General features: G+C 44.2%; 1 protein-coding gene across 2 annotated transcripts; it reads right to left on the bottom strand.

The window, feature by feature from the left end:
• Positions 1 to 20,247: 20,247 nt before the first annotated feature.
• Positions 20,248 to 67,610, bottom strand: LOC146018457 (general transcription factor IIH subunit 2). Of its 2 annotated transcripts, none has more exons than XM_083151876.1 (16): positions 67,420 to 67,610; positions 61,335 to 61,421; positions 61,165 to 61,242; positions 59,186 to 59,222; positions 59,011 to 59,097; positions 58,750 to 58,800; positions 57,085 to 57,139; positions 48,367 to 48,472; positions 44,741 to 44,831; positions 44,564 to 44,651; positions 41,216 to 41,323; positions 40,422 to 40,485; positions 40,138 to 40,241; positions 26,288 to 26,390; positions 25,223 to 25,262; positions 20,248 to 20,921 (listed from the first exon to the last, which is right to left on the bottom strand). In XM_083151876.1, the coding sequence occupies exons 2-16, from the start codon at positions 61,388 to 61,390 to the stop codon at positions 20,802 to 20,804; spliced, it is 1,188 nt and encodes a 395-aa protein (XP_083008002.1). In that variant the 5' UTR covers positions 61,391 to 61,421; positions 67,420 to 67,610; the 3' UTR covers positions 20,248 to 20,801. The 2 variants fall into 2 exon arrangements, with proteins under 2 accessions (XP_083008002.1, XP_083008001.1); XM_083151875.1 differs by lacking the exons at positions 20,248 to 20,921; positions 25,223 to 25,262; positions 26,288 to 26,390 and adding exons at positions 27,533 to 29,713; positions 35,345 to 35,384; positions 38,866 to 38,968.
• Between the last annotated feature and the right edge of the window lie 4,479 nt (positions 67,611 to 72,089).

Here is a 72,089-nt window from a genome sequence, read left to right as displayed (position 1 = left end):
CAAACTTTGTCCCCATGGCCGTGCCTTGCTGTTGAATGAAAAATTCACCATTAAATTAAAAAAAAATTATGGTTTAAGATGAAATTAATACCATTAATGAGGAAAGAGATTTCTGAGTCCGATTTTCCTGGATCACTACGTAGAATTCTTTCAACTGACTGTAGACCTTTATTATGGGGAATTGAGGAATATAACCCCTGCACATCTATAGTTAACCAGCAGTAGTTAGTAGACCAAATTTTACCTTTGAGTAATTGCAAAACTGAGGAACTGTCCTTCAAATGAGAAGTATTTTGTAAGACATAGGGTTGTAATTTCAAATCGAGGTAATGAGAAAGGTTAGAAGTTAATGAATTAACCCCTGCTATTATGGGGCGTCCCGGAGGTTGATTTTTATTTTTGTGGACCTTCGGGATATGGTAAAGGATGGGAAGTACAGGATGTTTCACATTGATGTAGTCGAACTCTTCCTTCCGCAAAACACCATTTTGTAAACCAGAGATCAAGAGGGTTTCAAGCTCGCCCTGAAAGGCCGTAGTGGGATTCTCTGGAATTTTCTTGTAGGTAGCTTCGTCTCCTAAGATTTTTTTTGCTTCAATCAAATAGTTGGATTTATCTTGAAGAACGACAGCTCCACCTTTGTCCGCACATTTTATGATGGTATTTTCATCTTTTATTAGGGTTTTTAGAGCTTTACTTTCTAATGGATTCAGATTTTTGACCTGATGTTTCTTGGGTTTGATGGACCTGAAATCCTCTCGAACTGCTTCGTAAAAAATAATGAGGTGACTACCTCTTGATTCAACCGGATAAAAATGGGAAACTGGAGCCACCAACGGTTTATCAACAGTGTCCTTAGTTTCATTTGATTGATTCTTTAAAAAGTGTCGTTGCACCATGAGGTTTCTGATATATTTATTGAGGTCTATAAACAGGTTGAAGTGATTAATATACTGATATAGCCATCTGGCGCGAACTTGAGACCTTTGTCTAATAACGAACTCTCTTCTGTAGATAACTCTTTCGCTGAGTTGTTAATAATTCCTGTCCTTGGGAGGGTGGTATCAATGGTCCTTTTTTCTTCTTTGGGAAACTGTTTGCCCCCTCTGCATCCTCTATATCTCCATTTAGTCTGCGCTTGAGACCGTGTGGTGAGTCCAAGCGAGGGTAAAGTTCTTCCCTTACGGTACGATGGGGGGGACCAGAGTCTCGTTCCACATCTAAAAAATGTTGCTGTTGGTTCCTGTAAGGGGATGGGGACCTATACCTATCATTTCGATGGTATTGATGTTGGTCTTGATAGGAAGGTACCCGATTCCTAAAAGCTCTTCTTGGATGATAGTTGTCTCTTTGGTCTCTAGAGTCTTGTCTTCTAGGTCTTTCGTTATACCTCTCGGTATACTTATGACTAAAATGGGTATTATGATAATGGTTTGGGGGTCGATACGAAACCACATCCCTCTCTCGAAAGGAGTCTTGCCTGGGTTTATCCCAGTTTGAGTTGTTATTTGTAGGGCGGAATCTTCTAGAAGATGGGTCTGTGTTCCTATTCTCATTTGGCCAGATATGTATATGGCCGTTGATATAATCTCTTTTATCTCGTATGAACTTTTTTTGTTTACGTTGGATAATTTCTTTCTCCAAAGTATCCAATTTAGCCTGTAAGTCTGCTATATCCCTCTTAAATTCCTCCCTTGAGTCGATTTTAGTCAATAGGCCTTCTATTTTACCCATCTCGCTCTCTAATGTAATTAACTCATTTTTCCATTCACTGACCAATGCTGTTATTAGTTTAACCGAACATTCGTCCAGGATTGAGTTCCATGCTTTAAGAAAAGCTGGGTTGTCGATACCATACGTTGGAGTTTTTTGTAATCGTAAGCCCCTCGGAATTCTATTAACCTCGAGATATTTTTCTAACGTAACGATGTCATACCATCCTTTAAGTTCTCTTACAGCTAACTTCTCTAAAGCATTTAAATGCCCGAAATAGTCCTCTCCATCGTCCTCCATATCCAATTCAAACTCCTCATCTTCAAAGATGTTCTTTACGTTGTATTTCCTTTTAGTTCTGTCTTTAAACAGTGGCATAATGCTGGGGCAGCAGTGACAGGTGGCTAACAGAAAATAGACACAGAAAGGCAAAAGGTACCTAGCACCGCGCCCTAGTGACCCAAAGCAGCACCTCTGAAGGTCCCGTTAGCTGGAACCCAGAACAGACAGAAATACAAAAAGGATCAGGGTGCGCTAAGGTAAATCATACAACTTTCTTTTTTCAAAAGTACAAATATTTAATAAAAACACCACCAATTTGGCTTAGATAGAAAACATACAGAGTTACACCGTCATTTCACACAATGTGTTTACAATCTGATACAGAAGATAGGCCCAACGCGTTTCGTCAACCACGTGACTTCATCAGGGGCGTTTGATATGTTGATTGAAAACTGGTGCGAAAGCACTAAAAAATTAAGGCTTTGATTTTTATATTATATTGGATAATAATCTGGGTTGTGTATACAAATATAAGCTATGACTTGTCAACTGTTTGCTCTCTCCATTGTCCTTCTCTCCTTCTCCAAATCCCTCATTTTCTTGAATCCAGTACAAATCAGAATTTTATTATATGTATGTATATCATTTTTTAGTGCTTTCGCACCAGTTTTCAATCAACGTTTATTGTTGTTTTTAATTAGGTTGGAGTCCCAACATTCAAGACTGCACACCTCAGCTTGGCACTATGAGGGTAAGTCCTACTGTACATATATGCTGAGTGTTGGTCTGTGGGACTGTGTTTGGGGCGCTGGGCTCTTTGGGCTGCTGTTGCTGGGCTGCTCCATGGCATCATATTGTACACTTTCAATCACCCCTTTAGTTTGTTTAATATATATGTAGCACCCTTCACATTTATTATTACTTCTTACCTAGGTAAGTCCTATCACATATAATTTCCCCTATCCCTTTTACTATCACTTTAATTTCACACTAATGTGATGCCATGGTGCGGTTCTGCTGGGCTGGCCTGGGGGGCCCTGTGCCCTTTGTTAGGGACTTGTCCTATTGAGGTAACCTGGATGCGGTGGAAAAGCCCATACTAATGGCCATTACTATGCTAATAACCTCAAATGCAATATAGCAAGATATTAAAAGGTCTAGAATATAAATTCAGTGTGCACCTGCAAACTCCTCCTCCTGCTTGCTGCACTACAAGTCTCAGCAGGTAGCACCTCATATGTCCAGGGTGTGCAGTTTAGGGCCCCTCCCCCTATGTACCATATATTGTGTATTCATACACACTGGAAGGAACTAGAGACGCCTTCCTCCTTATTTAGCACCCCACCCACCTGTCCCAGATTGTTGTTTTTAATTAGGTTGGAGTCCCAACATTCAAAAAAAGTTCATACGAGATAAAAGAGATTATATCAACGGCCATATACATATCTGGCCAAATGAGAATAGGAACACAGACCCATCTTCTAGAAGATTCCGCCCTACAAATAACAACTCAAACTGGGATAAACCCAGGCAAGACTCCTTTCGAGAGAGGGATGTGGTTTCGTATCGACCCCCAAACCATTATCATAATACCCATTTTAGTCATAAGTATACCGAGAGGTATAATGAAAGACCTAGAAGACAAGACTCTAGAGACCAAAGAGACAACTATCATCCAAGAAGAGCTTTTAGGAATCGGGTACCTTCCTATCAAGACCAACATCAATACCATCGAATAGGTAAAGGTCCCCATCCCCTTACAGGAACCAACAGCAACATTTTTTAGATGTGGAACGAGACTCTGGTCCCCCCCATCGTACCGTAAGGGAAGAACTTTACCCTTGCTTGGACTCACCACACGGTCTCAAGCGCAGACTAAATGGAGATATAGAGGATGCAGAGGGGGCAAACAGTTCCCCAAAGAAGAAAAAAGGACCATTGATACCACCCTCCCAAGGACAGGAATTATTAACAACTCAGTGAAAGAGTTATCTACAGAAGAGAGTTCGTTATTAGACAAAGGTCTCAAGTTCGCGCCAGATGGCCATATCAATCACTTCAACCTGTTTATAGACCTCAATAAATACATCAGAAACCTCACGGTGCAACGACACTTTTTTTTTTTTTTACATGTTTTATTGAAACACCGGAAGTCACAATATTACAAAATGAAAGTGTATATAACAATTTCGATACAGGCAACATGGGCATACAAAGATGAAGTCATTGTTCAATGTTATCTATTTGACCAGGCACTGTCCGCTACAAATAAAGGACTTGATAAAGCAGAACATGTATCTGTGTCATCTCTTCACGCAAGACACATAATCTATCTATGAACCCTCATTGGCCCAGGGCTGTCAATGGAGTCAGCAAAAGCACCACACTTTTAGGCGTCCAAAACTATCGGGGGGTCCCCTGAGATAAGTCTCGATAGATACCACTGGGTGTCCTTGAATGAGTTATGGAGTTTGGTTCTGATTTCCAGTGAGAGCACAGTTATATAGCTTTCCCATGTGTCAAATAGTTTCTTAGTGTGGCGTTCTTTGTTTAGAAGGCCTTCAATCCACTCCATGTTGAATACATGGAACAGTTTTGTCTTGAATAATTGTATTGAGGGGGGGGCAGCGTCGATCCATGTCTGCAGAATGGCCTTACGTGCGACCGCACTCACAATCACCAAAAGTCGCCTACACCCTCTAGTTATTCTTTGGTCCTCTGGCAACATGCCAAAGATAGCCCATCGATCCGTTAAAGGAACATAGTTCACCAGGTTGTCCTGTGCAAACTTCCTGACTTGAAGCCAGAACAGTTTAATTATGGGGCATTCCCAGAAATAATGGTATAGATTCGCCGTGCTAGCCTGGCACCTCGGGCATGCCGCCGAGGGAGCCATCCCAGCAAGGAATTGTCTGTGAGGGGAAAAGTATGCTTTGTGGAAAATGTTGAGAAACATCTCCTGGTATTGAATAGCGGGCAGCAATTTCCTGGAGCGCCACAGTGCCTTTGTTTGCTCCGGGCACGTCAGGCCTGGCATCACCTGTGTCCAAGCCTTCATGCCCGTGGTGATGGCGTCATGGTCTATAATTTGCCGAAGGAAGTTATAGTGAATAGATATAGCCCGTCGTTCAGCCACCCTAGTTAGGAGCATCGTGTCCAGGGTATTTGCCCAATCCGCCTCTGAGAAGTTACGTATCACTTGAGATGCATAATGCTTAGCTTGCATGTATGCCAGAGGATGTCTTCCAAAAGTTGGAAAGGTCTCTGACGCCTTGTCATAGGACATAGGTTTTTTCAGGTCCATGTCGATCAGGGCTCTGACGGAAGACAAACCCTCAGACCGAAGGCTCCCAAATGGTTGGCCGGCCAAACCTCCCTGAAATTCTGAGTTTTGCATAAAGGGTAAGAATAGGGATTTGTGGGCATTTAGATTTAATCTATGTCTGAGAATGTGCCAAACCTTGCGCGTTGACCATAGGAGTGGGTTGAGTTGGATCTGTTCGTCTATCTCCCCGTCTTGCATATGGAGAAAGCCCACCAAACCACAGTTGGCTAAAAACTCCCCTTCAATCCTGGTATTAGTGTAAACTTCTCGGCCATGCAACCAATCCCTTAGAAAGCGGAGTATAGAAGAGTGATTATAGTGTAAAATATTTGGGAAGTTAATGCCTCCGTTGAAAACTGGTTGTTGTATACGGGGACGCTTTGTTCCCCATATGAATTTCCTAAATAGAGAGTCCAGCAGGCGCAGGTCTCTCTGTGTCAACAACAATGGGAGGGCTTGAAGCAAATATAGTAGGCGTGGGAAAGTTACCATCTTAATGAGATTGGCCTTGCCCACATAGGAAAGTTTCAAGTGTTTCCACCCCTCTAGTTCCCTTGCCGTCGTCTGAATTGCCTCTGTTATATTAATTCTATATAAATCCGCGCCACGTTTTAGGAGGTGTATGCCCAGATAATCGATATAGACCTTTTCCCAGCTGATCGGGAAGCCCCTACCCCAGGAGGGCGTGTGGATCTGGGGATGCAAGAACAGCCCCGATGATTTTGAGACGTTTATTGTGTAACCTGATATTTCTCCATAGTTATCTAACTTTTTCAAAATTTTGCCCAGCGACTGCCCCGGGTTACCTATATATAACAGGACATCGTCCGCAAAAGCTGAGAGCTTTAATTCTGAGTTCCCAATCTTAATCCCCTCAAACTCTGGCCAGGTTTGTAAGATCCGAAACAGAGGGTCTATGCATAGGTTGAACAGTAAAGGGGATAGTGGGCAGCCTTGGCGTGTGCCCCTGGACATTTGAATGCTTGTACCCCTGCAACCATTAATTAGCAAGGAGGTTGAGGGTTGTGTGTAAAAATATCTAATCAGTTCTATGAAGGAGTTATCGAACTGTCTGTATTCTAAGATTGTGTAAAGATGCGGCCATGCCACTGAGTCGAAGGCTTTATTTGTATCTAGGCTCAGTAACATGCCTTGAGGGGCTTTCTTGTAAGACTCAGCCATCACAGCCGAGATGGCCATCCTTATGGCCCTCACCGAATGACGGCCACGGATGAAGCCCATCTGGTGGTTGGTAAACAGGTCGCTGGCTATCAGCTGCATCCTGTTGGCTATTATCTTCGTTAAAATTTTGAAATCAGTATTTAATAGGGAAATTGGGCGGTATGAGTCCGCAAGTTGTGGGTCCTTACCCGGCTTGGGGATAAGTGTGGTATATGCCTCAGAAAATGATGGGAATAGGGGTTTAGATTTAAGAATATTGTTGTATAATTCCAGCAATGTGGGGGTCAACTCTGTTTCTAAAAGTTTAAAATAGCATCCGGAGAAGCCATCTGGGCCCGGTGATTTGTGTGATTGAAGACCCGCCATCACTGTATGTAGCTCCTCTGGGGTAATGTCCCGCATAAGAGCGTCCCTCTGAGTCTGGGATAGGGGGGGTAAATTGGCCTCTGTCAACAGGGATTCCTGTTTTTCCATATTAACTGGAAATTCTTTATACAGGTTCCTGTAGTATTCCTCGAAGTGCGTCAGTATCTCTTTAGTCGTGAACAGATTCCTATTATTGGTTGGGTCTTTTATTGAGGTGATGAAGCTTCTCTTTTTATAGGGTTTTGACATGAGGGATAGTAGCCGACCTGACTTGTTGCCCCACTTATAGTACATTTGTTTTGTGTAGTCTATTTTAAGTCGTGCCTGGGCTGTAAAGAAAGATTCAAGTAATTTCCTATTGTTTAAATAGGTTTCCAAATCGAGGGGGGAGCCTGAGGCCTGATAGACCCTGAATGATTGGGATACCTCCCTGTGTAGGTCCCTGTATTGCTGTGCTGTTTCTCTTTTGCGCTTGGATACATACTGCATTACCAGCCCCCTCATCACTGCCTTTGACGTTCTCCAGAACAGAACAGTATCCTCCCAATGTTCTATATTGTCGTCATGGTAATTATGCCAAGACTGTTGGAGGAAGCTTTTAAAGTGTTCTGATTTCGCTAAATAATCTGGAAAACGCCAGAGTCGGTCTGATCCCTCCCCAGCACCCAGCCACAGGCTCAGAGATACCGGGGCGTGATCCGACACCAGAATCTCGTGTATCTCCGCCTGTCTTACCTCTGACATAAGGTTGTTGGTGATCAAGAAATAGTCTATTCTGGACAGAGTTTGATGTGCTCTAGACAAGTGCGTGAATGATTTTTCTGAGTCATGGAGCAAACGCCAAGGGTCACAAAGTTGGAGGTTAGTTTTTAGGGCCTGGATATGACTCCACGAGGCCGGGGGGCGGCCCAAGAAGGGTGGAGATTTATCTAGCGTGGGGCTATCTACGGAGTTGAAGTCACCTCCAATAATTAGTTTGTGAACCGTACGTCCCGCCAGAATCTGGGAGACCTCAGACAGAAATTGCTCGGGGGAGACATTGGGGGCGTATAGATTCAGTAGGGTGAAGTATATTCCCTCAATCTCCACATCTAACAGTAAGTATCTACCCTCCCGGTCTGCCAAGGAATCATGTATTTTATATCTGAGGTTTCTATGAAATAGGATCGCAACCCCTCTGCATTTAGTCCTATAAGAGGCAGCTATACAATCCCCAATCCAGCGCGCCCTTAGTGTGGAATCGCTGTCCCCCTTCCAGTGGGTCTCCTGAAGCATAGCGATGTCAGGCCTAAATTTTTTGATGTGGGAAATTACCTTTTTACGCTTAATGGGAGTGTTGAGGCCGTTAACATTCCACGACAGCAAGTGCAGTTGGGGAGGAGCTTGCTGTGATCCCCGATTATCTAGCCCTGCAGACATGGATCGACGCTGTGGGAGGGGGGTGACTGTGCACTAGCGGAGAGAAAAGCACATGTTAGATTCCGGATTTAGTCAAGGAGGTTTGTGTGGCAGGAGGACAGCCCTGAGCCAATATGCAGAGACAGGGTAGTAGCGCACATTAGCCTGTAAAGTAAGAGAAGTGACAGTATTATGTAAGACCAAACATTGGAACGGTGTTTCTTATTTTTGTATGAGTTTATCCAAAAAGAGTGGGATCCACTCTTTGAACCGGCGGAGGACCTCATAATTTTCCATATGAGGTGCTCTGATAACCTAAACAAACAAATATATAGTAACAGTATGTTAACCTTCTGTAGGGGCAACTAGCCTCCAAAAGTTTGATAAACAAAAGATGCGAGCTAGACTATTCATCATCTACTACTCTGGCTGTCTATCAGGAGAGTGAGGGGGGCCCCGTTCCAGGAAGGCCCTGGCTGTGTTGGGGTCTGTAAAAAATCTAGGGCGTCCATTCTCCATAATCCTTAACTTAGCAGGGTACATTAGGGCGAACCTCTGGTTTCTTTCTATCAGTATTTTACAAACTGGAGAAAATTCTTTTCGTTTCTGTGACACTATGGCCGAGAAATCCTGAAAAATCAGGACCCTCTGGCCATCTATTGACAGGGATTGAGCTGCTCTGTAGGCCAGGAGTACTTTTTCCTTTGCCCTGAAATCTAGAAATTTAGCAATTGTGGGCCTTGGTCTATCTGCCTGATCTTGCCTCTCAGGCCCTATTCGATGCACCCTCTCTATTTGCAGCATTTTAGAGGCATCGTAAATCCCTAAAGTTTGAGCTATCTTCACCGTTATGAATTCCTCCAGTTGTTGACCCCTAATCGATTCTGGTATCCCTATGAATCTCAGGTTGCACCTTCTGTCCCTGTTTTCCATCTCGTCTACTTTAGCAGCGAGAGTGGTTATGGTCTGTTCCCTCCTATCTAACATTGCCTGCATACTCTGGACTGAGTCCTCTACATCGCTGATGCGTTGTTCTGCTGTGGCTATTCTGGCCGTGTTGGAGTCAATTTTAGCTAAAGAGGCCTCTAGCCTGGTATGCAGGTCTTCAAATTTCTTATCCAGCAGGGGCATCAACATTTGTATAGTGACCTTTGCATTGTCCTCAGGGGAGGGTATGGACTGTGTTTGGGATGAGCAGCTGGAGTGATTCCCTGTTTGTGTATTGGAGGAGAATAGCAGGGGGGAGGGGGGGGAGGGGTTTTGTGTTGCCTTTTGGCGGTTTTTTTTCATATCGGAGTCTTGAGAGGAACTTGAGGGTTGAGTAAGGGAATTCCTCTCAAGGAATTTGTCCATACCCCTCGAGGCGGCACAATTGTCACTACGTGTTTGTGCCCAGTGATAGATAAAATCCTAAATTCGAGTTAAGAGAACAGACTTAATGAACAGACTATTGAAAATTCTGAAGGCCTAGTCACCCCACGTGGGTTTGCATTATCCCCTTACATATCTTGTGTCGGGGTATCCGTACAGCAGGTCCCCAAATCCAGGCACCTATCTGAAACCTGAGACTGCTGAGGATTAGATTGTCTTCCTCCTTATAGTCGGAGAGCTCGCCACTAGGTGGCACCTTGAGATTAGTGTACAGGCAATGTCACTTCTGAGAGCACAATCTACCAGCTCCTTGCATTAAACAAACTGAACGCTAGATGGCGCTCTTGGTTTGGGGAAGAATTGCACTTTTAACTTGATATCTACCAGGATAACCTGTGTAAAATGTGGTATTTAGATCATACCGTGGTTAATACACCATGAGAATTCAACAACTATAGCAAAACTTTTCTTATCAAGTTCGAATGTCTTCCTCCTTGTAGTCGGAGAGCCTGCCACTAGGTGGTACCCTGAGATTGGTGTGCAAATGATTTAAATTCTGAGAGCACAGTTAACCAGCTCCTTGCATTAAATAAACTAAATGCTAGATGGCGCTCTTGGCTAGGAGAAGGGCTGCACTCTTAACTTAATATCTACCAAAATAACCTGTGTAGATGTGCTGTTTAGGTTATACAGCGGGTAATACTCTACGAAAATTCAGCAACTTTTGGCGAAACTTTCCTTCTACATAAAATGAAGGGAGGAAGGCAAAAAACAAAAAACCCAAAACCCCCCCCCCCAAAAAAAAATAACTAAACAAACAAAGTTATGCTTATGAAAAAGACAGGTTTGTGTCTGTGTGCCGTTCAGGCTATGGTTTGATAGTCCAGCTCAGTCGGTAACAAGGTCCCCTTGACTGGGCGGCTGTAGTGGGTGTGGCGGATGTGGCTACTGCCAGATGATCCCCCGCATTAGGCAGGGTGCAATCTAGTCAAATTTAACGGGGTGTCTGGTGCCACAGGTCTCTCAATCCAAGAGCAACTGTTCACTGGGTCTTGGGCTCTTTGTGTGGCGTATATGCAAGTTATGATGAGGGCTAGCAGCTCAGTTATGTAGTGCTGCGTGTAGGTTTAAGGGGATCTCCAATAGGTCACAGGGTCTGGGGGTAGAAATAGGTCACCATCTATCACGTGTCCAAAAAAAAATGGTCAGGTGTAAGTCACAACCAGGGGAGAATAGTTAGTGGGGTCCCCTTGCAGGGTATTTGCCCATGGCACAGTGGGGTTCAGCAGTCCCCGGGAGCCGCCACACAGCAATATAGATGGATGTGTCCCCAATAAGTCCCTGTCTATCCCTCCCCAAAGGGTTGAGCGGTCTAGGGAACAGGCACCCCCACCTCACCTATGCACTCACCACCCCAGGGGGACACGCGGCAATACTGTCCTCGCTGGATCCACCGAGAGCAGGGTCCCGCGCCGTCTCCAAGCGCCAGGGGATGTGAGGAGGGGGGCTCAGCAGCAGTGTCTGGGCTCCTGGTGGGCAGCTGAAGGGTCACGGCGACTGTGTCCGGACCCGTGGCCTGTAGCGCAGCAGCAGCTCCGGGACCTCCGGCGGATGATAAGGGGAGGCACAGCGTCAACGTCTGTATCCCCGGCAGATAGCAGGGGGGATGCTCGAGCAGTGTTTAGGTCTCATGCGGGGTGTCACAGCAGCGCCCGGTCCTCTCTCTCTTCGCGCCCCTCCAGGATGGAGAGTGGCCGGGACCCAGTGCAGGCTCCTCCGCCCCGCAAGTGTGCACTCACCAGCCGCGGGGGGGTAGATGGCTGAAGTGCTCCCCCAGGTTCCGGAGTCGTCGATGCCTGGCACCATCCAGCGGCGTCGGGAGAGGAAGGGAACGGCACCGCGGGCTCCCACTGCCACCGGCACGTGTTGTGAAGTCCAGCAGCGTGGGTGAGTGGGCGAAGTTCGGGGCAAGGAAGCCCTCTTTAGACGGGGGGGCTGGTGCAAGGGGAAACACGTGTGCGGGCCCCAGGGACCGCGTCCGTCAGGAGGATCGGGGGTCTCGTGCGGGTGACAGGCACCAGTGGGGGGTTCCCTCGGGGGAGATCGCTCACTGAGCCCGCCGGGATCTCTTCCAAGTAGGTCCCTGCAAGCAGGCTGTAAGCCGGGTCTTGTGTGGCGCCTGCAGTACGCGCCGGGTTTTCGCGCCCAGTTCTGGGCGGTCATGCAGGTCTTCTATGCTGAAGACCGGACTCCGGTGGAAGCTTCAAATTTCGGCTCCAGAAGGGTAGCGCCGTGATCCCCACAGGATGGTGGAGCTGAAGAAGCAGGGTAGGGGTAGAATGAGCACTGTGGGGAGGCGATGCAGGTGGATTTTCTCGGTTGAAGCAGGAGCCTCAGTAAAATGCGGCCGCTCTTGGTGCCCCGCCCACCGGAAGTCGCAACGACACTTTTTAAAGAATCAATCAAATGAAACTAAGGACACTGTTGATAAACCGTTGGTGGCTCCAGTTTCCCATTTTTATCCGGTTGAATCAAGAGGTAGTCACCTCAATATTTTTTACAAAGCAGTTCGAGAGGATTTCAGGTCCATCAAACCCAAGAAACATCAGGTCAAAAATCTGAATCCATTAGAAAGTAAAGCTCTAAAAACCCTAATGAAAGATGAAAATACCATCATAAAATGTGCGGACAAAGGTGGAGCTGTCGTTCTTCAAGATAAATCCAACTATTTGATTGAAGCAAAAAAAATCTTAGGAGACGAAGCTACCTACAAGAAAATTCCAGAGAATCCCACTACGGCCTTTCCGGGCGAGCTTGAAACCCTCTTGATCTCTGGTTTACAATATGGTGTTTTGCGCAAGGAAGAGTTCGACTACATCAATGTGAAACATCCTGTACTTCCCATCCTTTACCATATCCCGAAGGTCCACAAAAATAAAAATTAACCTCCGGGACGCCCCATAATAGCAGGGGTTAATTCATTAACTTCTAACCTTTCTCATTACCTCGATTTGAAATTACAACCCTATGTCTTACAAAATACTTCTCATTTGAAGGACAGTTCCTCAGTTTTGCAATTACTCAAAGGTAAAATTTGGTCTACCAACTACTGCTGGTTAACTATAGATGTGCAGGGGTTATATTCCTCATTTCCCCATAATAAAGGTCTACAGTCAGTTGAAAGAATTCTACGTAGTGATCCAGGAAAATCAGACTCAGAAATCTCTTTCCTCATTAATGGTATTAATTTCATCTTAAACCATAATTTTTTTTAATTTAATGGTGAATTTTTCATTCAACAGCAAGGCACGGCCATGGGGACAAAGTTTGCCCCAGCATATGCAAACCTCCACATGCGAGCCTGGGAGGAACAATTCGTCTATGGATCCCGGTTTGAAGAAAACATAATTCTGTATAAAAGATACATAGACGATCTCTTGTTAATCTGGCGCGAATCTAGTATTTCTGACTTCATGACGTACATCCATGATAACGATTTTAACTTAAAATTTACATTTAAATCCAATCCTACGAAGATCGAATTCCTAGACTTGGAATTAGAAGGAAGGCCAGATAAAGAAGTAATCACACGCACATATTTTAAAACGGTGGACGCTAATAGTTTCATCCCGGCAACCAGTTGCCATTTTCCAGCATGGAAGAATAGCGTACCATACGCGCAGTTCCTCAGAATAAGGCGTAATTGTAGTGATGAAAGCGAACTTTGGTCTCAGTCACAACTTCTATTCGACCGGTTCATTAAAAGAGGCTACAAAGTTGACTTTGTTGAAGAAGCAAGATTAAAAGCATTCTCATGTGGAAGAGATGAGCTTCTAAATAAAACAGTCAGACCACAAAAAGAGTTTAAGAGTAGACCTTTTGTAACACAGTATAACTGTGAAAACTATCAGATCAAAAAGATACTTGAAAAACATTGGTCTATCCTTCTACGAGACCCGATACTTGGTCAACAGTTGCCTTCAAAGCCAAATTTAGTGTACCGTCGTGCAAAGAATTTGAAATCCATCCTGGCACCGAGTAGATTAAAACCTACGATTCCTCCTTCATCCAAAGTGTCTCATTTTTTGAATAAAAAACCTGGAACCTTACCATGCAATAAGTGTATTTGTTGCCCATTCTTGGAAAGGGCACCGTTCCATCACACTTTGGAAAATGGCAAAGAATACACATTAAGGGAAGCAGTGACCTGCAACTCCGACCACGTAGTTTATAGAATTACCTGCAGTTGTAATTTAATTTACGTTGGGAAGACCATTAGACAAGCGAAGCTGAGGATACAAGAACACATGCGAAACATAAAAAACAAAGTAAAAGTACATAGTCTGCCCAGACATTATCTGGAGAAACATAATTCTCTGGTAACAAAAGACAATTTCAAGTTTACCATCTTGGAGCGTGTCCCGTTAAACCCAAGAGGGGGTAATAGAGGTCAAGAACTGATCAAAAAGGAGAGCTTCTGGATCTACTCCTTGAATTCCCTCACCCCAAAGGGTCTGAATGAGGGTGTGGATATAGTGGCTTTTCTTTAGCTCCACTCTTTCTTTTTTTCCCTCTACTAAAACTCCCTTACTAACTAACCATTTGAATTTATTACTTATTTTCTAATAGTTTACATATTGTTGTATGCTATAAGGATCTCGATGTAAATGGGACGGTAATTGACTAAAAGGAGTATATTCATTTGTCGTATCGATATGAGCATGGGGCCAAAGTTACGCCTAAAGTTTATTTGATAGGAGGGACCTCCCACTAATAATCTGGGAGTTATCCCAATCATTAGCGATCATAGTGCCACTCTCCCACATATATTGTATAAGGTCTACACCACTAAATTATCATGTAAGTCTATATGACTAAATTATTATAGTCTCCCATAATAATAAAAAAAAAAGACATTAATATTAGTCTCAATTTTGAACCGACTCACTATAATTATCACTTGTGAAAATGTTCAAAATAAGTATAGACATACACCTAATTAATGCACATTTAATAGCATAGTATGGCCTAAAGTATAATTGGCTATACCAGGGGTTCCCAATCTATTTTGAATCACGGCACCCTAGAGTATCAGAATTTTTTTCACGGCACCCCTAGGCCAATTTTTTTTTACTTAGATTGGGTTTATATGCGATTCTTAGGGTCAGTTATGTGTTAAAGGGCAGGATTTGCTTCTGTTTGTACACATTTTATGATTGTCAGCCACCAGCACTGGTTTTATTCATAAATAATGAACCATTAATAATTTGAGTTGGTCCTGGACCACCAACCCAGGGCACCCCTGCAAGTGTCCCGAGGCACCCCAGGGAGCCACGGCACACAGTTTGGGAACCACTGGGCTATACCTATCATTATAACAAATAAACAATCATTGACGCACATTTAAAAGCATAGTATTTTTCACAGTCCCATTTTATAAAATGTTGTTCTAATAGAAAGGGCTCTAGATTATATACACATATATAGCCACTAAGTTAGACACCTACACAATTTATAAATAGCTTAAACTTTATCACACACACATGATTTTAAAAAAAATTCTTCATTAAATGGACCTATTAAAATATTGGTATGACGGGCACAGTGCTGGTAGTAAAACCCCTAAATAATCTCTTTCCCTTTTTTCATAAAATATTTATCTATATGTTCATAGATTAATATGGTCGATTTTGTATCCAAATATTTTAGTGGGTTACCTAAGTAGTGGGATTATTCTTTTGATTGTATAAGGCACGACAGCATGGCTGTACTATGGACTTAGAATTACCTGCAGTTGTACTGTGGACTTATGCTTAGCACTTAGCAACCCTGGTCGCTTGCGTTCCATGAATTTGAAAGATGGCGCCTGTATGAAACGCAAGCCATTATAGATATATTGCACATAGGTACCGCTATAGTGTGTGTAGATCCTAGAATCATTAATGAATAACTGTTGCGGTTCGTGCATTTTGTATATTAAACATTGTCAGGAAGGTAAAACAACTCCGGTATATTAAATCCTGTCACGAAAGTAAGACAACCCCCGTTATATGTCACATCCGTTCTGGACCCCTGGTGAATTAATTCACTCCAAGAGTAGGAGCTCTGATAAAGATCCCCAGCAACTTTGATTAATATAGCATCGTTAGACCACTATTGGAAGTGACTTGTTGGTTTAAAAAGGTAATATTTGGCAGCGATTAGTAGTTGAACGCAGGTGCGCTCCATACGAATATTTGCGTTCCATAGAAACAAAATGGCGCCGATTTGGAACGCACAGCGTTTTCGCCATGCAGTTCACAATGAATTACTCCGGTTTTCTTTCAGGTAAATTCACCACAATTATCTTAGTTTTTAGACCCCTGGGGGCATTATATAATAACCCACTATTTAAGGTTTACCTCTCCTTGTTAAACAGTAAAAACATAATTTTTAGTGGAAATCTAAAACAGGAAGTGACGTTTCCCATCTAGCCCTATATATAGCCATGGATACATACTAGCAGTCATTCAGCATTTGGATACACTAGAGTGAGCACCTGGTCACCCAGTCCTATGTAAGTACTTAATTCTATGCCACTTTTTGAGGTTATTGTTGCTCCTTTTCTTTAATTACTGTCTTATATCAGACCATTTTTGTATATACACTTAATGGGATTTCTCTGACTTGTTTTTAAAGTTTCTTGCCGATCCTTGATGTTAACACCAATTTAAAAGGTGTGGAAATACAGAATATCTGGGGATACACCTTTTGGTCTATTTCCACTAATGTTCTGAGTTTTTGGCGATATGTAAGTTTTTGAACCAATATATTTCAAGGGTGATGGTGATGGTTCAATTAAGTGGGTCTAGAGAAAACCCTGACCTTGCCACTATGTATATATCTCTTCATTCAGATATACATCTGCACAGTTCTTGTTTGGGATATTCTAGCATTTGCCGCTCCAAGAAGGTACCAATTTCAAAAGTTTTTATATTGCCTTATTATTGTATGATAATTTTTGTGCTCTCAATATATCTGATGAACAAAAGTGGGTTAAATAATGATGGGAGCTTTCACAAATTGTTCTTTTTTTGTAAAGGGTATATCATTCTTGATTATGGATGAACCCCTTTTTTTATATAAGTTTTATTTTTTGTGCCCCTCAATAAGGGCTTTGATTTTTATATTATATTGGATAATAATCTGGGTTGTGTATACAAATATAAGCTATGACTTGTCAACTGTTTGCTCTCTCCATTGTCCTTCTCTCCTTCTCCAAATCCCTAATTTTCTTGAATCCAGTACAAATCAGTATTTTATTATATGTATGTTTATAATTTTTTAGTGCTTTCGCACCAGTTTTCAATCAACATATCAAACGCCCCTGATGAAGTCACATGGTTGACGAAACGCGTTGGGCCTATCTTCTGTATCAGATTGGTGGTGTTTTTATTAAATATTTGTACTTTTGAAAAAAGAAAGTTGTATGATTTACCTTAGCGCACCCTGATCCTTTTTGTATTTCTGTCTGCTCTGGGTTCCAGCTAACAGGGGACCTTCAGAGGTGCTGCTTTGGGTCACTAGGGCGCGGTGCTAGGTACCTTTTGCCATATATATATATATATATATATATATATATATATATTTTTTTTTTTTTTTTTAAAGGGACCAAAACTAATGGGACAAACTGAACAATACTAAATCAAACTTTCACTTTTTAATACTTTGTTGCAAATCTTTTGCAGTCAATTACAGCCTGAAGTCTGGAACGTATAGACTACCCCAGATGCTTGGTTTCATCCCTGGGGATGCTCTGCCAGGACTCTACTGCAAATGTCTTCAGTTCCTGCTTGTTCTTGGGGGATTTTCCCTTCCATTTTGTTTTCAATGCATGCTCAATCAAATTCAGGTCAGGTGATTGACTTGGCCATTGCATAACATTCCACTTATTTGCCTTAAAAAACTCTTTGATTGCTTTCGCAGTATGCTTCAGGTCATTGTCCATCTGCACTTTGAAGCGCCGTCCAATGAGTTCTGAAGCATTTGACTGAATATGAGCAGATAATATTGCCTGAACACTTCAGAAATCCTCCTGCTGCTTTTGTCAGCAGTCACATTATCAATAGATACAAGGGAACCAGTTCTATTGGCAGCCATACATGCCCATGCCATGACACTACCACCATACTTCACTAATGAGGTGGTATGATTTGGATCATGAGCAGTTCCTTTCCTTCTCTATACTCTTCTCTTCCCATCACTCTGGTACATGTTGATCTTTGTCTCATCTGGCCACAGGATGTTGTTCCAGAACTGTAAAGGTTTTTTTAGATGTTGTTGGCAAACTCTAATCTGGTCTTCCTGTTTTTGAGGCTTACCAATGGTTTGCATCTTGTGGTGAACCCTCTATATTCACTCTTGTGAAGTCTTCCATTTGTTGTTGACTGACACATATACATCTACCACGTGGAGAGTGTTCTTGACCTGGCCAACCTTTGCGAAGTGGTTTTTCTTCACCAGGGAAGTGAGTATTCTGTCATCCACCAGTGTTGTTTTCCGTGGACTTCCGGGTCTTTTGGTGTTGCTGAGCTCTCCGGTGCATTCTTTCTTTTTAAGAATGTTCCAAACAGTGGATTTGGAAACCCCTAATGATTTTGCTATCTCTCTGATGGGTTTCTTTTGACTTTTCAGCCTAATAATGGCTTGCTTCACTGATAGTGACAGCTCTTTGAATTTTATATTGAGAGTTGACAGCAACAGATTCAGAATGCAAATGTGACACCTGGAAACAACTCCAGACCCTTTACCTGCTTAATTGATGATGGAGGAATAGCCCACACCTGTCCATGAAATAGCTTTTGAGTTCATTGTCCCATTACTCTTGGTCCCTTAAAAAGTGGGAGGCACATATAGAAACTGTTGTAATTCCTACATCGTTCACATGATTTGGATGTAAATACCCTCAACTTAAAGCTGAAACCGATTGGTTTTATTTATGAGGTCAAGATTCCTAAGACCATCATTAAAATTGTGACATCAGAAACGTAAAATAGTTCAAATGGTCGAAAGATTGTGAACATTCTAAGGATGCCGATAGTAAGGGTTTGGCTTCACCAGGAGTGCTTGGGTTATGCTGTTGGGGGAGGTTAACGTTAGGAGAATGAATACTCATTGAAATGCCAATTCCCAGATGCCTGTACAATAACTGGTCCACGAAAGATGACTCTGAAACCCTCTGTCACCCGGAGAAGGTAAGAGATCATCAGAAAAAGTTTGTCAACAGTTCACCATGTCGACAAATCATCTGGGTAGGCATGATGAAACATGGTTACTTTCAACATGGTCAGAATGCTTAGTGTCTGCAGTCAACCCTGTCAACATTCTCGTCATACCACAGCCACCTAGGACCTGTTGTACCAAGAGAGGCTGTTTGCACAAATGAAGCCACATTGTATGAGGACAAATCTGTTACATCTGATTTAATTTATGTCAGGTTTGAAGAGCAGTCACCTCATCATCCCCACTTTTACAAAATGTACAAGTGGCTATTGCCACATTAGAAGGATCCACCATTAGGAATAAGATTCTCCATGTGTCTGTCCCATCTTAAGCATCCTGGTCTCCGATTGATACTTGCAACGGGTTAGGATCATTTTATCTACAGCATGATGGTCGACAGTCATTAGGTCGACATGGTTCTAGGTCGAAAGGTCATTAGTTCGACAGGTCGTTAGTTCGACAATGTCTAGGTCGACAGTCAAAAGGTCAACATGGGGTTTTTCACTGTTTTTTTACCTGAATGTCAACACAGTCGCTTGGAACAATTTTGCTCAATACTGCAGATGGAGAAAATTAGATTTATTCACCAGTTTCTTTCTCTTGAGGGGAAACACTGATCAAAGCCACCCAGTAATGCTTGGCCTGTTTTTCTGTACGCTTTTTTTGACTCCTTGCTGGGCAGTTAATAGAACAGATATGGAGCAGAGTTGTCATAGGGGGAATAGGTGTTCATTTTTCTAGTGCTGGTTTTAACAGAGGTGATCGCTCTTTAGGATGCAATAAGTGTAGTAAGAAATTCTTAGCAAGGTTGAACACAATCCTTTTCAAGCTTAATCAATAACATATCCATCAGATGAAGACACTTTGTATTTTAATATATACAAATGAAACCAAGTAGAAAAACGTATTTATACAAAATGTTTAAAGATATTGTATCTAAAATACAATATTGTTCATACAGATGGGGCCGGGCTCATCTTTGCAGGGGATGGCGATGGCGACGCCATCGCCATTCCCTGCTCCCGCGCCATCTGTGTGTCGGAAGGGGACGCGCACGCACGAGGTGCGTGCGCGTCCCCTTCCGACGGTGCTGCCGTCCCCTTCCGACGGTCGCCCGGTGCCCACACCGGGCGCCCGCACCCCCCCACAGCCTCCTCGGGTCCCCCCAGCCCCCCTCGAGCGGGAGGCGGACAGTATTGCGTCCGCCTCGCCGGCCGGCCGCCCGGATATTGAGACGCGCGTGCGTGGGGGACGCACGCGCGTCTCAGTCAGATGGCGCGCCGTGTTGCTGGCGGATCGCCAGCAGCATGCTGCTGGCGATTCGCCAGCAAGCATAAGGCCGGCGCCGTCTGTAGGACAATACTGAAATAGGCAGCCCACAGGGGAACACATGTGTAACAAATATTTACTTACAGAACAATGTATATCTACTTAACCCTGATGAGCATACGGAAGGTTGTGCATATTCTTTGCATAATTAAATATATTCAGTACTCAAAAACGATTGAAGTTTACAAACTGTAGAAAATCCATTACAGTTGTCAAAAATCTGATCCATATCAGTCACATACTGTAATAAGTCCCTGCGACCATCAATTAACAAATATTCTCTAGTAGTAACCGTCAATGAAACAGGTCAAAGCTGTGGATTATATTTAGGAGAATAACCAACAATTTAGAAAATTGTTACAAATTAGCACAATTACTGTATGTACAATTAAAAAGTATGGCAAAAAGGGGACAGCTACTACACAGACTGCTTTGTTCTTTTCTGGAAGGCAAATGTCGATCGAACCATGGGAGAATAGTGTCCATTTCTGATCATATTCTGTAGTCTTCAACAATAACGGAGATGGCAGGTGCCCGACATCGCTTCTCTTGTCCCTGGCACTGGTGATACGCGTCATACTACAGAGGCGTTTGGCTGTGCGTGAATACATCCAGGGCAGCAGTGTAGAGAATCATGAATAAACATATCACACTCGACACAGAATACACCCTGGCAAAGCAGGCAAATGTAAACCTATAAAAAATAAAGAGAAATGAACACAATATTATACATGCTATACGGTCGTTGAGTCGACAAGCAATGCTTAGGTCGATACCTGAAACAGGTTGACAGGCCTAAGGTCGACTCATGTAATGGGTCGATGTGCCTAAGGTCGACATGGATGGAAGGTCAACACAGCATTTATAAAAAAAAAAAATTTGAGCCGACAGGCAGTATTTCATGCCCTACCATCCACTAGGTCATGAAGGGAGAATAGAAAAGCATGGCGAGCCATGCAAGGGTACCGGATACACTCTGACGGTGTCCATGTCAACCATGCAGACCTTTTGACTGTTGACCTAGTCATTGTCAACCTAATGCTTTTGTCGACCTTCCAACTATGTTGATCTTAGGCATGTTGACCTATTTCATGTGTCAACCTAAGTCATGTCGACCCAATACAGTCTCAGCTAACTATTACAGAAAGAAAAAAGAGAGAAAAATATATATATAACAACCCACTGTAAATTTATCTTCTTCTGGTTCAAAAAGAACCAAGAGAAGAGAAATGACCATGTAACGTACTGATAGAACCATTCATCTATGTACATTGTGCTACAGTGCCAGCTGGGCAGCCTAAAGCCAAATACTTATGCCACAAGCATTAAATCCTATATGCCAGTTGTAGAACCTTCATTACATGCACATACAGTAGGCAGTATGAATGGCGAATCCCTGGGCACCAATAAATGTGTGTTTAGCAGCATACAAGGGGATCTACAAACCTTTAATCAGGCGCTCGGCGGGGGCATTCCCACCAGATATGGAGCAATGTACCTAAGGCTGTAAGGCATCGCCAACATGTATCAGGTGTTGATGGGAACATAGCATGAAGTATAGGGAGGGAATGGTATAGCTCCTCCATTGATAAAGGCAGGTATTCAATGTAATTTATAGCGGTGTGCAGCGAATCCTGTTTAGGATTCGCTGCACATTCGCAGGGTTCCGGAGGGCTGCAGCATTCGCTGCCAACCCTCTCTTTCACCCTATTCAATTCCGCAGGGGCTCGCTGCCCCTGACGGCAAATTTTAACTGGGGGAAGGCGGCAGGCAGGGGGATGTAAGCCTCCCTGCCTGCCCCCTCTGTGGGAGAGCTTGCAGGGGACACGGGTAGGGAGCCGCTTCACTGGTCCCGCTCCTGCATATGTAATGAGCGGCACCAGTGTAAAGTGAATATTTAATGAGCGGCTCCCGGCCCCCTGCTGGTGAATGTGTAAAAAAAAAATAATAATTCTATATATATTCATGTGCTGCAAAAAAAATAAATAAAAGTAAAATAAAAATAGCATGCCCCCTCACAGAAAAAAAAATTCCTGATTTTTTTGACACCAAAAAAAAAAAAAGCCGCTTTATTTTAAAAGATCACTTCCCAGTTCAGTTCACCTTAAAAAGATGTCGAATGCAAAATGGTGAATCATGGCGAAAATCATGCTGAAAGCAGTTCTCCATCCTAGCATTGAATACACTCTCGCCGAATCCCAATGAAAACCCCATTGAAATACACCAGCGAATTGCAGCGAGCATGAGAACTGGCCGGCATTCAATGTTCGCTTTCGGCGAACAGTGAACATTGAATAGGGTGAATCAGATTTTCAGTGAAAAAGATTCACAGCAGGAAGTAAAAACATCCCGATTCTCCCTCTCTCTCTCCCCCCCCCCCCCCCCCCAAAAAAAAAAACCTGTGAATCGGGAGCATTGAATACTGCCCTAAGATTTTGTGTTTCTGCTACTAGTAGAGCAGAGGCAGCGGAAGCTGCGGGGGACAGTGACACAGAGGCGGCAGTAACATAGATCCGGGCAGGGGTAGCGGTCAGTACTGGAAAAAAAAGCCCATACAATGAATGGGCAGCCTGTGATTGGTTGAGAGAGCGCTGCCCATTCATTGTATGGGCTTTTTTTCCAGCGCTGACAGCTCCCAGCTCCCCATGCCCGCCTCTACGTTACTGCCGCTTCTGTGTCCCCCGCAGCATCCGCTGCCTCTGCCCTACTATCAGCGTCCCCCTGCTCCCTCCACCTTCCCGGAGCATTGACAGCTCCCTGCTACGGCTCCCCCTGCCCGACTCCTGGGCCAGTGTTCCCCGCTCCCCTGCCCATCGGGACCAAATCACATAGTGTATGGGGGGCCTTAAATTTCCATATATTACAGTGCAATGCAAAATAAACATTTGCAAAAATAAATATGGCATAGCATAAAAACATACCAATGGGTGAAAAAGAGTACCAGAACTAAGAACAAGAAATGTGACCATAACTGCATATAACAAAACAATACCCACCAAAATAATAAAATGGAAATAAATCAAAATGGCTATAACTTAGAGTGGGTTAAAGGAGACTGCAAAGAGGAATAGTACAAATCTAATTCTCTCTGCACCTGTTACATCTTCCCCCTGCAGTGCACATGGTTTTGTCCATCTGAGAAGGAATTTGCCTCTAAGAGTGAACTAGAATAAGGGCCAATGTCTTCCTTTTGTGTAGTCAACAGATGGGTTCACTGTGCTCTTACCATATCACTTGTGTTGGTGACTACATTTTAATTGAAAGTGCCAGTACATAAAGTAAATGCATATTCAAGTTTGGACATTAGATGGCAGTGATGTACCAAAATTGTAGTATACATTGTAAGGCTTTGGTAAAACATTAAATAATGTTACAAGTGGGAGAAGCCTTAAATATGTCCAAGACCAACAGAATATATAGTAGCCCCTTCCCTTGTTATAGCAGTCTAACAAATAAACAAACAGGTCATCTGATCACCAACAAATGTGCTCACTGTAAGTGTAATGGGCCCAGTACTGAGGGGAATTACTATTTATTATTATCCTTTATTTATATGGGGCCACAAGGGATCCACAGCGCCCAGTTACAGAATACATAAATTATTAAGAAAGACAGTGACTTACAGACGAATACAATAGAGAAAGTGCGGGGTACATATAAATATCTCCACCAGGAGACGACACTGGTGGAGATTTAACAAAAAAACAACAGGATTTGGTGCCATCGAGAAGTAATAGAAGGAAAAGAATGAGGCATGAAGTAATGGGAGTTTCATGCTTCACATGAGCAGTCATGTAAGATTCAGAGGGAGCGCAATGGTGACCGTTGTGGGTAACCCACACCACAGTGCAGCAAGTCCTCCGCAGGTTCCAGATGACAGGTCGACAGTCAATAGGCCGGAACCATATAGTAAACATGAGATTTTCGTGATTTAAAAAAAAAAAATTATGAACTTTTCATACAACCTCATCCATGTGGACCATGATTTGAAACCGTAAAGTTCGCCAAGTGCAGTGATGCATCTGGCTTGAAGCATGGCAAGAGAAGTGGTACACTAATTGGGCTTCCACGTATTTGACATTGACACCAAAAAGTTGAAAAACTCATGTCACCCATTAGCTTATGTTTTTTTCCCCCAATGTGAATCTGGTGCATTTGGACCATTTGTTGTCGATGAAGAATGAAACAATGATCCATACCCATCCTCCACAGCAGTAGCAGGTTCCCAGGAATCTAGGTGAAGTGGGTACGAAGGCTGCAGGGGCCACAAGAACGGAGCCGTGAGCAGTCCCAAGGTCTGGCACTTTCAGAAGCAGTTGGTAGGACACGCTGACATAACCTACTGCAGGCTACAGGTAGTAGGGTCTCCGGAGCACAGAACAGGGGGTGAAATGATGCAGATCTAAGACCACTGCTGGTTATGGAGAACTCGGCCAGAACGCATTAAAAATGTACCCCCAAGGCTTCAGGTGAGAGAAGGCCATAACCTGTAGGAACCCAGCCATATGGACTGAGGTGTACATGTATAACAGGTCGCTATGGGGGTGGAAGAGGTATCCGTGCATGGAGAGGGAGAGAGGGAGCTGCTGCTAGGCAGGGAGTGGTTTGAAATCCCGGCGGAATCCCGACAAGGGGGGGGCGCGTGGATCGCCCCACCCCCTTGCGGGTTCGCTACGCTCGGCACACTAATTTATTCTCCCTCTATGGGTGTCGTGGACACCCACAGAGGGACAAAGTGCCGGGATTTCGGTGGTCGGGATTTCGGGCGCCAGGATTTCAACTGCATCCCCCGTATAAGGCTCTGCCACTTTATTGGGTATGCAAAGATTGACGCTTCCTTCACCAGCAATGTTTTTAGGTATGTGATTGTAAGAATTAGACAATGGAGTCCTGCAAAGTCTTCAGGAATAGGACACTCATTTCAGGATAATGCATTCAGCCCACCCTCTCCTAGGCAGTCACTTAGTACAGCATCCCCCCCCTCCTGTCACTCACTTGTTGATCTCTCAGCTCTCCATCACAGCCCCGGCAGCACCTTCAAAAAGTGAAATGAAGAAAATGAAGTGTTCTATCCTCCCAAACAAAAGAAACATCAATGTCTCACTGAATATACTATGAAACAATAAATCAGTCATCTGCATTACTATGCTGCAGCTACTCATGTGAACACTGGAGAACACCACGTCATCATTTACAAAAGGCTCAGGATCTGAAGGTGTTGTGCTGTGTAGCCGTGCATGCTCATAGATACACCCAAGTAAAATTATATCATACTGGCCGTCATATAATGCTGGGTCATTGGGTCCACCCAATTTAGGTCAACATGTATTGGGTCGACCAATGAAGGTCGACAGGCCTTAAGTCTACACCTGAAATAGGTCGACATGCCTAAGGTCGACATGGTCGGAAGGTCAACAGTCAAAAGGACGGCATGAGTTTTTCACCGTTTTTTTTTTGGGACACAGTCGAAATATACAACATCCTGCCTACAGTTATTGCTCCCTGTTTATACATCATCCCAACACCCAGCCTACAGTTATTGCTCCCAGTTTTCATCATCACAACACCCAGCCCACAGTTATTGCTCCCAGCTTCCCATTTTCTTTACATCAAACTATCCTCACCAAACCCCCGAGAGCCAGCACTCCCCTCTCCTACTCTCTCTATTGTATTACTAGGGGGACCGAGACTTCCCCCAAGGAGTGAGGGCTGCTAGGGGTTTTCCTCTCCGAGCGCTGTGCAGTTTTCTGTTTTACACTATTTTATTCTCCCGCCACGCCGTAGTGGATGGTAGGGCATGAAATACCACCTGTCGGCACATGCTGGTTTACAAAAAAACATGACTGTCGACCTTCCCATTGTCAACCTAATGCTTGTGCTGGACTTCCGACCCTGTTGACCTTAGCCATGTCTATTAGCACCTTTTAGTTTAGCGATCTTATTATTATATAATAATTGCAAGGTTTTGTTTTTTTAGGCTTTTTTAATAGCACCAACATTTTCACTTTTCAGAGCTACTGAATTACTCACATAAGTCTCTTATGTATATAAAAATATCACCTTTCCCCTTTATATTCTGCAAGAGAAACTTCTTTAAAAGCATCTATAGGAAAGAGATGATGGTACGACCGGGCCAAGTGTGGAGCAGACACCAACGTAAGACCTGAGAGAGAGATATAGTATTGTTTAATGATATACTTCTCCCACCACAGGAAGAAATCTATAGACCAATGAGTATATAACATATTACTGACAGAAAAACACACAGAGATCCCTTCAGCAGTTTTTTTGTTTTTGTTTAGTCTTAATAATTTTCTGTAGTTCTACATATTAGTAACAGTTCTGTTTGTTTGTATTAGATTTAAAAAAAAAAAAAAAACACATTTATTTCACAGAGAAACCCTTTAGAATCCCTTGCCAGTTTAAATGGAAATTATTAAAAGACTGTATTGTGCTATTGTTCTGGCAGGTGTTAGAGAATCATAATATCCAAAATACGACCGTGTCTCACACAAGACACTACTAAATCTCTTATCCATGCACTCATTATTTCCCGCATTGATTATTGCAATAGTCTCCTAACTGGTCTACCCAAGAACAGACTCTCACCACTACAATCCATTTTAAATGCTGCTGCTAGGCTGATCTTTCTTGCAAGACGCTCTGCCAGTCCCTCCATTGGTTACCTGTATCTTACCGTATTCAATATAAAACACTTCTACTAGCATATAAAGCTATTAACCATACTGCAGCAGCATATATTTCTCTACTTATCCCAAAATATCTCCCATCTCGACCACTCTGCTCTGCACGGATCATTAGCTCCCATTCACTATTACAGGACTTTCATCGGGCTGCTCCCACCCTATGGAATGCCCTTCCACGCACAATAAGACTCTCCACTAGCCTCCAAACTTTCAAGCGTTCCCTGAAAACTCATCTCTTCAGGCAAGCCTATCATATTTAAGTTCTACACGCATAACCCTCTGAGGTAATTATGTAACTTGGTGGGACTGCTATGCTATTACTGGTAAACAGAAAATTTAGCAATAGACTAGCGCTATATAGAAACCAAATAAGGTGTATCTGGAATATGATGTATATGAGTCCCCGCATCAGAAATCTTCCTGGTGCTGTAAGAACTTGGACTTACAATTTAATTCTGGCAGGTGTTCACATAAAAGTTTCTTTTGTACAGACTTCAAGGTAGCGGAGAAATGGCAGGGAAGTATCAGCATGAAATCAACTTACATTTAGATTCTGTCTCGCGTGCATACAAAGGTTTCTTTACCAGCAGACTCCAGGTGACAGGTAAAACGCAGGTTTATTCATACAAAGACATCCATATAAATCCAAATGGTAAAACAAAGTTTAAAAAGTTCATGGAAGCAGGCAGTGGCGAGAGTAGACGATCGGCGGCAGCTATTCCCTCAGTGACTGGCGTGCTGCAGACTACGCCGGCAGAGGGGTTCCGTGTATTGCCGCTTGAGAGGTCAGACTCGCTGATGCTGCTGGAAGCTGGCGGCTGGATCATCAACGCGTTTCGGATATTGTATATCCTTTTTCAAGATGTGCCGCTGTCAGGGCCGGGAGGTGCTTTTAAGGAGGTCCTGTCCAATCACGTATTTTCAGGAAAAACCTCACGTATTTGACCTAGCCCGGCTTCAGTAATTAAAATACGTTTCTATCTAAAATGCTTTGCAGTATTGTTAAAATACATATTTAAAAGACATTAAAATACATTTAAACAAATTCTCAATATAAAATTTGACATGATTCTAAAAAAACGGGAAGATAAGCGATTTGCACAATAACGGCATATATATAGCAGCACTTGTGTTTGCACATATAATTGTAATCTGACTGATATTTAACTCATATGAAGCCGGACATTTGTGAGGGGAAGAAAACACAAAAGGGAACATAGTTAATATTATACAACAAAATAACACCGTATCCCACTTCCCACCTCATTGCAATTCATATGAGCCACTTATATTCATAATCTGCATTTAATCCTTTAGGGATCATAGTGTTTAAAGTAAAAATGCATTTCATTTCAGTCTTAGCTAACCGTTCTTCAATATCATTTTTTCTCCAGTCAGATTTGCAAAGTTTAATACCACAAAAGGATTTGAGTCCCCTTATGTCACAATTATGCTTCTCCTTAAAATGTAATGAAACGCTGTGAAGTTCATGACCCTTCTTGACATTGCGGGCATGTTCTGCTAGGCGGTCTTTAAGATGCTATTACTGGTGCCTGTCCTTGTGTTTCCCTCCAATATCCCTATAGATTGTAAGCTTGCAGCAGGGTCCTCCTACCTCCAAGTCTGTCTGTTGTTACCCAGTTTGTTTTATCACGGTCTACTATTGTAAAGCGCAACGGAATCTGCTGCGCTATATAAGAAACTGTAAATAAATAAATAATAAATAAATAATATCAAAACAAATTGCAATGTTTGAAAGGTGTATTTAATGCTGAGGCATTGGGGGATATGTAAGACGAGAATGGCTTATTTTCGACAAGGAAAAGCCATCCAAACCCCTCGCCGTGTTCAATGTTTTGCCGGAATCCTCGCCATCTGATCCGCTAAAAAAAACAGCGAGGTGGAAATGGTGAGCAATGGGGAGGCAGTTGTATACTCTGACGGCGAGCTATCGGCACTGCTCGCCGTCAGAGCATTGAATACACCTCGTAGCGGGGTATTCAATCTTGGGTCACGGCTGTCGAGCTTTCATACAAATGAAACCAAGTAGAAAAACGTATTTATACAAAATGCTCAAAGATATTGTATCTAAAATACAATATTGTTCATAGGACAATACTGAAATAGGCAGCCCACAGGGGAACAAATGTGTAACAAATATTTACTTACAGAACAATGTATATCTACTTAACCCTGATGAGCATACGGAAGGTTGCGCATATTCTTTGCATATTTAAATATATTCAGTACTCAAAAACGATTGAAGTTTACAAACTGTAGAAAATCCATTACAGTTGTCAAAAATCTGATCCATATCAGTCACATACTGTAATAAGTCCCTGCGACCATCAATTAACAAATATTCTCTAGTAGTAACCGTCAATGAAACAGGTCAAAGCTGTGGATTATATTTAGGAGAATAACCAACAATTTAGAAAATTGTTACAAATTAGCACAATTACTGTATGTACAATTAAAAAGTATGGCAAAAAGGGGACAGCTACTACACAGACTGCTTTGTTCTTTTCTGGAAGGCAAATGTCGATCGAACCATGGGAGAATAGTGTCCATTTCTGATCATATTCTGTAGTCTTCAACAATAACGGAGATGGCAGGTGCCCGACATCGCTTCTCTTGTCCCTGGCACTGGTGATACGCGTCATACTACAGAAGCGTTTGGCTGTGCGTGAATACATCCAGGGCAGCAGTGTAGAGAATCATGAATAAACATATCACACTCCACACAGAATACACCCTGGCAAAGCAGGCAAATGTAAACCTATAAAAAATAAAGAGAAAGGAACACAATATTATGCATGGTATACGGTCGTTGAGTCGACAAGCAATGCTTAGGTCGATACCTGAAACAGGTTGACAGGCCTAAGGTCGACTCATGTAATGGGTCGATGTGCCTAAGGTCGACATGGATGGAAGATCAACACAGCATTTATATTTTTTTTTTTTTTTTTTGCGCCGACAGGCCCTACCATCCACTAGGGCATGAAGGGAGAATAGAAAAGCATGGCGAGCCATGCAAGGGTACCGGATACACTCTGACGGTGTCCATGTCAACCATGCAGACCTTTTGACTGTCATTGTCAACCTAATGCTTGTGTCAACCTTCCAACTATGTTGATCTTAGGCATGTTGACCTATTTCATGTGCCAACCTAAGTCATGTCGACCTTCAGTGGTCGAGCCAATACAGTCTCAGCTAACTATTACAGAAAGAAAAAAGAAAGAAAAATATATATATACCAACCCACTGTAAAAAAAAATTATTTTGGTTCAAAAAGAACCAAGAGAAGAGAAATGACCATGTAACGTACTGATAGAACCATTCATCTATGTACATTGTGCTACAGTGCCAGCTGGGCATCCTAAAGCCAAATACTTATGCCACAAGCATTAAATCCTATATGCCAGTTGTAGAACCTTCCGGTACTTATGTAGTATCTGGGCGTCCGATTTAGAAATCGGATCGCATCGCATGCGACCAAATCGTATGCGATGGTCAAGATTTTTCCATAGGATTCAATGTTAAAATGGTCTGAGTCCATTTTAACATAGAATTAAATGGAAAAAAGGAGTCCTTTTCCTTTCCCCACTATCCAAGTGGGTATGGAGTTGGATATAAACCTGTGGCGAGCGTAGCGAGCCCCGCGAGGGGACACAGAATACTTTTTAAGAAATATGCGTTCGCCACGCTATATAAAATCAACTCTATGCCCACTTGGATAGTGGGGAAATGAACAGGAACTTCTTAACATTGAATCCTATGCAAAATCGCATCGAATCGCATCTGATTGTATGCCTTAAGGTAAGGCATACAATCACAAAATCGGACGCCCAGATACTACATAAGTACCAACCTTCCTTACAGTAGGCAGTATGAATGGCGAATCCCTGGGCACCAATAAATGTGTGTTTAGCACAAGGGGACCTACATGTGTATTAGCCTAGGGCACCTGAAGGAATTCCCACCAGATATGGAGTAATGTACCTAAGGCTGTAAGGCATCGCCAACATGTATCAGTTGTTGATGGGAACATAGCATGAAGTATAGGGAGGGAATGGGATAGCTCCTACATTGATAAAGGCAGGTATTCAATGTTATTTATAGCGATGTGCAGCGAATCCTGTTTAGGATTCGCTGCACATTCGCAGGGTTCCGGAGGGCTGCAGCATTCGCTGCCAACCCTCTCTTTCACCCTATTCAATTCCGCAGGGGCTCGCTGCCCCGGACGGCAAATTTTAACTGGGGGAAGGCGGCAGGCAGGGAGATGTAAGCCTCCCTGCCTGCCCCAGAATTTGTGGGGGAGAAGGAGGGCTCACAGGGACACAGGCAGCAAAAGCCCCCCCCTGTGGGAGAGCTGGCAGGGGACACGGGTAGGGAGCCGCTTCACTGGTCCCGCTCCTGCATATGTAATGAGCGGCACCAGTGTGAAGTCAATATTTAATGAGCGGCTGCCGGCCCCCTGCTGGTGAATGTGTAAAAAAAAAAATTCAATATATATTCATGCGCTGCAAAAAAAAAAAAAAAAAAAAATAGCATGCCCCCTCACAGAAAAAAAAATTCCTGATTTTTTTGACACCAAAAAAAAAAAGCCGCTTTATTTTAAAAGATCACTTCCCAGTTCAGTTCACCTTAAAAAGATGTTGAATGCAAAATGGTGAATCATGGCAAAAATCATGCTGAAAGCAGTTCTCCATCCTAGCATTGAATACACTCTCGCCGAATCCCAATGAAAACCCCATTGAAATACACCAGCGAATTGCAGCGAGCATGAGAACTGGCCGGCATTCAATGTTCGCTTTCAGTGAACATTGAATAGGGTGAATCAGATTTTCATTGAAAAAGATTCACAGCAGGAAGTAAAAACATCCCGATTCCCCCCCCCCCCCCCAAAAAAAAACGGTGAATCGGGAGCATTGAATACTGCCCTAAGATTTTGTGTTTCTTTCACCATCATACAAACAGAATGCATGTAAAGGAAGTCTTTTTTTCCCAATTCTGTTTATTAACATAATTTTTTTTATTAAGGCTTTAAAGAGCAGTACGGATGGTATAATGGTTAGCATTACTGCCTCACAGCACTGAGGTCATGGGTTCAATACCCACCATGGCTCTAACTGTGCGGAGTTTGTATATTCTCCCCGTACTTGTGTGGTTTTCCTCCGGGTACTCTGGTTTCCTCCCACAATCCAAAAATATACTGGTAGGCTAATTGGCTCCCAACAAATTAACCCTAGAATGTCTGTGTGTGCGTGTACATGTGGTAGGGAATATAGATTGTATGTTCCACTGGGGCAGGGACTGTTGTGAATATTCAAATATCCTCTGTAAAGCGCTCCGGAATATGTTTGTGCTATATAAAAAAACTGTTAATAAATAAATAAATAAATAATAAAGGTCCCCCATACATTAGTCCGACTTGTCCTGAGGACAAGTCGAACCTGAATTCCCCCTGCAGCTCCCCGGGAGGGGGACACACGATTTGGCACTTGAAGTGCCAAGTTTTGCAAATGATACATCACATGCGATGTATCATATGCAACTCCCAGGGACATGCGATGTATCATATGCAACTCCCAGGGAGCTGCACAGTGGAGGGAGCAGGGGGGCGTCGGACATCGAGGTGGCGGGAAGTGAAAGCTGCAAGGTGGCTGGGGGGGCGCTGCTAGTAGTGCAGAGGCAGCGGAAGCTGCGGGGGACAGTGACACAGAGGCGGCAGTAACATAGATCCGGGCAGGGGTAGCGGTCAGTACTGGAAAAAAAAAGCCCATACAATGAATGGGCAGCTTGTGATTGGCTGAGAGAACGCTGCCCATTCATTGTATGGGCTTTTTTTTCCAGCGCTGACAGCTCCCAGCTCCCCCTGCCCGCCCCTACGTTACTGCCGCTTCTGTGTCCCCCGCAGCATCCGCTGCCTCTGCTCTACTATCAGCGTCCCCCTGCTCCCTCCACCTTCCCGGAGCATTGACAGCTCCCTGCTACGGCTCCCCCTGCCCGACTCCTTCGCCAGTGTTCCCCGCTCCCCTGCCCATCTCCCTCGCTGGCGTCCGTCACCTCTGTGTCCCCTGCCTGGCTGCACATAAGCCGGTCCGGTCTTCCGACTCTGACCCGATGCGCACGGGACCGCGCATCGGGTCAGATCGGGTGTCTAAACCTGCGATTTGGCTCGATTTCACTGCCCGATCCATCTGAATCAAGTGAAATCGGAACCAAATCACATAGTGTATGGGGGCCTTAAATTTCCATATATTACAGTGCAATGCAAAATAAACATTTGCAAAAATAAATATGGCATAGCGTAAAAACATACCAATGGGTGAAAAAGAGTACCAAAACTAAGAACAAGAAATGTGACCATAACTGCATATAACAAAACAATACCCACCAAAATAATAAAATGGAAATAAATCAAAATGGCTATAACTTAGAGTGGGTTAAAGGAGACTGCAAAGAGGAATAGTACAAATCTAATTCTCTCTGCACCTGTTACATCTTCCCCCTGCAGTGCACATGGTTTTGTCCATCTGAGAAGGAATTTGCCTCTAAGAGTGAACTAGAATAAGGCCCAATGTCTTCCTTTTGTGTAGTCAACAGATGGGTTCACTGTGCTCTTACCATATCACTTGTGTTGGTGACTACATTTTAATTGAAAGTGCCAGTACATAAAGTAAATGTATATTCAAGTTTGGACATTAGATGGCAGTGATGTACCAAAATTGTAGTATACATTGTAAGGCTTTGGTAAAACATTAAATAATGTTACAAGTGGGAGAAGCCTTAAATATGTCCAAGCTGAGTGGTCTGAGAAGACGTTTAGACCAACAGACTATATAGTAGCCCCTTCCCTTGTTATAGCAGTCTAACAAAAAAACAAACAGGTCATCTGATCCCCAACAAATGTGCTCACTGTAAGTGTAATGGGCCCAGTACTGAGGGGAAGGAGTAATTACTATTTATTATTATCCTTTATTTATATGGGGCCACAAGAGATCCACAGCGCCCAGTTACAGAATACATAAATTATTAAGAAAGACAGTGACTTACAGATGAATACAATAGAGAACAAGTGCGGGGTACGTATAAATATCTCCAACAGGAGACGACACTGGTGGAGATTTAACAAAAGACAACAGGATTTGGTGCCATCAAGGATGGTTTAAGTAAGAGAAGGAAAAGAACGAGGCATGAGGTAATGGGATTTTCATGCTTCACGTGAACAGTCATGTAAGATTCAGAGGGAGCGCAATGATGACCGTTGTGGGTAACCCACACCACAGTCCAGCAACAGGTCGACAGTCAATAGGTCGGAACCATATGGTCAACATGAGCTTTTCGTGATTTAAAGCAAAAAAAATTATGAACTTTTCATACAAACTCATCCATGTAGACCACAATTTCCTGCAGGAGCCAAGGGCCAACTACCCAGCCATATGGACTGAGGTGTACATGTATAACAGGTCGCTATGGGGGGTGGAAGAGGTATCCGTGCATGCTAGAAGATAGAACGCTGATATATGAGAGATACAGAGAGAGAGAGAGAGAGAGAGAGAGAGAGAGAGAGAGAGAGAGAGAGAGAGCGATACAGAGAGAGTTATACAGAGAGAGTTATACAGAGAGGGTATGGTATCAATTTTGGCATAAACATATTTTTCTTCTCTAAATTCCTTGTGTTAAGGTGATGCAACCAAATTTATGTCGACCTTCATTGAGTCGACCCTATGACCCATACCCACCTGAACACAGTGAAAGGAGAGCCTGGAGCTGCCCATCATCTCAGAGTGCAGGGCACACCACCACAGAGAAGCAAACAGGGGAGGGGAGGAAGGATGGGGAGCTGCTGCTAGGCCTTCCATATAAAGAAGTGGTTTTAAATCCCGGCGGTCGGAATCCCGGAGGTCAAAATCCCGACAAGGGGGGACGTGGATCGCCCCCCCTGCAGGCTCGCTGCACTCACCATGCAGCGGGCCCAGTGCCTCGCTATGCTCGACACACTAATTTATTCTCCCTCTATGGGTGTCGTGGACACCCACAGAGGGACAAAGTGCCGGGATTTCGACTGCCGGGATTTCAACTGCATCCCGTATAAGGCTCTGCCACTTTATTGGGTACGCAAAGATTGCCGATTGCTCACCAGCAATGTTTTCAGGTATGTGATTGTAAGAATTAGACAATGGAGTCCTGCATAGACTTCAGGAGTAGGACACTCATTTCAGGATAATGCATTCAGCCCACCCTCTTCTAGGCAGTCATTAAGTACAGCATCCCCCCACCCCAAGAACATCTCATATGGGGGAAGACAAAGGATATGTGGACTATTGGCGTGGCTGCTTCCACACCCAGGAAACACCTTCTCCCAACCTAATCACTCTCGGCTTCATACATTCCTGTCACTCACTTGTTGATCTCTCAGCTCTCCATCACAGCCCCGGCAGCACCTTCAAAAAGTGAAATGAAGAAAATGAACAGTGTTCTATCCTCACAAACAGAAGAAACATCAATGTCTCACTGAATATACTATGAAACAATAAATCAGTGATCTGCATTACTATGCTGCAGCTACTCATGAGAACACTGCACAACACCACTTCATCATTTACAAAAGGCTCAGGATCTGAAGGTGTTGTGCTGTGTAGCCGTGCATGTTCATAGATACACCCAAGTAAAATAATATCATACTGGCCGTCATATAATGCTTGAAGTGGGTCTGGGTCATCGGGTCCACCCAATTTAGTTCAACATATATTGGGTCGACCAGTGAAGGTCAACAGGCCTTAGGTCTACATCTGAAATAGGTCGACAGTCAAAAGGAAGGCATAGGTTTTTCACCTGGTTTTTCTTTTTTACCCGAATGCCAACATAGTCGACATGGACACAGTAGAAATATACCTATGTGCTTGCCATGCTACGGCACAGTGCCTCGTTGCGCTTGGAACACTATTTTATTCTCCCACCGTGCCATAGTGGATGGTAGGGCATGAAATACTGCCTGTTGGCACATGCTGGTCTAAAAAAAAAAAAAAACTTGAAAAACATGTCGACCTATTGACCGTCGACCTTCCCATTGTCAACCAAATGCTTGTGCTGGACTTCCAGTCAATAGCGGGGGTGGAATCAACCGTGGACCACTCAGAGGGAATTCGGAGGCTGTGAGGTGCCATGGAAATAATGTTCTCTAGATTCCACGCTGCTAATATCTTGGCGCCTTCATCAGGCGTAGAGATAACTGTAGTGGATCCGTTGCATCGGATGATTAGTTTCGTCGGAAAGCCCCATCTATATTGGATCTCAGCTTCTCGAAGTATCTTCGTCACCGGGTGGAAGGACCGTCGCAAGGCAAGCGTTGCAGCAGAGAGGTCACCAAACAGTTGCAAATCGCCCAGAATAGCAGTAGCCGTTTTTGAAGGTCTGGCGGCTTGCAGAATTTTTTCTTTAATGTGGTGATAATGTAGTCGCATCAGAGTGTCTCTAGGAGCATCATCCGGTGCATTTTTCGCTTTGGGTAGACGGTGAATCCGGTCCAGCAGGAAGTCTGTTATAGTGACCTCTGGTAACAGTTTCATGAATACATCTGTAGTGTATTGCTCGAGGTCCACGTTGGAGACCGATTCTGGGATGCCACAAATTTTTATATTGTTACGGCGCGACCAGTCCTCCAGGTCGCAGGTTTTGTGTCTCAGGGCCGTAACCTCCACCTGGAGGTCCTCGTGTAGCGAGATTAAATGATTGTGGGATTTAATGACTTCTCCCAGTTTGTTTTCTAGATGATCCGTTCGCTCACCCAGTGCGTCTACAGATTGCTGGCATGTTTGTAGAGCAGTTTTAAATTCTGCGGTAATATCTTGTTTAAACAAGGCGAGCAGTTGTTTCATTGTGCCGACAGTGAGTGGTGCCTCATCATCTACTGTAGTTGCCAAAGTCTGTCTTTGTGACGTGAAATCAGACATGGCAACAGGAGGTGATAATGTATCAGCGGTTCTGTTTGCTGACGGTCCCCCCTTTGTTTTCTGGGTTGTAGGAGAGGGTTTAAAAAAGATAACTGGAGGCACTCCAGGGGGGGTTTTCTGATGTTTAGAAAGCATGACAGTCAGAGCAGAGAGCGATTAAGCCGCGCTCAGTGGGCTGTACAGTATTAAATCAGATAGGTAGCTGGAAGATTCCCCAACTGTGTGGGGCTTTACGTGGGATGGAGCGATGGAGGGGGTGAAGTAGGTTCAGGATTTCTGCATCTGGTGGGGCTTTAGCGCATTAAGCGGCCCCTTGTAGGAATGATTAGAATTATAGAAAAGGATCCCAGTATTTGTTAGGCAAGAGTACTGGTTTGGGTCACACAGGGTCCGTGTCTTTGGGCTATGTAGCATTTCCCTCCTGCTATTGCTGTGAACTGCAGTGCATTAGGGCGCACGCTGCCTGCACAGGGGGGCAGCACTCAGTCTTAGGGCATATTATTGCTTATTATCATGGGACACAGCAATTAATGATGGGCTGCAATGTGCCAGTGGACACACATAGGCAGAGAGTTTGACACTTACCCGCTCTGATGCGTCCACTCCAGTCTGAGCTGCTCCACCACCAAGGACACAGCTGCGCTCTCACACAGGCGCATTTCCCCCTCCCTCCTGTGAGTAGCGCTCCTCGCACTATCTATCCAGGAGTGGGGGGCAGCGTGCTCCCGGTCACTGTGCAGTGCACACTCAGCAGTAAGTGACCTGGAGCGCACAGCAGCAGCAGCACCATTCACCACGACGGACCTGCTCTTTCCTCTCTCTGGCTCCTATACAGCAGGTGGGAGCGGAGGAGGGGTTGACGACCGGCGGCACTGCGCTAGAGGGCAGACGTTCTCTGGCTTGTAGGCTGCCGCGCATGCGCTGAAGAGGCGGCTTTCTTGTTAAAAAAAAAAAAAATCGAGAATAAAAGGTGAAGGCTGGGGCCACATGAAGAGGTCTGGCGGGCCGGATTTGGCCCGCGGGCCTTGTGTTTGACACCCCTGATATAGAGGGTTATCCCTCTGCTCCAACCAATATGGCCGCCGCTCACAGTGTCTTTTGGTACAATCGGGTGGCAATGGCAGTGGTTAGGACTTATGTGAGGGCCACTTACGTGAGTCTGGGGGGTCTTGGTGAGGTCTGCAGGTAGTGGGGTTGTAGGGCGATGACAGGGAGCAGTGTGGAGAGATGTTCAACAGTGAGTTCTGGCTTCCAAGATGGCCGCCGTTACCTCAGCTCCAGAGCTTCCAGGGCCAATTTCTGACCAGGTAACACTGGGTGGGTTCCAGCAGAACCTGGAGGGATCCCGCTGGGTAGTCAGCTAATTTCCGGCTGTCCCTGGCTCTATTTGCCGAGATCGCCGCCACGGAGCTCCGGCGCCGGGCAGCCGGCCAAATCGAGGCCCCGGCTTATAGGCAGGCTAGGCCACAACCTGCAGAGACCTGCAGGCAGCATCTCCCGGGTCCGTGACCGTGCCCAACCCGGTCCCCCAGTAATCAGAGGGCTGTTGAGCGGAGGGTAGGGAGGGAAGAGGGTGAAATGGGGTAGTGGGAAAAAAATTTTGCTGGGAAGGGAGCAGGAGCTTTGGATGGATGCTGCTGTCCATCTCCCTGGCCAAGCCACGCCCCCAAAATGTGTGCTGGACTTCCGACCCTGTTGACCTTAGCCATGTCTATTAGCACCTTATAGTTTAGCTATCTTAATATAATTGCAAGGGTTTTTTTTTTTAGGCTTTATTGATAGCACCAACATTTTCACTTTTCAGAGCAATTGAATTACTCACACTAGTCTCTTGTATGCTCAATTCTGTACAAATGTACAGTATGTACGCATTACAAGTGCTTTTTCTCATTAACATAATGTTACTGTAACAGTTTGTTAGAATTATATTTGTAATTTTTATGTGGTGCGAATATGTATATAAAAATATCACCTTTCCCCTTTATATTCTGCAAGAGAAACTTCTTTAAAAGCATCTAAAGGAAAGAGATGATGGTACGACCGGGCCAAGTGTGGAGCAGACACTAACGTAAGACCTGAAAGAGAGATATAGTATTGTTTAATGACACACTTCTCCCACCACAGGAAGAAATCTATAGACCAATGAGTATATAACATTTTACTGACAGAAAAGAACACAGGTTCCTTCAGCATTTTTTTGTTTAGTCTTAAAGTAATTTTCTGTAGGTCTACATATTAGTAACAGTTCTGTTTGTCTTCTTGTATTAGATTTGAAAAAAAAAACATTAATTTCACAGAGAAACCCTTTAGAATCCCTTGTCAGTTGAAATCAGTGGTTCCCAAACTGTGTGCCTAGGCACCCTGAGGTGCCTAAGGACACTTGCAGGGGTGCCTTGGGTTGGTGGACCAGGATCAATTCATATTATTAATGGTCAATGTAACAGGCAAAACCAGTGCTGGTGGCTGCCAATCGTAATATATGTGGACAAACAGAAGCAAATCCTGTCCCTCACCACATAACTGTGACATATAAACACAATGCACTTAATGTAATATTTTTTTCTGAATTTCTCGATAAGAAACATTTGACCTAGGGGTGCCTTGAAAATATTTTGACGCTCTAGGGCGCCGTGATTCAAAAAAGTTTGGGAACCCCTGGTTTAAATGGAAATTATTGTGCTATTGTTCTGGCAGATGTTAGAGAATCATAAAATCAAAACAAAGTGCAATGTATTAGAGGTGTATTTAATGCAGAGGCGTGGGGGGTTTGTAAGACGAGAATAGCTTATTTTTGACAAGGAAAAGCCATCCTCGCCATCCAAACCCCTCGCTGTATTTAATGTTTTGCCAGAATCCTCGCCATCTGATCCGCTAAAAATAGCAAGGTGGAAACGGTGAGCGATGGGGACGCAGTTGTATACTCTGACGGTGAGCATTCGGCACTGCTCGCCGTCATAGTTTGCCGTGAGAGCATTGAATACACCTCTTAGTGGGGTATTCAATCTTGGGTCATGGCTGTCGAGCTGGCCTGTTCTCGGTCTGCTCAACTGAGAATTTGCAGGCGGGATTCATTGTTCCGCCTGCCGCTGGACGAGAGGGGGCCGTGGCCGCGAGGTGCGAATGGGAAACGGCAAGCTGCAGCCAGGATATCCCTGCATATTGTGGATGGTTCTTAACCCTACTGCGAGTCTGTACCTTTGTGGTTCTTGGAGAGAAAGTAACATAAAGCTATACATTAACTTACGACAGACTTTGCATTCTACAGGCAGTTCAGAGTATTTCGCTTTACACTGTGGACAGAAGTAGCCGCCCAGTGTAAGGCCTGGCTCAGTGTTGCTATCCAGATGCCTGAAAGAAAAATAGTAAAACATGAATATAATGCAAGCGCTATGGGATTACAAACTCTAGTGGGATGGGAAAAGAAAAAAAATAATTATAGATGTATATATTTATATGTAGGTTTTAAATACAGCAACTACACAAAATGAACAAGTGTGAACAATTAAGCCCAATAAAGGGAATTCTTACGCCATGCTGAAAGAGGGCTTTGCGTCTTGATCAGAGAGGGAACCCATTGTGTGTTGGGGAAAGCCTAGCAAGGAATAAATAAAATAAAAAACCTGACATTTGTAATTTTATATTGAAATAGCATAATCATCATGGTGAGTATGCTGAACACATATCAGTGACAATGCAGCCAATCACATTCTGTCTTAATGATTCATACAGAATTGGCTGCATTCCCCAGAATACTGATCACCCTGCCAAGGGGATCATTTAGGTTGGCTCACTAAGCAGCGCTGCTTAGTGAGCCTTCTAACGATGCCTGCCGGGTGTGGGAATGCCCACTTCCGCACCCAGCGAATATACCCAACGCACTGCTAATGGATGTTCTGCATTAACATCCATTAGCAGGTTAGCGTGGGAGCACGAAGTCATTCAATGGTCACTGACCATGGAATGATTTCTACAGTGCTCACAAATCTCTGCTGACTGAGGCATTCTGGTCCGAGAAGTGGGTGGGCGGCTGACATCCTGTGACGTCAGCTGCCCACCCCTGGCAGTCAGGTTGCCGCCTGCATTTGCATGGGGACGCGCAGCGTCTTCCTGCATCCTGTCCTCCTCCCCCTATGCAAGTCGGCGAAGGCACCCGCACAGAAGCCCTGTACATGCACATATAAGAATAAGTGCAGAACATGAACATCGGTCCCTCATTCGAACACACAGGCGACCAGAATCAGTGCCCAAATGTCTTACACCGCAGTAAGCAGTTGTCAGGTCACTTAATGAAGAGAATTAGAATGGAATTATAGAATACATACCCATACGAATAAGAGAACATTCAGAACTGTTACTGGCGGCAGGTGGGCTGACATGGTGCATCAATAGTTCTTTGTAATGGCTCTCATCCAAAATGACATGATAAACTCCTTTCAAATAAGCCAAAAAGCCCTCATATAAAATCACAAAACAGAATACATTCTACAGTATGTATTAAAGCAGGCAAAACAAGATCCTGTACAAAATCATTCAGGAACAAAATAAGCCATTTATTGTGAATAGTCAATGGCAGCCATTACAATGGGTTTTTAAATAAAGGAAGATAAAAAAAAAAAAAAAAAGAACTCCTGGATGGGATATTATAGCGCCCCTCCTCTTCCCCGGTGTATTTAGTAACTTCCCATGCGGAAACAACATGGACAGGAAAACCTGAGCAGCCAATGAGCATTTCACAGAAAAGCAGTTGCCAGTAAAGGTGGCCATACACAAGGGCAATTTATGTGAGGCTTGAAATTGCAACGGATTTCCCCGACAGCTTCCCGGGAGTCCTGGATGTCAGATTTTGTACTTGAGTGTTGTTTTCGCATAAGATACATTGCATGCAATTTATCGACCCGTGACAAATTGCATGCACTTTTAACTGCGTATTGATGGGCTGTACTACAGGGTGCTAGGGGGGTTGGCCGAAATAGTGTTATTTAAAGTCCCCCATACACTAGTCCAACTTGTCTTGAGGACAAGTCAGTCCCAATTTGCCCTGAACTCCCCCGGCAGCTCCCCGATTTGGCACTAGATGTGCTATTTTGTACATGGGATAAATCATATGCGATATATATCCCATGTAAATTCCCAGGAGCTGGGGGGGCAGGAGAGTCATTATATAAAACCTGGGCAGCGTCAGAGTCTTGTATTTCTATAACCAGCACCAGGCTCCTGGACCAGTCCTGGTTTCCAAAATACGGGGGGAAAAAGAGAAAGGGTGACATTTAATAGAATGCGATTTTTTCGCACTTTCAAATTCGCCCATGATCGCACTTTTTAGCCGCAAATTCACAGCGCAAATTCAGGGCGCAGATCACAGCTTCCCAGATCACAGCTTCTGTAGCACTGTCCCAGCGCTACAGAGGCTGATAGCGTCTTGGGCTTATGCCTAGCTCAGCCAATCACGCTATCAGCCTCTGTAGCCCTGGGACATCGCTACAGAAGCTGTGATCTGCGCCGGAGAAAGCCGGCTCACCTCGCTGTCAGTGCGGGGTGGGCTGGCTCTGGAGGAGACAGACCAGCACTGGATCCTGGATTGGCAAGTAGATTGGTGTAAAAGTGAGGTATGTGTTTGTGTGTAAAATAAAGTTATACTTGTGTGTGTGTGTGTATTTTAATTTAACATTCTTTTTACAGGTGGACTACAAGTCCCAGCGGGCCCATTAATGCCCCGCATGCTGGGACTTGTGGATCTCCAAGTCCCAGCATGTGGGGGAGGTCTGCTGGAACTTGTAGTTCTCCTGCATAAAGCAATGTTAGGTATGTGAGATTTAACCCTATCAGGCCGGTATCCACTGACCACAGACGCCGGTGACAGCCCTGGACGGGTGAAGCCTGGGGGGTCCCCACTCCTCCAGGTACCCCGTCCAAGGCTGACCAGCCACGGTGCTCATGTTTCGGCCGGGGGACCTTATATAAAAAAAGTGTCAGAAACCAGCACTGGGCTCAAACAGCCAGCTGTGTCATGTCAAAGGCAGGGGACACTTTTTACATAAGGCCAAAGCATGAGAAAAGTAGCTGGTCAGGCCAGGAGCCAGGTCACCCAATAAAGCCCCCCCCCCCCTCCTCCCTGGGCTGTGGGTGGTGGGCTGATGCCATTGTAATAAACATATTAAAGCATTGGTGGACAGTGGAAGCAGCAGGCTCGTGAGGATTTTCTCCTGTGTCCGGGGCTGCTGCTGCCGCTGGGTAGAAGGGGGAGCGGCCACTGAGCAGGGAGGGAGGCACTGGAGAGGAGGCGGCTGGATACCTCGTAGCGGCCAGCTGCGGAGTTCTGATGACTGTCGACCTGGCAACGGATTTCACCTGCTGCAGGTGCGACCTAGGATGTGCAATACTATGCACACGTGAACACGCATTGCATCATACCTCATGTCATGTACATGCAATCTGGGCACTGTACATGCGATTTATCACGGAAATCGCATGTAAATTGCCCAAATCGCATGTATATCGCCCTACTGTATGGGGCCTGAAGTTCTCATTTCCAAATTTCTGCCAACAGAATGAAAGTGGTCTTTGGTGCTGCCACTGTAGCAACAATCTTGTCTAACTTCTGACCAAAGAAGATATTCCCTGCATATGGTAGCACCTCTAATGCCTTCTTGGAATCAGTGCCTGCATGCCAGGAACGCAGCCAGAGAGCTCATCTAGCTGCCACAGTGGACTGCAATGGTTCAGAGGTCAAGACCACTGTATAAATGGTTGCCTCACCCAGGTAAGAACCTGCCTCCTTCATAAGCCTCACAATGGGCCTTAGCTTATTCCTATTAGTAACAGAAAAAAGAGTCCGTCCTCTAAAGCCTCTTCCCAGTGGCCAATGGCCTTAGCAATCCCTGGGTGACACAAGGGGTGGGTGCGTGTAACTGCACCTGCATTGGTATAGGCAGGCCATGAGATCCATATGGGAACTGGTATACAGAGTAGGAAAGGTTAGAGACTGTAACAAGGCTGGCAATGAGGGCATCAGCTGAAGGAGGGGTCTCCTACTTAGTCCATTCTACAGCTGGCATAAAATGATTCAAGGCACTTAGACAACTAGATGTGCCTATTACAGTAGCTGTAGGCTCTGGTAGTTGTATGCATGCACAAGGTCTCTCCTGGAGTCCTCAGGCTGAAGTCACCTAGCCAGAGCTGCCTCCACTGGCAATGGGTTTTGGAGCGGCTGTGAAGGCATCCTATAGAATGCCCTTCATTTTCCACTATGATGTAAAAGTAAAATAAAAATAAATAGAAAAAGTAACGGGGTCCAAACAGCCCTCCACAAATGGAACCCCCCACATGACTTCATCAAACATAAACTGTAGCTGATAGTGGAAAGGGAGTCCTGTAATGCTAGTTTGGTGCCCAGACTCTCCTGCCCAGGTTGCAGCCATCATCCTTCCTGTGCCCCCCAGATGAATAAAAGATAAGCCTTAAGGGGAAAAAAAAACAATGACTACATTCCTAATGTGGCGACAAGAAAAGTTACAGGAAAGAGGAGAAGCTCCATTATACAATCACAAAGGACCTTTCTCTACCGTATTTAGAATGGGATCACACCAATTGTAATGGCTGTCATGGGGTATTACAGTGAAATGTTTTTCTCAATGGATGCTACAAATGACAACACAGAAGGTCTCTCTCACCGCCAGTCTCCCGAGTAAGAACCGTGCAGACACGAACCTCCGCAGACAGACCTATCACAGACACCTGGATTTTGCTAGCTTTCAAAGACTGCCAGGGAAATCAAACACAATAAATCAACTTACGGTGTAAAATGAAAGCAATATAGAGCTGTAGTTCAGTTATGGGTTAGATGTTACCTTTATCATATCATATATATTAGATGGGTCACATGTTGTCAGGCTGCTAAAAATCACCAAGATCTCACGACTTGTGTGCCCAGGCATGTGTCTGTACGAAAGAGGGACAATTTATTACATGTGTGGTCATAATCGTTCTCATACAGAAGGCTCAACCTGAGGTCCAGTATCAGGATATAAGGTACTTGTGGAGTATCACGGCTCCCATCGTATGGCATCGTATGCCATATGTAGTGGCATACGATGGCATACGATGCGATGCGATGTTTTACCGATTTTTGAGCATTTTTGCTCAAAAATCGTATGCCATCGCATGGCATCGTATGCCATATGTAGTGGCATACGATGTCATACGATGTTTTACCGATTTTTGAGCAAAAATGGTCAAAAATCGGTAAAACATCGCATAACATCGTATGCCATATGTAGTGGCATACGATGTCATACGATGCGATACGATGTTTTACCGATTTTTGAGCAAAAATGGTGAAAAATCGGTAAAACATCGCACGGCATCGTATGCCATCGATGCGATACGATGTTTTACCGATTTTTGAGCAAAAATGGTCAAAAATCGGTATAACATCGTATGCCATATGTAGTGGCATACGATAACATACGATGCGATACGATGTTTTACCGATTTTTGAGCAAAAATGGTCAAAAATCGGTAAACATCGCATGCCATCGATGCGATACGATGTTTTACCGATTTTTGAGCATTTTAGCTCAAAAATCGTATACGATGGCATCCGATGCGATGGCACCCGATTTTGCACTGAAATGCATCAGAATGCATTGAAATGTGTATTAAAGTAGTGAAATGCCCCCAAATGCCATTCCACCCCCACTATCAACGTCAACCCGAAGCGTGGCGAGCGCAGCGAGCCCGCGAGGGGCGGCGGTACGCGTCCTACGACCTTTTCATACCCCCACTATCCACGTCGGCGTGGAGTTGAGAATAGAATAGCGTGGCGAGCGCAGCGAGCCCCGCGAGGGGACGCGGATACCTGTAAAGCCCGCAAGGAGACGCGTATAGCTGTGAAGGTATCCGCGTGCGCTCGCCACGCTTCGGGCTCGGTGGCTCGCTGCGCTCGCCACACTATTCTATTCTTAACTCCACGCCGACGTGGATAGTGGGGGTATGAAAAGGTCGTAGGACGCGTACCGCCGCCCCTCGCGGGCTCGCTGCGCTCGCCACGCTTCGGGTTGACGTTGATAGTGGGGGTGGTGCACTATGAAAAATGGCATTTGGGGGCATTTCACTACTTTAATACACATTTCAATGCATTCTGATGCATTTCAGTCCAAAATCGGGTGCCATCGCATCGCATGCCATCGTATGGCATGCGATGCGATCGCATACGATTTTTGAGCTAAAATGCTCAAAAATCGGTAAAACATCGTATCGCATCGTATGACATCGTATGCCACTACATATGGCATACGATGTCATTCGATGTTTTACCGATTATTGACCATTTTGGCTCAAAAATCGGTAAAACATCGTATCGCATCGTATGACATCGTATGCCACTACATATGGCATACGATGTCATTCGATGTTTTACCGATTATTGACCATTTTGGCTCAAAAATCGGTAAAACATCGTATCGCATCGTATGACATCGTATGCCACTACATATGGCATACGATGTTATGCGATGGCATACGATTTTTTGAGCAAAAATGGTCAAAAATCGGTAAAACATCGCATCGCATCGTATACCATCGTATGCCACATGCGATGCGATTTTTAGCATACGATCTGCATACGATGCAGGTCGTGGGAGCCGTGATACTCCACAAGTACCGGATATAATCAGTACAAATGCAATACTGAAGCCTGGGAATCATTTTAATACAAGAATACAACTACTGTATAGAAAATTCCCTGCAATTCTGAAGATACTAAAAATGCCAGGAGTTCAAATATGCTGGTCTATGCACTAAAAGTCTAACAGGTATATTTACTAAGATGGGAGTTCTATTGAAGATGAGATGTTGCCCATAGCAACCAGAGTCTATTTATTATTTTCTAGAAGGTGCTAAATAAGTAGAATCTGATTGGTTGCTATGGGCAATTTCCCATTTTCAAAAGAACTCCCAGCTTAGTAAATTTACCCCTCAGAGGCCATTGCTACCATGAATTTTTCCCCAATAAGTTAACCAGGTTCTGAGGTGGGAGTTCAGCATGGAATAGCAAGTACTGCATCTTGGCACAATTCATGTGCAGAGTGTTTGGGAGGGGCAAGTCAGGCTGGACATAAATGATGCCAGTGGTTCCCAAAGGGTGCCGGACGGGGTCCCGACAGTCTGGATCTCGACAAGCATTTACCCTACATCGGGAGCCCGACTAATGACTGTCGGGATCCCGACTGTCGGACCCCTGTACCACATCCGTTCCCAAACGTTATAGAATCAAGGCACCTTAGAGCAGGCATTCCCAGCCATGGTCCTCAAGGCACACCAACAGTGCAGGTTTTGTAGATATCAAGGCTTGAGCACAGGTGACTTAATTAGTACCTGAGGGATTCTGATTAAACCATCTGTGCTGAAGCCTGGATATCACTAAAACATGCACTGTTGGTGTGCCTTGAGGACCGTGGTTGGGAATGCCTGCCTTAGAGTATCAGAATTTTTCTTTTTCCTCGGCCAAAAGTTCATCATAAATTTAGAAATAAATATTTAATGAAGTAAATTGTATTTATATGTCACCCTTAGGCATACTTGCCGACTTTTCAGCTGCCCTCTCCGGGAGAGGGCAGCCAGCTCTGGTAGGCAGGGGGCGGGGCCACATCTGGGAGTGAAAAGAGGCAGTTCGGGGCGTGGCCACACAGATGCTGCCCTGTTGGGGGGCGTGCCTATAGTGTTGCGTCATTTTAGCCCCGCCCCCCGCTGTGCAATGCCGGACACATCGCGGGAGCTGAGGGGGACATGCGGGAGGATTGCCACCCTTCCGTGAGGGTAGGCAATCCTGCCCTTAGGTTTAATTATTGGTGAAGGATAAGTTTGTCTTGTGTATGTTCACACATAATATGAATGAAAGCCAATAGCACAGATTTTGTAGATTATATTGACATAAATAATCTGAATTTGTCTTGGACCACCAACCCAAAACACCCCTGAAAGTGTTTTGCGGCACCCCAGGGTGTCACGGCACACAGTTTGAGAACTGCTGCAGTATGCAACTATTGGCAGATCGAGCATGAGAAATCTGCCAACATGCACAACTGGCCCAATCACTGGTCAGCTGCTTCTGGCGGATGTACTGTATACCCTTCCCTGATATTTACCATTATTCACAGGGGAAGAGTGAGGAATGGTTTCCTCCTCTGTAAAGAAAAGCAGATGTTCTGTGTACATTATAAGGCCTTGCTATATAATGGATTCAGGTTGTCACAATCTCAATCCAGCCGAACAGTCAATTTATGCCCAGTTTAAATTGCTACTCAGTATGGGTGAGCTACCTGTGAATACGCTAGTATTAAGCAAGCATGCAACAACAAAAAAAACAATGTATCTGCACCCCTTGCATTGAAACATTGTTTGTCCAGGTGCACATAAATAGGCCTATTATATATTCTAAAGAACGAGGTTGAGGGTAAGGTAAGGTGTTACTGACTTCAGTGTCTGCAGTGCCAGGTTAAGGGAGTTGTAGAGAGAGGGCTCGCCATTGCAGGTCATGTCTACAGCTTTCTTCAAAGCGGCTATGTGCTGCCTGGGGTTACCTAGTGGGGAAAAGAAGAAGTTCTGAAGTGACAATCTCAATGCTCTTTCTAAAACTTTGTATAGGATATTGATATTGTGGGGTTGCGGATTGGTAAAAGGATGGATACAATTGCATTATATGCAGATGATCTCTTACTCTTCTTACAGGATTATGAATCCGCTATGCCCATGGTTTTGAAGGTTATGGAAAGTTATGGTAGATTTTCGGGACTAGAAATTAATTGGAATAAATCCTTCATTATGCCTTTGAGAGGTAGTCCTCCAGCTGAGCCAAAAATTTCATTACCATTATGCTGGACTGATCGGTTTAAATATTTAGGAATTAATATAACAAATAATTACAAAGATTATCTTTCATTGAATTTTCTACCGATTCTTTCATATCTTCAAGACAAAACAAAAACTTGGGGTAAACTGCCTCTAACAGTAACAGGTAGAGTGAATCTAATTAAAATGGTTGTACAACCAAAAATTTTATATGTGGTCCAGCATTCTCCAATGTATATTCCTACTAGTTTTTTCCGTAAACTGAATGGCTTGATCTCCTCTTTAATTTGGGCAAACAAACGTCCAAGAATTAGGCTTGATAATCTAACTAGAACAAAAGTAGAGGGGGGGCTAGCTTTACCACACTTTAAATTTTATTACTTCGCTTCGCAAATGACACATATTCGACAATGGTTACAGGATGAATCACCTGATCCTTTATCTTTGGCATTTATACAGCATACTGCTTCTGGTAGAACCCCGCTTCAATTACTCTTGAGTAGTGAAACCTCTATTAGAGGATCCCCTATTCTTACACAGGCCCTTAAAATTTGGCGAGACATTCAAGTCTTGTTTAAATATTATGATTATGACCCTGACACTCCTCTCTGGCACTCCCGTCGGTTACCAAAATTAAGGAAAATTTCTGGAGTCAAGGTCTGGACTCCTTGTGGAATTGAGACATTAGGTCAATTATATAATTCTGGTATTTTGAAAACATTTCAACAACTACAGGCGGAATTTAATTTATCAAGTACACTTTTTGTCATTATCTACAACTGAGAAATGCCCTACAAGCTCAATTTGAAGATTCTCCCCCTAATATTGCTACATCGCCTTTGAAAAAGTTTCTTTTAAATTTGAGAGAGAAAAGGAGTATTTCTGTGGCCTATTCCTTCCTAATATCTGAATATCATACAGATACCATGCAGGTTCAACGTCAAAGATGGGAGACAGATCTGGGTATCCTTAATGATATGGAATGGGATGCTGCTAGGGAATTTCCATCCCTTGCCACTTCTTCAATTAGGACTCAACAGATTCAATTATTTATATTATATAAAACATATTTGACTCCAAAGTGCTTGGTCAAATTTGGTGGTAGAGATTCAGCTGAATGTCCGAAATGTAGAGGGGCAGATTGTGGCTTTTGGCACCTTATATGGGTATGCCCTGTAGTTCAGAAATTTTGGAAACAAATTAAGACTGCTTTGATAGTCACAGGAATCCCGTCGGAGTATCTTACCCCCAGGGTATGTTTGTTAGGTGCAGGGGATGCTGAATTACTTTATAGGGATGATACTATGTATGTCATTAACCTGACTGCCCTAGCAAAGGTTTGTATAGCTCGCGCTTGGATGGCACAGTCAGGTCCATTATTTAAAGAATGGAAGATGTTGGTCAATTCTACTTTACAGCATGAAAAATATATATATATGTTAAGGGGCAAATTGTCTAAATATGATAAAGTATGGCATCGATGGATTAACTCAATTTATGCCGATACATTCTGAATGGCTCTAATGTCCAACTGTCTATTTAAATTTGCAGCCACTGATGCCAAATAGTCGTTACAAAACTATATGACTTCACTAGGAAAATATTCTTTCTTGATGATATTTCTCATTTTAAGGAACAGGGTTGGATGGGACAGTATATATTATATTTATTTATGTATTTAATACATTATTATTATTATTATTATTATATATTTTTTTTTTTTTTTTTTTTGTGTTGGGTGTATTTATATATATATATATATATATATATATATATATATATATATATATATATATATATATATATATATATATTTTTTTTTTTTTTACAGTAATATTGTTCATTGTTATGATAACATTGAATTATCCATAAGATAACTATTCTTGATGTCTTTGTTTATTATTCCTTTTTGAAATGTAAATGCCTTTCTTTAAAATAGTTACGGATTATGCTTACGATAATTCCTTTACTTCGGAGTACTTCATGGCAGCCACACAATGGGTTCATCCCTCTCTCCCCTCGCAATTAGACAGGTAGTTTTTCCCTAGGACACGCCCCTTCTTCCACCAGTACATAGCCAACACCTTCCCCCCTTGTCTCCAGTCTTTTGACTCGTCTCCGCCACCGATCCTAGGGAAAAACACAAACACGGGGGGGGTAATAATATAGGCTGCCATGAAGTACTCCGAAGAAAAGGAATTATCGTAAGCATAATCCGTAACTTTCTTCTTCTTACTTCATGGCAGCCACACAATGGGATATACCAAAGCAGTAGGGTGGGCTACAATACCTTAAATCAAGGCCTGCTGTAGAACTCTGCTTCCGAAAGACTCTTCAGTTACATCCAATGCATAATGCTTTGCAAAGGTATGTATGGACGACCACGTCGCAGCTTGGCATATGTCTTTGACCGAGACGTTAGCCTCTCTCGCCCAGGAAGTTGCCATCGCCCTAGCCGAGTGTGCCCTTATGCCTTCTGGAACTTGTCGGCCAACTTTCTTGTAGGTGAAACAAATAACTTCTTTGAGCCACCTAGAAATCGTTTGTTTTGAAGGCGCAAATCCTTTCTTTGCTCCTTGCGGAATCACAAACAATGATCTCGTTTTCCTGAAGCTTGCTGTACGATCCAAATAAACTTTGATTATTCTCACCATATCCAGCGTATGAAGATCTTTTTCTCTTCTAGTGGTTGGATTCGGAAAAAAACATGGCAAAATAATATCTTGACTCATATGAAAAGATGAAACTACCTTCGGAAAAAATGAAGGTTTGGTTCTTAGGACTACTTTGTCCGGAAATAACTTAAGGTAGGGTTCACAACATAGTAACGCATGTAACTCCCCTACACGTCTTGCTGACGTAATAGCGACCATGAACGCTACCTTCCACGTAAGAAATTTTAGCCCCGATCTCTCACATGGTTCAAATGGGTTCGCCATGAGACCGTTTAGCACTAGATTAAGGTCCCACTGAGGAATCACTGGTCTTACTCTTGGACGGATTCTCTTGGCTGCTTGAAAAAATCTTTTTATCAATCCTTGGTCTGCTAATTTCTTATCCAGTAGGACACTAAGGGCTGAAACTTGTACCTTCAGAGTTGCTATGGATAGGCCCTTATTGAACCCTTCACAGAGGAACTGTAGAACATGCGCCAGTCTAGCTTTGGGAAAGGGGAATTTATGCTCAGACCATCTCGCGAAGACTCTCCAGATTCTATAATATATACCGGAGGAAACTTTCTTCCTTGCTTGGAGCAGCATGTCTACCACGACCGCTGACAGGCCTTTATCTGTCAGTTGCTTCCTTTCAAACTCCATGCCGCTAAATGAAGTTTCTGCGGGTCTTGGCACATTACTGGGCCCTGCCTCAGAAGATCCTGTGATACTGGAAGAAACCATGGCTCTGCCACCGCCATGCCCTCTGCCATCGGGAACCAGGCCCTTCTGGGCCAATATGGAAGGATGACTATCGCCCGAACTCTCTCCGACCTGATCTTCCACAGTACCTTGTGTATGAGTGGGAAGGGAGGGAAGATGTATACCAGGGAGAACCGCCATCTCTGGGACAGTGCATCCACGCCTTCTGACCATCGTGCCGGGTGCCTGGAGAAGAATCGCTGAACTTTCGTATTCTTCGGAGTCGCCATCAGATCTATCTGTGGCTGGCCGAATCTGCGGACGATTTGTCTGAAGACTGAGTCCTTCAACTCCCACTCTCCTGGCAGAATTTGAGTCCTGCTTAGGAAGTCTGCCAGCTGATTGTCTTCCCCTGGTACGTGTAATGCCGAAATGGATCGGAGATGTTTTTCTGCCCAGCCCATGATCAGCCGGATCTCTTCTAGCAGTGAGGGACTTTTTGTCCCCCCTTGCTTGTTGATATAAGCTACTGTCGCTATGTTGTCTGAGAAGACTCTTAGATGGGAATTTTCTATTTCGTTTGAGAAGAATTTCATGGCCATGAAGACTGCTCGAAGCTCCCTGTGATTGGATGATAGATCCGATTCTTGGACGGACCAGATACCCTGGGTAGTTCTGCCTGAGCAATGCGCTCCCCACCCTGTGACGCTTGCGTCTGTTGTCAGCACTACATACTGTGGGCTTGAAAGAGACATTCTTCTTAACACCATGTACCTGCTTCGCCACCACTGAAGTGATAACACCACTGCTTGAGGGAACGTGATGTAGCGTTCCAGCGAAACTTGGTTTCTGGTATAGGGTAGGAGATGCCACTGCAACGTCCTCATATGCCACCTGGCCCATGGTACCACCTCCACTGTGGACGACATCATCCCTAAGAGACTTATTGCTAGTCTCAGCGGAACCTTTCGATTCTCCTGGATCACCTCCACTAGCTCTTGAATCTTCTCGCATCTCTGACCGGACAGGGTGACCTCGAACCGTACTGTGTCTATGATGACGCCTAGGTATTGGATGGTCTGTGTAGGACACAGATGGCTCTTGTTCCAATTGATCAGCCACCCATGCTCTTGTAGGAACTGGACTACTATCTCCGCATTTCGGACGGCTTCTGCTTCTGATTTTGCTGAGATAAGTAAATCGTCCAAATAAGCCCATATTGCTATGTTCTTCTTCCACAGACACTCTATCATGACTATGAGTACTTTTGTAAATACCCTCGGTGAGGATGTGAGACCAAAGGGAAGGCAGGTAAACTGAAGATGTTTCCCTCTGACGCAGAACCTGAGAAATTTTCTGTCTGGTATATAGATAGGGACATGGAAAAAAGCGTCTTTTAGGTCTATTGAGACCATGTAGTCTCCCCTTCTCAGACCCATAAGGATAGTCTTGGCTGTTTCCATGTGAAACTTGCGTTTCCAGATTCTGGCGTTCAGATCTCTTAGGTCCAAGATTGTTCTGAACCCTCCAGAACTTTTTGTTACCACGAACAGACGGGAGTAGAACCCTAGGCCCTTCTCTGTCTCTGGAACTGTCTCCACTGCCCCTGAATCCTCCAGATCCTTTATACTTAGGGCCAGTGCCTCCTGCTCTGCCCTCAAAACTGGATTTTTTTAAACTAAAAATTTTTCCCTTCTGGGTCTTGAAAGAAATTCTAGGCGATACCCCGTGGACACCACCTCTAAAACCCAGGTGTCTTGTACCGTTTGTTCCCACATGTGGGCAAACTGCAGCAATCTTCCGGCCACCTGGAAATTGTCCACGGGACACAACACGTCACTGTTTTTTATCGCCCCTTTTGACTGTCTGTCGAAAGAAGGCTCTGGAGATACCCGAGGTATACCTCTCCCGAAAAGGCCTCCCAGGCCTATAGGCCCTGGCTTGCCTGAAACTTTGCCTGGGGAAATAATTGAAACCTCTTCCCCTCTTATCTTGGGGGAGTCTAACTGACTTCCCACCCGACATCCTCTGTATCATCTGGTCGAGTTTACTGCCGAAAAGGAATTCCCCCTCAAACGGTAAGGTTGCCAGCTTATTTTTGGAGTGGGCGTCTGCTGCCCAGGACTTGAGCCACAGGGCTCTCCTTGCCACTACTCCAGAGGTCAACGCCTTCGCTGAGTAATCCAGCACGTCTAGGGATGCCTCACATATATAGTCAACAGTGAGTTGAATTTGGGCCAAACTGCTGACCATCTGTTCTCTAGCCACCCTATCCTGCAGATCTTCTTGTAAAGAAGCGCACCATATTCTAAGGGCTCTGGCTAAAGAGGCAATAGCTACCCCTGATTTTATAGAGGTGGCGCTAGAGATGTGCAGTCTTTTCAAAGCGCTCTCCATACGCTTCTCCATAGCGTCTTTAAGAGATGCGCCGTCCTCCAGGGGGATAGTGGTTTTGGTGGTGACTTCGGACACCGCCGCATCAATTTTGGGAATACTGCACCACTTTAGAAACTCTGCATCCTCTATGGGATACATCTTCTCTGTCCTTTTCACAGGCCCAATCCGTTTGTCCCCATTGGACCACTCCTTAATCAGGATCTCCTTAACCACCTTGTGCACGGGAAAACATAACCCCTTTCTTGACCTGTCCTCAAACAGAGCGTCATACTCGGTTCTCACTGGTTGTTTATAGTTCAGTGTTTTATACAGTTCTTTCAGAACCACCTCCACCAACTCCAGATTAAAGGACCGTTCTTCCTCAACTAGTTCACCAGCCTCTATCTCATCATCCTCCTCATCATCATCCTCTGGATCTGCGGCCTCCGGCATATCACATTCCACATCCAAACTTGTCTGCGACCTAGACCTTTTCCCCTGATATTCTTTTTTGGAGACAAAGTTATCTTTCATCCAGGCCATAAGCTCACTAATTTGGGAAACAGTCCCAATACTGGTATCCGCTCCTTTGTCACAGCTGCGGCACAATGAATTCTCTCCAGTGAAAATCTTATCACAACCAATACATGTCTTGCTAACATGTTTCTTCTTGGCCACTTTCTTCTTAGTCCCCACGGGCACACTAGAAGATTAATAACAGTAATCACTAACTACTCTGAGTATACTCGTAAAAAACAACCAAGTCCTCTGAGAGGACTTACCTGGGCAGCAATGCAGATAGTTTCTGAGAGGCTTCTTCCTCCATGTCTCCGGTACCACAGGGCTTTGCACGCACAAACTAGCACGAGGAACGCCTGTAACACCGGCCAGGCGCATTAAGAAGGCTATTTCCGCCTTCCGGGAGCGTCAGGCAGCGTGCGCGTCATCCCGACGCTTGGAACGCACGCTCACCTGACTTCCTGCCCCGTGAACCGCACGCTCGCGTCACAGCGCCGAGCGGAGACAGCGTGCCTAGGTCAGAGCAGCGCGACTACACGCCTGATGACCCGTACGCTAGAAGCCCAGCACACGCCGCTCAGACATATGCTTGAGACCCAGCGGCCAGTTTGAAAACCGCCGGTACTTTCTGCCTCTCACAGCCGGGCTCCTGACAGCGCCAGCACGCGAGGTACATGCCGCCGGCCAGACCTCTAAATGGGAAAGGCACCGCCACCCCAACGCTGCCCAGGACTGGCAGCGTAACGCCTACCAGTAGGTAAGAAAAAAAAAAAAAAAAAAAAAAAAAAACCTATACTACCCTGTCTATCTGTCTAGGAGACAGGAAAAAGACTGGAGACAAGGGGGGAAGGTGTTGGCTATGTACTGGTGGAAGAAGGGGCGTGTCCTAGGGAAAAACTACCTGTCTAATTGCGAGGGGAGAGAGGGATGAACCCATTGTGTGGCTGCCATGAAGTAAGAAGAAGAAAATAAAATTACTCTATTGAAAAAAAAAAAAAAAAAACTTTGTATAGGAAATGAGTGAGCCAAGACAAAAATAACAAGTAAACTATAACTTCCCGCTACTCCCGTGACAACTGCAATCTAAATGTGAAAAACACTTCAGCTAAAACACTTGAGATATAGGCCCTTATTCAGATCTGATCGCAGTACAATTTTTTCTCAAAATGGGCAAAACCATGTGCACTGCGGGTGGGGCAGATGTAACATGTGCAGAGAAAGTTAAATTTGGGTGGGGTATGTTGACAACTGAAATCTAAATTATAATGTAAGAATTATGCAGCCAGTATTTACCCTGCACAGAAACAAAATAACTCACACAAATCTAACTCTCTCTATACATCAGGCATTCCCAACCACGGTCCTCAAGGCACACCAACAGTGCAGGTTTTAGTGATATCCAGGCTTCAGCACAGATGGTTTAATCAGAATCACTCAGGTACTAATTAAGTCACATGTGCTCAAGCCTGGATATCACTAAAACCTGCACTGTTGGTGTGCCTTGAGGACCGTGGTTGGGAATGCCTGCTATACATGTTACATCTGCCCCACCTGCAGTGCACATGGTTTGGGCCATTTTGACAAGCAATGAAAACAAATTTGTACTGCAATCAGATCTGAATAAGGGTAATAGACTTAAGTATGATGAGAGTTAATTGGCACATGATGTTGAAATAGAAGTATAAAAAAAAATCTGAGGAGTGAATAGAACTTATAATTGATGCTCTCATTCACTTTTTTGCAGCATCAGAGGGATGTGCTTCCATAACTCAGCAGGCAGAGACTGACTGGCAGCCATACAGCGTTACGGTTCAGGAATGCACTGAGCGACCATAACGATAAATCGCCGGGTGTGCACTCCCGTTTTCAGCCCCCTAATGGTCACTGGTCAGAGGAGCATACTCCTCCGACCAGCGACTTCCCCTGCCTCTTCTTCCGGCAGTGTCATTTTCATCAGCGACTATCTCTTGCTGCTGATAAAAACGGAAAACACTGAGCAATATAATTGCTGAGCAATATATTGCCAGTGATCATATTGCTCCGTGTGTACACAGCTGACTAATGTATTCAAGCAAAAAAAAAAAAATCCATACCAGCAAGTTCTGTCAACTTTTCAGCCCGTTTATTTCTGGTTACAATGAGTCCGATCTAAAACCAAGTGAAAAATGTCAAGCGAAAATAAATCTGATGATAGATGGATTGATAGAAGCCTGTCCAAATGACAAAACAACATAAGTAATGTCAAGTTGATGACTGTGCGCACCCACATCTAGTGGCCGTCGAATGAAAGCTCAATACATACCACGTTTGAGCCTTTGTACTGGCATTTTTGATTGCCGGTAAGAAGTACTTACTTGCAGGGACAACTCTTCCGCTAACAGCTGTCTATTGCAATGTGAAAAATTCTAGGCTCATGACCATGGAGTCCTACTGTGCATGTGCGGTCACTGGTCTGCGCATTTGTCAGAGGGGCGGAGATGTATACCCCTGACCCTCCTCCAGGGATTTCCACAGAAACATTCCGATGGTATTGCCAATCATGCAGAAGCTTCAGAACCTTTCCCTTGCTGTATACGGCCATACAAATCAAGGGGACTGCTGGGCCGCAGGCTAGCAGCGCGGATTCAGTACTAAATCCCGGCGGTCGGAATCACAGTGGTCGAAATACCGACCACGGAATCCCGACCGCCCAAATCCTGTGGATTGCCCCCCTCCCCTTGCGGGCTCGCTGCGCTCGCCATGCAGCAGGCCCGGTACACTATTTTATTCTCCCTCTATGGGTGCCGTGGACACCCACAGAGGGAGAAATTGTCGGGCAGTGCATAGCCCTGATATGTATTATGGGACAACGGCAGTGTTACTGCAGTATTTTATATGTTTTAAAACATTTTTAACATTGATACGTCCCTCCCATAGAGAAATTAATACTTTACATGACCATTGTAGATTGGTGTGCATTAATGTTCTGCTTTTAATTAACAATAAAACTAGATAATACACTATATACTCTTCCTGCATGATGGATTATCTGATATCTCAGTACTGAAATGACCCTCCCAGGTAATGAGGCACGCTATGGGATATGTTCTGATCTGGATCTTGGATAGATTTTTTTTGTCTGGTGTGTTTCCCCAAATCCTCCTATCTGTTTACTTTATGTGTTATGCTTTAGTAATACTCTCTCACTTCTTTTTCTGGATATGTAGCAGATGCAAATACTGTGTTTTATGTATAAAGATGTAGATATACAATCTTTGTATTTTTTTATGATTACTTTTTATCTGCTTTTGGGATATTGTGAATACATTTGAAATGCCAATGTATTCTATATTCTACAATTCATTGAAGGGTTTTCTCTACTCACCCTATTCAACGTACCGGGGAAATCCTTGCTGTCAGAGGATTCTGACAATTCCCCCAAACAGCGGGGCTCGCGGCTAATGCAGGGAGCCCGCTGCATTTATCCGCAAGCTTCACTGTTTTAGCGGCAACATACACCTTTTCCCCCCTCGCTCCAAAATCCTAGCCAGGGGGAAACGGCGTGTGCAAAGGGTCAGTTGAACACTGACTCTGCGAGCTGTGACAGCGAGCAGTCAGCACTGGTCACTGTCACAGCCCATAGAAAGCATTGAATACAACTCATTATGTTAAAAAAAGCAAAAAAAATTGTTTCTTTAATAAAAAAAAAAAAAAAGAAGAAATACACAGGCACATACATTAACTGCACATGCATTCTTCAGATTAAGAGCAACACATACCTGACTTATAGGGTTTTGAACAAAATATTCATCGACAAAGTACTCCAGCAGCTAAAGGTGAAAATAAAGATACTTTTTGAATCAAATATAGCAAAGAAACATATCATGACCAGATGAAGTATTTTCCATTTGTTTATATGTACAATGTATTTTAGGACATAGCATGCAACTGACTATAGCTAGCACAACTTACTTTCTGTCCCTTCGTTATGTCTGTAATATTCTAATCAAAGGAACACCAGAACGAACCTCACAACTTACCTTCAACGTGCTAGTAAGTCGGTTGGGTTTCAGATCATGTTCCTCCATTGTTCTGGATCCATCAATTATCACATACATGTGGCGCATCTAATAAGTCATAATTACACATTATATGCACAAGCCAAACAACAACAAAACCTAAATCGGAGAACATTTCAGGACAGCTGATGCTTACCATCCCCAGCCGAACTTGTCCACGGTGCGAAAACACTCTGTAAAATTGAATACATGCAGGTAAGCTGATTATACAGTCTGGTGTATATTGTAATGGTACACGGTGAGCACTGCTGGCACATGGCTGTCAATAATTTTTTTTTATAGTTTCCAGGCCATTTCATTATTACACACAGTCCTCAAACTGCTAATACTTATTGCTCTGACCACGTCCTCTGGACACATTCCCTGGACTTCATTACACTAGAATTGTACATGTCATGAAACTATACAAAATATGTTATTATATGGGATGTATGATCTATTCAAAATAAATTACCAGCTTAAAATACAGATTTATGAGACCCCCATCAAGACTGATACTTTATTGGATGATAAATAATATGTCTTTTAGTATTATTAAATATTTAGCATCTCCTAGATAACGAGTTCTTCATTTATAATAAACTTTGAGGGGGTATTCAATCCCTGGTCCCGTTCTCGGTCCGCTCGACTGCATATCGACAGGCGGGAGTCAATGTCCGCCTGTCGAGTGCCAAAAGGGGGAGTGGCCGTCGAGATCCGGCCGGGAGCTCGACAATCCACGGCCGTTCTCAGCAAAACGAGCCAGACTGCTTCTAAAGTCGGACTTGTTTTGCCAAGATGCCTGTTCAATACTGTTGGGAAAGACAACATTGAATAGGCCGTCACCAACATTTCCCCCCTCGGAAATAGCGTCGGGAGATTGAATACCCCCTGAGAGGGACTATTTTAACAAAATTGTGTAAATCTGCTTTAAGTGTAACCACGGCTTTAAAAATGTGCACCGCGGTTAAGTAGTTAATCCATTTGTGTGTTACATTATCTTTATGACTTCCTTCTATGCCTTCCAAATGAAGCTCTTATATTACACAGCCCAACAATAAATAGCTTCCTTAGTGGCCAAGCCAATTCCCTTGGCAACTAATATGCAAATAGTCTAGGCCAGGCATGTCCAACGTTGGCCCCCCAGATGTTTTGAAACTACACATCCCAGCATGCTTTGCCACAGTTTTGCTATTAGAGAATGCTAAAACTATTGGACATGCCTGGTCTAGGCGTTCAATCCGCAAATGATCCAGGGATCGATCTAGAAGCAGTCAGTTTACATGTTTTACAATGTGGTACCAATTACAAATTAGAGCCAATTTAACAAAACCGATGTCATTTTCGGACAGCCCCACAGAGTTACTCCAACATTGCTTTAATATGATTTTCAATAAAATGAGTGTTGACCAGTATAAAGTTAGTGATCATTCTAGTACCCTGGGCATTTTGAAACCCGCGCAGTTCTTCTTTCTTTCCTGGGGTGTTGCTGTCTGCTTTGGTGCTTCTAGGATAGTTTGGTCTGTATTCAGATGCAGGCAACCATGTGATAGAGACTCCACAGCAGACCGAGACACTCCAGGCAAGAAGATTAACTGCATAGGTTTTTTAAATGTGTAGGGTGCTAGAATGTACACAAAAAGTATAGAAGTGACAGATTAGTGTTCCTTCTAGCACCCGCCATCTTTGAAAACCCATGCAGTTCCTCCATGCACTAAGTAACTGCTACACTCACTAAGACAGGAATGCAGCATATCAGTGTAATCAGCAGAAGCTGCTTGTGCATCATATTAGCAGCATTTGTGAATAAGACTTATTTTAATGGAAAAAGTTACATGCAAAGGTGCTCAGCGCTGCAGTTAGTCCATAACATGACACAACAAGAAGGGCTGTTTAACCCTCAAGGAGGCCAGATGTGTGTGGCGTCATTTGTATGTTGAACCCGAGTACTTGGCAGACATCTTAAAATCTGTCTCTGAATTTACATCCTTAATATCAGCCAATCTGGCATTTTTGTTGGTGTGTCTCAAACAGGACTGGCCTCACTGACAATCTTATCTCTAGCTAATGCATCTTTATTAATGCATTTGTTGACAACATGTCTGTATTAATGCATTTAAACAAACAGAAAATGACCTTTTTCTTTTGTCTTTGAAGAGTATGTCATCAATTGTGGCCTTTAGAGACCCCGACTCATCTTCCTTGAGAACCTCCCTGAAGAAGACAAAAATACAAAAATATTGGACACAGACTAATAAATAACACACCTGAACAACATCAGACCGAAAACAACAAAACTATCTTACCAGGTTCTTTCATAGCCACCTTCCCATCGCTTGGTTCTTTCTAGTTCCTCGTCCATGTTTAAATTATCTGAAGAATAGGATTCTTTACTGTAATAAGAACAAATTTTTAATACCATTATTCATTATTTAACTGTGAATAAATGAAAGTGCTAGTGTATGTTAAGCATTACTACTTTATGCCGAGATAATCAGGTAGCTGCTTATTTTGTGTCAATAGATGAGGGTTGCCTACCCTCCGGGAAATCGGGTCCCCCTCCCGGCCCCCCGGAAAGGTGGGCAGACCTCCTGGTTTCTTGGGGACCACAGCTCCACCCCCTGATCGCGGTACCCCCCACCCACCCACACACACACACACACATTATTTAAATAACCTTATATGCTTATATAAAAGTGTCATATTCGTGTAATTTTAGCCCCGCCCCCTCCACGGAGATGTGCAAATCGGGTAATTTTCAACCATGGGGGTGGGACTTAATGACGTCACATTCAAGCCCCGCCCCCTGAACTCCTGCTGAATGTCTCCTTTCCGGGCTTCTCACGGAGAGGAGATTTAAAAAGTCGGCAACCCTGCGAAAGATAGAATCTGGATTTTTGGATTGTACAATATTTAACTTTAAGTAACATGTGCACCACCACATATAGGTATATATGACATATATTGACATGGGTCCTCAAACTGCGGCCCTCCAGATGTTGTGAAACTACAAATCCCAGCATGCCTTGCCACAGTTTTAACACTCCCTTATAGCAAAACTGTGGCAATGCATGCTGGGATTTGTAGTTTCACAACATCTGGAGGGCCGCAGTTTGAGGACCCATGACATAGACTCTACACTGCTCCAAAGACACGGATATGAAATAGTGTAACTTTGGACTTAGAGTATGTGTATTATATGGCTGTGCAGCTTACCAATCTCTGTACATTTTTCACTGCATGGCCATATACAGTGCCACACAAGAGGTTGATAAATAAAATGGAGGACCTGGGATTAGGGATAAGAATCTGTAGAAGGGTAGGGAACTGTCTGTGTAATAGAGAACAGAGAGTGGTTGTAAAACAGTGCAGTTTCAAATATGATACCAGTACTAAGTGGAGTGCCACAGGGTTCGGTACCAGGGCCCATTTTATTTAACATATTTATTAACGATATTGGGCTGGGATTACTCAGCAATGCATCCATCTTTGCTGAGGACACAAAACTGAGTAGAGTTATTAAATCAACTGAGGATGTCTGAACGCTTCAGAACGATCTTAACAAACAAGGTAAGTGGGAAAAAAAGTGGAAAATCAGGTTCAGTGTGGATAAATGCAAGGTTATGCACCTTGGGAGACATAACCAATGTGCTAGTTATAACCTAAGCGGGGATGAATTGGGTAATTCAGTACCTGAAAAGGATCTAGGAGTCCAAATAGATAACAAACTGGGGTGTACTGCTCAATGTCACATAGCAACAAAAAAGGCCAACAGAATTCTAGCATGTATAAAAAGGGGCATGGAAACGAGGGACTCAAAAGTAATTATGCCACTGTACAAGGCGAGGTCTAACCACTGTGAATGGTTAGACTTCACCTTGAACATTGAGTAAAATTCTGGGCCCCACAATATTAAAAGGATATCATAGAACTGAAAAAAAAAAAAAACAAAGAAGAGCAACAAAGCTAATTAAGGGAATGGGGAATTTAAGATACGAAGATAGACTGAGCAAATTGTGACTGTTTAATCTAGTGAAGAGACGTTTAAGGGGGGACATGCTCAACATGTACAAATATATCAAGGGCCAATATAAGGAACTGTCAAACACCCTTTTTACTGCAAGGATGGAGTCTAGGACTCGTGGGCCCGAGTTTAGATTAGAAGAAAGAAGATTTCGTTCCCTTAGAAGGAAAAATGTATTTACGGTCAGAACAGTCAAACTGTGGAACTCTTCCTGGTGAGGTGGGGTCGGCAGACACAATCAATATGTTTAAAATAAGGTTGGACAAACATTTATTGGTTAAAAACATCCAAGGGTACAAATAAGAATCATAACCGATATATATATATATATATATATATATATATATATATATATATATATATATATATATATATATATATATATATATATATATATATATATATATATATATATATATATCAAGGGAAAAGCTATTAAAACCTGGTCTTTATTCAGCCTTATCTACTATGTAACTATATACACCAGTATGTCACTTTGGAGTACATTTTTGGAGTAATGTTGCAAAAGTTACCTTTGTGAAACTATTGATGCACATGTGCAGGAAAACAGTACAGGTACATAGATGAACAACAGGACATCAACAGCAGAACCTCACAAAATAACTACCCCAGCTCTTGCAACAAAACAGTGGGTGTGTGGATGGACGATGAATGGAGGCTTTTGCGCATACCAAAATCAGAAAGTTTGCGGCATTGTAATAGTCCACATGGTCATACACCATTTGCCTCACCATGTAGTTCCCAAACTACATGGAATAAATACCAGAACGGCATACCTCACAACATGACCCTCTCCAGGAGGGACACATTGCTCTGCTCCTGCACTTCCCTCTTGATGTATGATTACTATCACCTGTGTTGAAGCACCTTTCTTATCAATTAACCTATTCAACGCAGATGAAGGTAATCATGCATTAAGAAGAAAATCCAGCAGCAGAGCATGGTGTCCCTCCTGGAGAGGGTTGTGTAAAGCTGCCCATACACGTTACAATTGTTGTATACAATATTGTATACAATATCGCATCTCATCGCATATCGGTTTTGCGATGAGATCAGATGAGATCTAGTACAAAAAGTATGTGCTGCACATCTCATCTGATCTCATCGCAAAACCGATATGCGATGAGATGCGATATTGTATACAATATTGTATACAATAATTGTAACGTGTATGGGCACCTTTAGGAGGTATGCAATGGTCACAGTGGGAGAAAGGTAGAAACCATCCCAGACAGTAAAGGAAAGATAGAGAGATGGCAAAAAATCTGAGACAATACCAGAGAGAGAAAGAAAGAGAGATCCTGGACCAGGCTGGAGATACATGCATGAAGCAGCAGAATCAAGCAGTGCAGATTCATGAGCACACCCCTGTATGTCACAGACATCCCCCCCACACACACACACACAAGCTATGCTTCACGGCTTACAAACTGCTATAGCCACAGTAGCTTTCACAATGTCAGTAAATACAGCAAAAGATGAGCCTCTTTACTATTCGTAAGTTTACATTTTTTAAGCAAGTAATAATTTATTGTGGCCACTTTAGGTGCATTTTTAATGTCCCCTGAAGATGAGAGAGTGTGGGAGACATTTACTAAGATGGGAGTTCTATTAAATATAGGATGTTTATACTAGCAACCAGATTCTAGCATTTTCTAGAAGGTGCTAAATAAGACGTAGAATCCGATTAGTTGTTATGAGCATCTTCAATAGAACTCCAATCTTAGTACATTTACGTGTGTCTGTCTGTGTACCCCTTACATAAGGCAATATATTAGCATATCATGAAAAAAAAATCAATCATATAGAAAGTGTCAATGTACAAGAACAAACGCAATAGGGGTTTATTAAATCCCAGGTCAGTATGTTCCGATAGCCGTTACCCCGACTGTATGTGTGATTGCCGCTGTGTTTCTGTATGTGAGAAAGAGAAAGATGTAGTTTCACTCGCTGCCAGCAGATGGCAGTGTTTCGGTTACACACAGACACTAGACACACATATGATACCCAACCAAGTAATACTGGACTGATTGCAGCACACATAGCAAAAACCTGTACTGTACCACACTATACATTATATAAATGTCAAATAACATTGGTGTGCGAACATACATGTATGTATGAAAAAAAACACATACCAGCCTTGGTACAGTCTGACTATATATGTTTGGGCAAAAGGACAGAACATAAGGCACGCTTAACTTTTACTAGATCGATTACAAGTTTACATATTTTAGGTTAGTATACTGTACCAGTGGCGCCGGAACGGGGGGGGGGGGGGGGGGGCGAGGGGGCAGCTTGCCCCCCCCAAAATTAATAAAGGCGCTAAAGCAGCTGTGCTTGCGGGCGGCTGATTAGTAATATAGGCGGGCGGGCGGTGGGCTGAGACACACAGAGACCGGCATCTCGACTCCCAGAGCACCACCGAGACCCCCAGCTAACACCGCCTCCGGGACCGCGCCCCCTCCCCTTACACCACATTTATACCCGGCAGACCCTGGCACCTTAACGACCACGGAACAGTGTGCACCACCTGCAGCAGCTTCCCTCCCACTGCAAAGACCAGTCATTAGTAGCGCTGCTGCCTCCTCTCCCCAGCAATGAGCGGCTGGTCCCATGTGAGGAGTCTCTGGGCACTACTGACTTTGCTGGGGGCCATACGCCCGGCTCTGGGGCAGCAGGATTATCACTTTGGCTTTGAGTACTTAATGGAAGATCCTGCAGATGAGGCTGACTACAAGGATCCCTGCAAGGCTGGTAGGTGCATGCAGCTGTATACAGTATATAGGTACATTGTGCAGAGTCTCAGCTCATGTCTTTATTAATGACCATATGATCTGCAAGTAGCTGAGAGTTCTGTCCTCCGGGTAATGCCACATACTGACCCTGGCATCTGCCCACTTCCATGTGCTTCATTTGCAGACACTTGTCAACCTGATCACTAGTGATCTGCCCAAGTGACCTATGAGTTCTGCTAGGGTTCCATTGCTGTTATGGGAGACTGTGTGGGACTTCATACACGTTCTGCTGTGTGTAACTGTCACATATGACACCACCAGTGGCACCGGAACGGGGGGGGCTGTGACAGCTGCCACCCCAAAAATTACTGAGGCGCTAAAGCAGCTGTGCGGGCGGGCGGCTGATTAATCAGTAATATAGGCGGGCGGGCGGTGGGCTGATTAAGCTTGATCCAGCCTCCTGCCCGTCCGCCTATATTACTGATTAATCGCAACCGCCCGCACAGCTGCTTTAGGGCCTCAGCAAGAATCCGATTCCTATTCGCAGCCGTCCGCCCACATGGATGACTGCTGCGGGGAGATGTTGAGAACCAGCGCCCGCCAATCACAGTGGCTGTGGATGTGATGCGTCCACAGTGATTGGCGGGCGTGATGCGGGCCGTAGGGAGGGAGACTGGTCGCGTGGATCAGTGCATGGGCGGGAGCCGCGGGAGCATCCTACAACAGCCGCAGCAGCAGCCATCACGCTGTGCTGCCACAACTAAAACTTAAAGGTAAATGCTGCTCCTCTCACCCTCCCTTCCCCAGTGACTGACACATCCAGGGGTTGTTATTTACCCCTGGATTCACACCCAAACAGGTTTATGTAATTATGTCTGATTATCATAATCAGACATAATCACATAAATCTGTTTGGGGGTGACACTGCCACTTTTTCCACTTTTTACGAGTAAATGACAACCCCTGGATTAATGTCAGTCCTGGTGTCTTTGGCCACATGTATATGCCGCTGTCCGGTGTATAATGCCCACGTGTATATGCCGCTGCCCTGTGTATAATGCCCATGCGTAAATGCCGCTGCCTTGTGTATAATGCCCACGCATATATGCCGCTGCCCTGTGTATAATGCCCACGTGTATATGCCGCTGCCAGTGTGTATAGTGCCCGGGGGTAACATATAGCAATTTAGGGGGCGCCAAAATGAGATTATATCTTGCCCCCCCCCAACCTAAAAACGTTCCAGCGCCCCTGTACCATATGTTTTTTCAATCCATGTGTGTAATATAAATGTCAGATAACTGGATTGGTACACTGTGAGGCTGTACATGTACCCTGTATGTGATATAAATGAAATAGAACAGCCTTGGTACAGTCTGACTGTACAGGTATGCACCCTGTCATATACAGTAGCTATCTGGGCACCGAACTTATACAGTGCGACTATACTGATACATGGGAAATGTGGGTATTATGTATGTATCCACCAGGCATACAGTGGGTATAGGAGACTAGCCTGGTGGCCACATCGTACCCCTGACATTATATAAGTAGGCAGGACACCATATACCGCGGATCACATCCCTCACACTGACATCTATCAGACCTCACCTGGCTCCTTACTGCCCTCCGCTGTAGCTGACACGTGTGTAACGATGCACAGCTCCCCCTGGAAACAATCGCGCTGAATAGACGTTCCGGCCACACTGTTCCTGGAGCCGGGAAGTATATCACCACATCGACAAACCAAAAATACAGTTCTTGTGAAGGAATGTTATGATGATTTCTGAACGCTAGACTCAGCTGTACCATGCCGCACCTGGCACTGTGGTGTCTGCCTTAACTGGTTCCGACTTCCGAGTGCTACGTCACCAGTTAAAAGGTTGACCACTATTGGTCGACATTAACAAAATGTCAACACAAGGAAAAATGATGACAAGGTAATGGTTCCGAGTGCTAAGTCACCAGTTAAAAGGTTGACCACTATTGGTCGACATTAACAAAATGTCAACACAAGGAAAAATGATGACAAGGTAATGGTTGACACATCATGAATCGGTCTACATGAGTTTTTTACCATTTTTTTCTTTCATTCAGAGACCCTGTTCACTTTACAATCCACGTGGACTTCAAATGAGAATAGTGAAGTGTCCATGTTGAGAGGTGCTGCGCTGCAGGTGGGGCAGATGTAACGTGCAGAGAGAGAATTTAGGTGGGGTGTGTTATAATTGAAATCTAAATTGCAGTATCAGAATAAAGGAGCTAATATTTACCCTGCACGGAAAGAAAATAACTCACCCACATTTACAGCTGGGTACACACTAGTAGATATATCTGCAGATCATGGGGTGGGGCTGGCTGCTGCAAGTGGCAGTACCTCTCTGGAAATAAAGCCCCTAGCCCTTTTGTCTTTCTGAAGATATGGCCGTGTGTCTAAATCCCCTGAAGAAATGTGTTGTGATGAGGACACATATATCCCTCCCTCCTATGTTACCAGTTTTTTCAACCTATTATAATAGTTATTATTTTTTGTAATATATTTTATTAACCTTCAATAATTATCAATAATATTGGACAACACCTGAGTATGTACAGCAAATTTGGAGACCACTAAGGATATGATGGAATTCTGAGTGTCACCAAAGTCCAGTTAGGGTAGTACAAAGCTGGTGCTAATGGGCCGAGAAGAGATGGATGTAGATAATATGCCTTTTATAGAAGCAGTTAGACTTTACCGTTTGAAGCACTTTGCACTCATATGACCGGGATCAGCACAATTCTGGAACAGATTGCTCCTTAGGGGTTTATCAAGAGAATCCCAGTTGTATGGGCTACTCTGTTGCGTGAGTCAGAGGCAAAACCTAAAGGTGGAGTGACAAGAGTGGTACTGGTCTTGACTCTACTCTTTAAAGTTTGTAACTTGTCCCTCACTGAGAAAAATGCAAGATACCACTCTGGGGGCACAGAGATGCTACCTTCAGACTACGGCACTCCAGGCCTTAAGCCCCATACACAGTAAGGCCCTTATTCAGATCTGATCGCAGTACAAATGTGGGTACTTGTGTAGTTTCACGGCGCCAACATGGCGCCGTGCGTCTGAGTCCCCTTGCGGGGCTCGCTTTGCTCGCCCACGCTGCGGGCTCGGTGGCGCGCTACACTCGCCACGCTATTTAAAATCAACTCCATCCCAACATGGATAGTGGAGGTATGAACTATCCATGTTGGCATGGAGTTAAGTTACTTTTTTGGACATATTTCGTGGTGAGCGTACACCCGGATGCTGGCGCCGTGATACTACACAAGTACCCAAATTTGTTCTCAAAATGGGCAAAACCATGTGCACTGCAGGTGGGGCAGATGTAACATGTATAGAGAGAGTTAGATTTGTGTGAGTTATTTTGTTTCTGTGCAGGGTAAATACTGGCTGCATTATTTTTACACTACAATTTAGATTTCAACACACCCCACCCAAATTTAACTTTCTCCACCTGCAGTGCACATGGTTTTGCCCATTTTGAGAACAAATTTGTACTGTGATTAGATCTGAATAAGGGCCTAGATGAGACATTAGAAGACATCACTCATAAGGGCCCTTCTAGTGTACACTCAGTAATGTTAAAAATGCACACTCAAGCTTATCATTTATGACCCCTACCCCTGCTGGAAATGCAGGTCAATTTTGGATATATAGCCAATGACTCGCATTTTCAGTGGGTCCTGGTGACGTCACTGAACCATATTGGTAACCAATATCATTCAGTGTGTACACACTATCGAGTTTGACCAGCTGCAATGCCGATATATTTATATATCAGCGGCGCAGCTGTTTCTCTAAAAAACAGGTTGACTAACCCAGCAATCAAACCTGTGTAATGAGCAGATTTGTTAAGGTCACTCAACACAGGTTCCATTCAACCGCTATGGAGAGCTGGCTCACTGGCGCTTGGATATGATGTCATCTCAAAGTAGAGGGAAGTGCATGCAATAAACCGTGTCCATCCTTTGGTGGAAACACTTTCAGTTTCAGAACCAACTTTTAGGCTACCCTCTCTGGGAGTGGACAGCCAGCTACAGAAAGTAGGGGACAGTGGGCATGATGCAGGAGGTGGCGGGGCCAGCGTCAGAGCTCACAAAATGACCCTTGATTGGTATTGATTGGTATTACAAGCATTGCACAGCGAGGGGCGGGGCCACAATGACGTGATTTGCCTCATCAGGTCCTCACAGCCACCCCTGCCAAGGGGGATTACGGGAGGCTGGGAGGAAAATATGGTTCAGCAACCTGGGCTGGACCCAGATTGGCAATGAAAATGCAGTATTATTGTCTAGCTAAGTGTTTCGCTCAACACACAGCGATGTGTCAGCGCTCTGTGCTGAGCAATCTGTCAGAGCCAGTGTTCCAGTGAGCACACTGCCCCTGACCCAGGTGACCCTAGATTTATCCAGCATGCTGGATATTAATCATAGGGCAATAGTGATGTGCAGGGCCGTAGGGGCATTTTCTAAGCAATCTAGTGAGATTGCTTAGTAAATGCCCTGAAATCGCCCCTTTACTTTAACATACTGTCAACTCCTTATGTTAAGCGAAATCGATATGTTCATGTGTTTACTTTCCATATTGAAGGGTATTTGTGGATTTAAAACATCATCTCATTAGTAGGTGATTGTATATAAATTCTGTGCAATTACTCTGAATGAACCCTGGGCAATATCTAATGCTGTGTACACACGGGGGCGATAGGGGCTATAATCGGTGGGAATATGGTCGCAGGCGACCATATTGCCAGTGATGAAAGTGTGTCCCGGCGATAAATCGCCGGGTGCGCGCTCCCGTTTTCTGCCCCATTGTAATGGCTGGTCGCAGGAGACTGCTCCTGCGACCAGCTAATTACCTCTGCAGCTCCCCCGGCAGAGGTTCCTTTTCATCAGCGACCATCTCTGGTGTGTACGCACCTTTCTAAAGGAATTAATCCTAATTGCTCATCCCTAATGCTGTATACACATGGGGTAATATGATTGCTGGGGATATATTGCTAGCAATATATCCCCAGCAATCATATTGCTCAGTGTCTCCTTTTCATCAGCGGTGAAAAGGAGACACTGCTACAGGGTGGAGGGGGAGCGCAGCAGAAGCAGACGCTGCTGCTGTCACTTTGATGGGAGGAGGGAGGGAGCAGCGGCACGGGGCTGGGGAGATCAACGCTGATCTCCCCGGTGCTGACCTCCCGGCACAGCGATCGCCGGGGAAAGCCGCTGGTCGCAGGAGCATGCTCCTGCGACCAGCGACCATTAGGAGGTGCACACGGGAGCGCGCAGCTGGCGATTTATTGCTCAGCGACCATATTCCCAGCGATTTTACATGAAATTGCACCAGTGTGTACTCACCTTAACATTCCTCTGCTTATTAAGCCCCATCACTGATATGTCATACAGTAGTTATGCTGGTGATAATCTTATCCTTCCTCACACTACTCTAACTTGATATTAATGCAGATTGCACCCTGAAAAGAAGAGTAGATAAAACATTTCACAAGGCTCCACTAGCCAGGGAGGTAATGCCACAGTCAGGGGACACACATCATAGGTCCTGTGACCAAAGCATTCAGCCACCCAAGCGAGGGGCGGCGGTACGCGTTCTCCGACCTTTTCATACCCCCACTATCCATGTCGGCGTGGAGTTGAGAATAGAAAGTGTGGCGAGCGCAGCGAGCCACCGAGCCCGAAGCGTGGCGAGCGGACGCCGATACCTGTGAAGGTATCCGCATGCGCTCGCCACGCTTCGGGCTCGGTGGATCGCTGCGCTCGCCACACTTTCTATTCTCAACTCCACGCCGACGTGGATAGTGGGGGTATGAAAAGGTCGGAGGACACGTACCGCCGCCGCTCGCCACGCTTCGGGTTCACGTTCATAGTGGGGGGGGGGGGGGCGTGGGGGTGCATTTCACATTGTAAGCACCCATAGGGTGCTTATACAATTTTTGGTACTGTTTACCTAGCACGGCACCCATCGCGTTGATCGCATGTACATTGCATGCCATTATAGTGGCATGCGATGCCTGCGATGCGTGCGATTGTAGCGATTTTACATAGGGAACAATGTTAAATTACCTTCCAATCAACCAGATCAATCCAATGGACCCGATTTTACATAGGGAACAATGTTAAATTCCCTTCCAATCAACCAGATCAACCCAATGGCCCCGATTTTGCATAGGGAACAATGTCAAATTCCCTTCCAATCAACCAGATCAACCCAATGGACACGATTTTACATAGGGAAC

This window comes from Crinia signifera, chromosome 1, assembly GCF_055691185.1.
Source record: "Crinia signifera chromosome 1, ASM5569118v1, whole genome shotgun sequence".
In the NCBI taxonomy this organism is placed as follows: Eukaryota; Metazoa; Chordata; class Amphibia; order Anura; family Myobatrachidae; genus Crinia; species Crinia signifera.
This window is presented reverse-complemented; position numbering and strand designations above follow the sequence as displayed.

Coding starts and splice junctions, on each gene's coding strand:
- LOC146018457 (XM_083151876.1), bottom strand. CDS start 61,390: ATGGACGAGGAACTAGAAAGAACCAAGCGATGGGAAGGTGGCTATGAA. Junction 59,098..59,185: donor GACAAGTTCGGCTGGGGATG/GTAAGCATCAGC, acceptor ATGACTTATTAG/ATGCGCCACATGTATGTGAT. Junction 25,263..26,287: donor GCAGAATATAAAGGGGAAAG/GTGATATTTTTA, acceptor CACTTTTTGAAG/GTGCTGCCGGGGCTGTGATG.